The sequence below is a fragment of the Dipodomys spectabilis genome, unplaced genomic scaffold (genome assembly GCF_019054845.1).
Source record: "Dipodomys spectabilis isolate Male_0828 unplaced genomic scaffold, ASM1905484v1 ptg000050l, whole genome shotgun sequence".
NCBI classification, from domain to species: Eukaryota; Metazoa; Chordata; class Mammalia; order Rodentia; family Heteromyidae; genus Dipodomys; species Dipodomys spectabilis.
The window spans coordinates 13,906,833-13,978,921 of record NW_024870727.1 but is presented as its reverse complement, the minus strand read 5'-3'; positions in this window follow the sequence as shown (position 1 = coordinate 13,978,921).

Here is a 72,089-nt window from a genome sequence, read left to right as displayed (position 1 = left end):
CACGACTGGACCCAACAACAACAAAAAAAACATGACATGATTGGATATTTCACTTTCACAATGAAATAGAGATGATCACTTAATTTTCTTGACTTACAATCTATCTAGATTTACTTCTTAGACTGTGGGTTACCAACTCATAGCTGACCCTATGTCTGATCTTGTACCAACACTATTTCTCTACAAAGAAATATATATATATATATATATATATATATATATATATATACACACACATATATATATATAGTTCAAGTATTTTCTCATATATATATATATATATATTCCTATAAGATTGAATTACAGGATTAAAATGACTTTCTTCTTCAACTCCTTGTTTCTTTTAGTTAAAATAATTCCCTGAGCAGAGACAAGATTTAAAAAAATGAGAAAAATTGATCCTTGGTAAAAGAATCTGCAGATGACTCAGAGAAAATTCAGGGCCATAATTGGATAAGAATCCCACATATTTAAATCCAAGAGTCAGGGACATTAAGAAAAGAGTTGAAAGGTTATTATTGGCTAAGTTTTCAGTGGTATTTTATGGAACATTGTTAACTTTATCTATTCAAAGTCAGCAAAAAATAATCTCAGAGGATCTCTTACTTTGATTTTGGTTATTAGTTTTTCTGGGTCTAATTGAGAATTAACTTCACTTAATTTTTATGCCTTCCATAATTGTTGGTATTTGGAAACTGCCTTTATCACAGTAAACCGAGGAACATTTAAAATGTACTATTCTTTTAAAATTGTGTCTGATGGCTGCCTTCCTTTAGTGTGTAGCGGCATCTGGTGACACATGTCAACTACATATGACAAGTGGCATGAAAAGCAGATTTGAAATCTGGAGGAAATAAATGCAGGAATCAATGACTTCTGGTGGCTGCAGTGAACTGTGCCTTCCTCCACGCTTGACTATTTCATGTTTTATGCATAAGAAAACCACTTGGGGAGAATATTGGGGAGTCTATACTCAAAGTCATTTGCAATAGCAAAACGAAAGAGAATAAAGGAATGTGAAAGGGAGGATTGTGGATCATTTCCCAGGGACTGTGGGAGTTGTGTACATCAGTGTCTCATAAAAGGGAACTCCCTTGTACACACCTTATTATCTCTTGGGATTTTTTAGGTTTATGTGGCTCATCCCTGGAACAGTTTCTGGCAAATGCATGGTAATGAATTCTCAGAGAAAGAGAAAGCTATGCATTGGGTGATGTTCTGATAAAACTGGAAATAGGGAAAGTAGAAATTCTCCCCTCTTTTCTGTACCTGAAGCCTTGATCCATCTTCCAGCTGTGGAAGTCACCCCTGGCTTTTAGTCTAGGATAAAATGAATTCTTCCTGAAGCACCGACTGAGAGTGAAGACATTCTTTCCCTGAAATGTAAGGTTTCATTCTTTTCAAGCATTGTGTTCCAGGGTAGTAGATCTGAAGATAGAAGCTCTTTTTTCTTTTCTTTTCTTTTTTTTTTGCTGGTCCAAGGGCTTGAACTCAGGGCCTGAGTGCTGTCACTAAGCCTTTTTGCTCAATCCAAATGCTCTACCACTTGAGACATAGCTCCACTCTTGGCTTTCTGGTGGTTACTTGGAGATAAGAGTTTCATAGACTTTCTTACGTAGGCTGGCTTTGAATCGCAATCTGCGGATCTAAGCCTCCTCAGTAGCTAGAATTACAGGTGTGAGCCACCGGCCCCAAACTAGCTGATAGAAACATTTTTGTACATCCACTGACCAAAGAAGAGTGGTATGGCATGTTAATCACATTGAACTCATTCTCCTGTAGAGCTGCCTCCAAATTGCCTGCCATTTGTGAAAGTTTCATTGCCTGTTGGAGCCTCCGATTTCTTCCAGATATACACAGAGAATGACAGTGCCTTTCAAAGTTGATAGGAGAGCAGATACTTTCTTACACAGTGAGCATTCAAAAGCATGAGTTTCTTTTCTTTCGTCAAATGGTGAGATAATTGTTGGACACAGAGCGAAACCCCATAGGGCCTCCATTCATGTTAGATAGTGTGGACCAAGGGATTGTGAATGCCATCCTTTTAATGTACAGCACTTGGCAATCATCAGACACTTGTCAAGTGCTTAAGAGCGAAGTGATGGAGCAGTCTTGACTCTCCTCCAGTATGTCTCCAGACGAGGCAGGTGCAGATGTGAACTGTCTGTGGCCATGTCACTGATCTCTAGACTTGTAGGACAGCCATGCACATTTTCAGAACATGTAAAAAATAGCCTGACTCAGTCTTGCTTTGTGTAAATATTGTCCTATTGGCTAAGTTTGAATAAGTATTCCCTTCAGTCCATTAAAAATAAAAAGCTAACTACTCAGAACCACTTGCAGGGTTCAGGCAAGAGATTTTTAAGAATATTTTAAAGACAGACCTGTTAAAAAATGTGTTTCAGATTGTATACAACTATTTGGTGTTTGCCATATGCTATCAAGATTATCCTCTTTGTATTAACAACAACAAATGGGAACTGGTGGTGCATACTTGTAATCCCAAGTACTTGGGACTCAGAGATGAGTGGATGGGTTTCAGGATAGCCTGGACAAAACCTGACCGAAATTCCCATCTCCCCCAATCGCCAAGGGTAATATCAGGTGTCTGTCAGCTCTTCAAAAGCATCAATAAGAGGATTGCAGCCCAAGATAGACTGAACCCCAAATAACTAAAGCAAAAAGACTGAAGGAGTGGGCCGAGCAGGAGTTCTCAGCTCCTAATGGCATACTTGACGTTCAACTTCCTGTACCACCGCCAGAACAAACTCCATCAACCGCATCCTTTTTTTCTGTCCTATCATTCAAGATGATAATTTGTTACCCTCAAGGCCTTCCTTAGACCTATTGACTTTCTGCAAACTGATAAACATTGATGATTTTTAATGCATTTTTATTCTAGCAGTTGTACAAAGCAGTTTATGAACACAGTGTGTGTTGATCACTGTCATCCTTTCAATGTTCCCACTCCCCCCTCCCCACCCACCCCTTCCCTCACTTTTCCTTATTTTGTAGGATATACATTGATTTTTTTTTTGCCACTTACCTGAGGAGTTTATGTGTATGCAACAGATCTTGGTCTGTGTCATCCCTTCAACATTTCACTCCCCTTTGACACACTTATCTTTCTCAATTCTATGGCATATACAATGCATCCTTGTCTCCATTCTGCACCCTTCCCCCATTCATTCATCTACTGCTCTCACCTTGGACCCCTTACAAGTACTCATTTCTTGGTACCTTTTTTGTTGGGCTTTGACTTAGGCTGTCTAAAGAATTATACTGTTTGAGCTTTCCATAGAATCTATTATGCTTCCAGTAATTTACTTATAACTGCTTGTGTACCACACAGTGTGTTTGCTTAATAGATTTATAGACATGGACTAGCTGCCACAAATGAGGGAAACCATGCAACCTTTGTTTCTCTGGGTCTGGCTTACTTCACTTAATATGGTTTTTTCAAATTTTTTCATTCCTTTACGAATACTACAATATTATTCTTTCTCATGGATGAGTAGGATTCCATTGTATATAAATATACACATATGTACATATATGTGTATTTATATATTTATATACATATTTGTATATAAACACACATATATTTATATAAACATGTATACATACATATAGTATATGTACATGTATATAAATATATATCTCAGATTCATATATGTAAATCTACATATATATCACACTGTTTTGATTCATTTGTCTAATGAGGAGCATCTGAGATGCCCCTCATTTTAGTGATCTGAATATTGTCCTGTTAAAAATATCATCAGAAAATAAAATAAAAATATCATCAGAAACAAGAGACCAAATTCGGATGATTTTTTTACCACTCAGATTGTTGCTTAATTCTCTAGGTTATCATTTTATCTTTGAATTGTATTTCACGAAGTAGCTATTGTCATCTGCAATCTCTCTATTAGTTCTTAGTCAGAAACAGTTTAGATACACACCCTAAGTCATAACGAGAAACATCCTATGAGAATGTGTGGAAGAGATCCACCGAATGATGAAAAACGGGTCTGCTGAGTATTGTTGCCAGTCTCTGTTTGTTGTTGGGTGGGCAACTGAAGCCAATTGTGAGTCTTACCGAACGGCATAAAGCTTTAGCACATTAGTAAGAAACACGTAGGTGAAAAGCAAATGCTCTGCTAAAACAATAGTCACATGCTACTGACATTGAACTCATTTGCTTCTTATTTGAATATTTATGAATGTGGGCAATGCTATTCCCTTGCTTGTGCAGAGATGACTGAATCTCTAGTACTCTATTCACATAAAAGGAGCAGGATGATTAGTGATTTCCTTTCTCTACTTCTGATGTTACCAGAAAGATGAAAACAATAATGATATATTGCAATGAACATATAGATGCTGGTAAAAGAAAGGAGGAGTGTGGATGAGCACATATCCGACTCTTGGAAATTGGATGGTTAGGGTTAAGGCAAGAGTGATGAAAAACTGCGTTAAGACAGGATTTAAAGTGCTCCCTGTCGCAGGCGGCCCGGGATGATGGATGGCCACACCGCCACTGACAATGAGGGTTTGAGATGAGGTGAGTTACGCTCAGTGCTGCAGGTTCAGACGCTGATCAGCCACAAATGAACTTGTGTTGTTGTTTCTTAATTTTATACATTAAAAATTCAGCTCTAGGAATATAAATTATTTGTCTCTGTATTGAAGTTCCACTTCCCTTCTCTTTGCGGAGGCATGATAAATGCTTCGTTACCTAGTGCTATGGATGGTCTAGAATCTTTAAGCTTAGAGGGCAAAGTGCATGCCGTAGTTTCCAGAATATCTTTGAAAACATCTGCCATCTTGAAGTCAGTGTGAGACCCTGCTACAAAACAGTCCTTCCTGCAGCTAAATAAGGTTCTTATGAGTCTGATAGTTTATGTTGGTGATGCAACTTTGTTTTCCTACTCAATATTAATGCTACTGGTGTTAGTGTGTTCTTTGACAATTTCTATTTTCCTTTCACAGGCCTCATCTAACCTCAACGTTGTTTGACTTTATGCCATTCGGTTTCCCCAATGTGAATGGTCAAGGAAAACATTATTCTGAGAAGATTCAAATAGAAGCGGATACAAGATTCTGTTGCCTTCCTCCCTGTGTGCAGACAAAACTACTACAAAGCTACAAAACTATATGCATTCCCCCCAAAGCTGAGAAGTATCAATGAGGAAACAATTTTATTCCATTCTTCCTGCGTGCCAGCTTCCCTAGTAAAGTCCCTGCAATGTTAAACTGCTTATTGAATTAATGCATGAATGAATAACATCTAAAGCTCCATAACAGAAACAATTAGGAAAAACTTCTCCTTTCTTGGACTCTTGTTAACTATCTTCTTCATCTTACTTGTGGAAACATCATCTGTTCTGACTTCTATGGCCTGGAACCATGGAAACAATAGAGTAGCTTGACACATCTCCCATTTGAAATAAGTCCCCAAGTTTCTGTTCATTTAAAGAACTTTGCCTAAGGCAATCAGAATTTGATCATCAGCTTTCCTAAGTATGCTTCACGCTATTCACAAATTCTAAATTGTAAATCTGCTTACTTGCTAAAAGTTATTATTTTTTTACCCCCAAATATATACTGCAGAAATTGCAGGATACAGGTAGAAATTTGAATTATTTCATGTGGCTATTCTCAGCTGAGGTTGGACAAGGTTGTAACTTGCCTTCTAAATACTATTTTTGTGTTATATTTAGTGCCACAGGTTTTGCACCTTGTTGATAATATTGCAAAAGTGACCCCTGAATATAATGCTAAAGTACTATTTAGCATAAATGCAGAAAGACTGTGTAAAACCAAGGAAAATAAAAGCAGGTCAGATAAGCTGTAAGACATAAATTATTTGTATTGTTAGTCTTGAATTCAATGTTAATAAAATACCAGTATATTTTAAACAGGACATCTGTATATAGGAACATGCATAAAAAGGTTATATACTCTTTGATGTATGCAAATGTTGTGACCCAAGGCTCACAGAAAAAAACCAGTACTTTGGGTTGGGAAGGTGGCTCAGTGGTAGAGGGCTTGCCTTGCATGCATGAGGCCCTGGGTTCAATTCCTCAGCACCACATAAGCAAAAAGAAAAAAGCCGGAAGTGGCGCGTGGCTCAAGTGGTAGAGCGCTAGCCTTGAGCTGAAGAGCTGAGGGACAGCGCCCAGGCCCAGAGTTCAGGCCCCACGACCGGACCCCCCCCCCAAAAAAGAAATAACCCAATACATCCCCAAAGGTGCGGGGGTTCAGTGTGTGCTAATTCAGTACTCAGAGTGACTTTAGAGAGCCTGTCTACCAGGCGTCATGAGAAGTGATTGTAGTGGCTACTGTCATCTTAATTTTACATAAGAAGAAACAGAGTCAAATTGGATAGGCAGTGCCTGGCAACATAACATAGCACCAGTAATAGCATAACTAAGATATTGCTTGTTTACCAATTCCTATGTGTATTCTCTACATCTCTCTCTCCTTCTCCCTCCCTCCCTTCCTCTCCCTCCCTCCCTTCCTCTCCCTCCCTCCCTCCCTCTCCCTCCCTCTCTCTCTCTTCTTTCTTTCTCTTTCTCTCTCATCTTTGTAGTGATGTTCAAGGGCATATTATAATTTTTTTATTTTTGGTGCTAGTCCTGGGACTTGAACTTAGGGCCTGGGTGCTGTCCCCGAGCTTTTTGCTCAAGAATTGTGCTCTACCATTTGAGCCATAGTTCCATGTTTGGCTTTTTGCTGGTTAATTAGAGTCTCACAGCTCAAGCTGGCTTCAAACTGTGATCCTCAGATCACAGTTAGCTACTCCTCCTGAGTAGCTAAGATGATAGATCCACTGACCTTCAGCTTGCGACACAATGTTTTAGAAAACATTGTTGAAAGGTCAAGAAGAAGAGACACCACATCCTATAAACAACAGTGCACAGCCTGACTACTCTGTGTGCTTGTTTGCCAGATTTTTAATTGATGATACATCCTGCTAAGCAGTATACTTTGCCTTACCCAGTTAAAAACATAATGCCCAGATACTTTAATGGTCCAATATTATTTCTGTAAAGCCAAGTTAATATTTGTTATGAGCTGTATGCCTTTTGGAGGTTGAATGTTCAAACTTCGCTCATTGGCAGTCAGAGGGTCCTCCGATGACAGGTAGGTCTTGGACACATGGTGGTCAGGAGGGGAGGCTCTGGGAATTCTACAGGTAGCATTTCCTGTGTCTTTCCCACACGATTTCATGGAAAGTACAAATATGCTACAAATACTCTCAAGTATTTTTCATTAATCTGTAATTTTTCATGGTGAAACTTGTCTCCGAAGACTCATTTGCCTTTATATCCAGGATGATGGATAAACACAGCAGCCTGTGGGTGGAGGAAGTTTTCGAGATGAGTGTTTCAGGGTCAGAGGTTTGAAGAAGCCATATTTTTCTGCGAGCTTGCTTGGTTGGGTCAAGACTTTTCTTGGTGCTGTAAAAACCTAGAAGGCAATTAAGCTCTGAACTGTTTGACTCCATTTGGGTACCTGTAACCACTGACTCTGCCTTGTTAGAGACTCCACATAGCAGACGAAATGCTGAGGTTTCTTGATCACAAGAGCTAGAATCTTCTCCCACTACTGTCTTCATTTTTGTTTTAACAAGATGAGGTAAACAGCACAGAAAGAGTGCAACTCAACAACCACTAAGAATCTGCTGTATGTTAATCCTTATACAATTAAAATAGACTCCATTATTAGAAATACCTTTATTTACTGGTTCTAACACAAAGGGAATATTTCATGTAGAATATTGACAGGAACTGGAATACCTTAGAAAGAAATAGGTGGATTTAATAACTAAGACCCTTATATACATGACACAATGTATGTTATCTTGGACAAGTTTTTCAATATGTCTGGCCCTCAGGTTTCTAATGTGTATGGTAGGATTGTGATGTTTACCTCATAGAATTATGGTGAGTTAACAATTAAGAGACATATAGCTAGCACAGGCCTATCACATTGTGATATCTCAGAGCAGGTCTGTTTATATATTGTAGACGATTGTGTTATTGTAAGAGGAATGAATGCAAACAGTCTTGAGCCACACCAGCTCCGGCCAGCACCTTCCTTTATCTTGGAGAATTTCTACTACTTTCTGGAGCTCATGGGCATGAGGACAAAGATCCTTTTCATGCACATCACATTAAGCTATCACAGGGGACAACATCATTTATTTTATTTATTCCATTTAAACCCGGTGCCAGTCTTGATTGACTTACCTCAGGGCATGGCTGCAAAGAATAAAATGCTTTTATTCAAATGCACCAGGCAGAGTGGCTGAAGCAATTGGAAATTGTTACATTATCAGCACTGAGGTGTCCTTTCCAATGCTTTTTGCCGTGTACTTTGCCTATTTGCCAAGTAGAATTCTGCTGACTCCTGATGGATTGTTCTCTCTTGAGCTAGGGCTACTCAGAGAGAAACGGTTCTAAGATTTGTAGGTAAACATCTCAATTTTGTGCTGTGCCCCCAGAATGTATTAGACCTCAGGAGTGTTTCAGGTGTGCTTGAAACAGGTGTGCAAAACAAATAAGAATAACCCGTGAGTTTTCTTCCATTCATTCCACTAATGGAAAGTTGAGAGGTTATTTTCCTGAAAGGCAAAATAATGACATGCAAAATTACCTTTGTAAAAAAAATCCTGGCCATGATCCATTATTATTATTAAAGGAATAAAAAAATTTAAAAACATCTGAGATACAACATGGCTATGTGCATTTCATGTCTTGTGCTTGGGAAGAGTGATTTTCACAGCACGTTTAAATATCTATAGATTATTTTTTTCTTATGAAAGACATCATTCATCATATCAAATCGCCTTTCTGTTAAATCATTTTCATCCAGTACTTCTCCACGAATGACCACGTTCTCTTTATCTCTATGATTTATTTCCATTGGTTTTACCTTATTCAAATAGCCAAAAAGAATACAAAATAAAGTGAAGAACATGTGTACTGTGTGTTAAAATTGGTCAACAAGAATTCTGTTGAACCTCTGGCTTCCGGCCACATGGTCTTTCTTTCTCCTGCCAGTGAAGGCAAGATAATTTCTCTCCAGCTTCTCTTATGAGTAGTTGTGGCCTCATGACCCAGTTCTAGCCAATGGGCTTGTAAGTGAGACACTTACAATATTCATCATTAAAATAAACAGGCAGGAATCTAATAGTTGTTTGCTGGTACTGCTTTTTACCTCTTGAAATAAAAATGTGATAAAAAAGAAGAAAATGTGATGGCTGATCTATTTCAGTACTCTTTATTATCAAGAAGTATAAAGAAGGGTGATTATGAAAAATAAAACAGCCAGGTAGAAGCGTGAATTTTTGATGATGTCATTACATTGCTCAATCATAGACAATCTACCTCCAGACTTCTTTTCAAATGAACAGTAATCATTTATGTGACCTGATAAGATGAATCTCCTATTATTTATAACCCAAAGCATTTTAAACTAGCACTGAGTTAGTACTTAATTCACTAAATATCATACCTGGAGTCTCAGACTTTTTTTTTTGGTTGGTCATGGGGCTTGAACTCAGGGCTTATGCACTGTCCCTGCGCTCTTCAGCTCAAGGTGAGCACTCTGCTGCTTGAGCCACAGCGCCACTTCTGATTTTCTAGTGGTTTATTGGAGATAAGAGTTTCACGGACTTTCCTGCTCGGGCTGGCTTTGAACCATGATCCTCAGATCTCAGCCTCCTGAGTAGCTAGGATTACAGCGTGAGCCACCGGCAACGGGCTATCAGATATTTTTATGTAAAACGTGATTACAACATCACTGTGAGACCCATGGTGTAAGAAAAAAAAGTCTTATGTGATTCTGAGAAATGTTTTACGCCACTGAGCAGAATCTTATACAACTCAATCTTGGCTTTGTTGAGAAACTAGATGAAGTGAGTCAAAATTTAAGTGCTAGAATCCCACTTTTGGGCATTTACCCAAATGTTCACAAACAAGACCACACTAAAGCTACCAGAAAGACTGTTTATTGCAGCATTATTTATCATAGCTGAGATATGGAACCAACCCATATGCCCCTCAGTAGATGAATGGATCAAGAAAATGTGGTATATATACACAATGGAATTCTATGCCTCCATCAGAAAGAATGACATTGCCCCATTTGTTAGGAAATGGAAAGACATGGAAAAAATTATATTAAGTGAAGTAAGCCAGGCCCAAAGAAGGTCCCATGGTTTCCCTTATTTACAACAACTAGTGTATGTCTAAGTCAAGCAGAAAAGGTCAGATAAGTTGATGTTAGGGAAATGAACCCTAAGATATGTATTCAAATGTTTTTTTCTTTCATGCAAGTGTTTCTAACACATTTATAAGATTATTTCTTTGTTGCTTTGTATGTCCCTCCCCCATGGTATAACCCCTGCTTTCACTGTATTTGATGTTGGTATAATTTGTGGAGGGGAAGGGGAAAAACAAATCGTTTAAATAGGGATACAGGTGGACCCATTGCAACAATGAGATGTACAAGTCATTATGTCGAAAAACGAACTTTACAACTTTGGTGGGGAGAGGGGGAGGAGGATTGGATGAGGGGACACGGGGAGGATGGGAAGGGATGGGAAGGGGAAACAAAGGAGGAAGTTACAATGCTTAAGAAATATACTCATTACCTTGCCCATGTAATTGTAACCCCTCTGTACAGTATTTTCACAAAAAAAATTTAAGTGCTAGGTACAGGCTACCTTAGATGTTTCTAAGTAAGTTACAGACATGAGGAAATAAGAATACAATCCCCAAATCTTCTCCTTAGAGATTTGAATTCTCTTCTCTGATATTCTAAAGTTGGTGCATGTGGGAATTGTAGTGCTGCTCTTCATGGTCTGACATGGATCAAATTTACAATGGCATAGAGCTGAGCTACGGTGCTAGACATATATTTTTGGCTCTCAGACTGACATTCTGAGAGATGGCAGGCAGGTCACTCAAGCTCCCTGCCTCAGTTTCCACCATCTGTAAGGACAAGGTAGTAATTCTTGCAGGAAGCTTTCTTCCAGAAGTTTCTGAAAGGATTATTAAGAGAACATTTGAGCCCATTGGAAAAAACTTTGTAAAAGTAGGATTTTTTTTTGCTTTTACCAGGAATGGAGAGAAAGAGTCAAATTTAAGGCCTGTCTGGGTCCTACCAGGGCTTGTGGTAGACTTTTAGACAAAAGCCGCTTTCTCTGTGCAGCATGGAAGAGCTGAGGCTGCGTTTCCTGATCTTCATCCCGCACTGAGGCGCTCAGGTCGGGGCTGCTGCTCGGCTCTTAGGCGCTTCCACTGTCCTGTGGGAAGGAGAACATGGGAATGAGGTGGAGTGCTGAGAACCAGATAGCCTTGCTAATAAGAACACATAGTTTCTTCCAAATTGCCAGGTTGTTTAGTTGAACAAGTAGGTGCTGGACCGAGACCCTTGTGTAGAATGGCTGGGAGGTTTGTGGTGAAGGCCTTCACTCACTATTTTCTGAAACAGGATTTTCCTTATGAATAGAGACATCTTTTGTCTCTAGCACCAGTCTGCTCTCACACTGTCCTCACAGTCATCGCGTTAAAGTCTCCCAATTTTGAGAATTATATTATTTCCCCTTTCAAACACTGCAGCATACGTATGCACTGCTTAGAATATAAGGACAGAAATCTTTCCAAGGTATTCAAGGGCCTCTACAACTCCATTTACTTTTCTATTCCCTATGCCAAAATTGTTTTGCTTTGCTTAAATGTTTTCCCTTTCTTTCATCCTGAGTCTTTTTTTTATAGTGATCCAATGTTTCCCCCCCCCCCCCCCAGTTTAAATAAAGTCTAAAGATACATCAAAACCAGGCCAGATGCCATGCCATCTCATACATTCTACTCCCGACCATATACAAAGTTATCTCAGGTTTTATTTCTCTCAACAATATACAATGTTTTCTTAGATTTTACTTTTCTCTTATGGACCTTGTGTCATTTTATCTATTTCACACATTTGCTTATCCCTTTATTTCATTCTTTATAAATGCACCCTTCCCCCTTTTCCCTAGAAGGACTGGCTTCTCATGATCTATCTATCTATCCTAGCGCTGGACTCATGATACATTGTTTTTCAAAGACACGCAACTAAAAAGAATCTGCATAAGATCCAGGTGCTGGTGGCTCATGCCTGTAATCCTAACTACCCATGGGGACAGCCCTGATCCAAGCCAGCCCAGACTCATATTTCTAATTCACTGAGCTGTGGCTCAAGTAGTAGAGCACTAGCTTTGAACAAAAAGCTCAGGGACAGTGCTGAGCTCTGAATTCAAGCCCCAGGACTGGCATCCAAATAAAAAAAATCATGCATAAGGTGTTTGGTTAAATGAGATTCTAAGGTCACTACTGTGTGGTCGATGATAATGAAATACGGAGCCAAAATATACACCCCAAACCAAATAATAGCAATAGCTAACATGCATTGACTTTAAAACAGTGTCCAGTACATTGAACATTTTTTTTAAATCTTTCCATCTTCTCATCAGCTCATTGAAGTAGGTTACTTCCATCCCTTTGACTGAAATGGAAACTGAGGCCAGATCTAACCCATTGATTACTGAGGTAATCAGTAATCAATTGATTACCTCAGTAATCAATGGAGCTAGAATTCACAGCTGGGTAGAACTAGCTGTCTCACTTGACAGTTCCTGCTTCTTCCTATTTTGTCTTAATCTCTAAAAGTGGCCCCACGAGGCTCCCATGGTTTTGCACTACTAGAGATTTCCAGGCTGGAAATGAGCAAAGGCACACTGGACTTGTCCAGTGTGTATTCGTGCTGGGTCAGAGGGAAGATCGTCTCATTGCAACACTGCCCAGGGACCCTGTTTCTGTTGTACTTTTATGTTCCATCACTTCCTTTTAGCTGATCTAGGTCTCCCAGGAGTTCATCACAAACATACAACAGGTCAGGACCACAGGGTCAGAGCTTCCAGAGTTTCAGGTGGGAGGAGGTAAGATGTGAGCGCTGTGTTTGAGCAGTGTGTTGGATAGATCTAAATAGCCCAGGGAAGAAAACAATCACCCTGTGCGTCAAGGCAGTGAGCCATTAAATGTGAGCCCATCATTCCATTTGGGGGATACAAATGATGTTCAAAGACGTACCTGTAATGTCTGGAAATACACACTTTCTACTCAAGCAAACGGAAATGCTCATAAAAAGTGTCTGGGAAATAGAAATATTTGTAAAAATCCACTTTAGTCAGGATAACCTCATCATATGATCATTGAAAGCCCTGTGCTTTATAGAGTCACAGCAAAATACCTGCCTCAAATCGACCCCTAGCTCCCTTTAGTAAGCAGATAGATTGCTTAGCATCATCTTATATGGTCATATGTACATAGATTTTGACCTTTTCTGCTTTTCCCAGACATATACTGGTAATTGCAAATAAGGGAAACCATGGGACCTATGTTTCTTTGGGCCTGGCATACTTCACTTAATATAATTTTTTCCAAGTTTTTCCATTTCCTAACAAATTGGGCAGTGTCATTCTTTCTGATGGAGGCATAGAATTCCATTGTGTATATATACCACATTTTCTTGATCCATTCATCTACTGAGAGGCATCTGGGTTGGTTCCATAAAATGATGCTAAGAGAAATGAACCCCAAGATGGGGACACAAAGGGTTTTATTTTTCTTGCTGTTTTCTTAAAATGTACTACGTGATTTTTTTTTTGTAAGCTCTTCCCCCATAGTATAACCCCTGTGGTCACTGTATTATATTCAGGTGCCCTGAATCTTGTATATACATTTCTCTAATTTGGGGAGGGGAAGGGATATAACAAAATGCTGAAACGAAGATGCAGGTTGACCCATTGTAACAATGAGATGTACAAGACACGGTGTTGAAAATGAACTTTACAACTTTGGTGGGAGGGGGTGAGGAGTTGGGGAGCCAGGGAGGGAAGATATAGTGAAGGGATGGTAGGGGAAAAGCAAAGGAGGGGGTAACAATGCTGGAGATGAAATGTACTCATTAAATACTCATGTAACTGTAACCCTGCTTTTCAGAATCTTTACAATAATTTTTTTTTAAAAGCAGATGATCAGAGCTGAGAGAGACAGTGCTGGTATGTGTCCAGATAACAAGTGTGTTTGCTCCATGAGGGTTGTGGACAGTAGTGCTGGTATTCATAGGACAGCGGCATGGCCAGGCCCTGCTGTTCAGAGATGCAGCAACCTGGCTTTGCCCTGGACATTTGTCTTCGCTCCACTTTTGGTCGGACAATGGAGGAGGCGGTGGCCTCAGCTCTGGATGCAGACTGCAGGGCGTGGGGCGATCCCAGCATCAAAGACTGGTGATGGTACCTGGCGGATTTCCTCCATTCAAGTAGTTAATTTTTGTCTTGGAGGTAATGAGGCTTGGCAGCTTTAGCTGGTGCGTGGTTAACAAACCCACACTGGTGCCCTTGAAATCCTTCCTTTCCAAATTCATAAAGAAATGACACGTGTGTTTGTGTGTGTGTGTGTGTGTGTGTGTGTGTGTGTGTGCAAATGCAGTCCCCATGCTTCATTTTCGAAGACATTATGTTCAACAGCCTGAAACTACCGAGTGTTGTGTTGAGCTACAGTTAAGCTAATTGGAGCTGTATTAAAAGTGCTGATGTGAGTGCTAAATCACTGGTTTTCTTTTGTTTTGGTTTATTTTACTTCAGCTTGCTTTATTTTTTTGTGGAGGGAGTAATCCAAGAAAACATGTATGACTTCTCAGAGTTTGACAATGATAATAACAATAAATTTATAATGATGATGATGATGATAATAATAATAATAAAGAATGCTTCTAATTTTTTCCCTCCTTATGTTGCCAAGTTAGAAATGAAATCAAGCAGGATGGTCTTAGGAAAGTCAGGGCTATCAATGTGGTGTCGACCCTTCCCTGAGATTCAGGTCTGCTGAAGATCATTTTATTGGAGTTAAGTATCCTGACTTTAGAGTGATGATCGGGACAAAAGACTTCAATGTAGGGCTGGGGAGGTGGCTCAGTGGTAGAGAGCTTGCCTTGCATGCCTGAGGCCCTGGGTTCGATTCCTCAGCACCACATAAGCAAAAAGAAAAAATCCAGAAGTGGCACCGTGGCTCAAGTGGTAGAGCGCTAGCCTTGAACTGAAGAGCTGAGGGACAGTGCCCAGGTCCAGAGTGCAGGCCCCACAACCAGACCTCCCTCCCCCCCCCCCCTACCAAAAAAAAAAAGACTTCAATGTAACTGGAAAACTTTTGGAGAAGGAGTTCTTCCTCCTTCCCTGCCTCCCTCCCCCCTCACCTCTCTCTCTCCTGTCATTCCTAAAGTTTGAACTCAGGACTCAGGGCTTGAACACTGTCCTGGAGTTTTTTGTTCAAGGCTAGTGCTCTACCACTTGAACCACAGCTCCACTTCTGGCTTTTTGGTGGTTCATTGAGATAACAGTCTCTCAGGCTTTCCTGCCAGAACTGGCTTTGATCTGCCACCCTCAGATCTCAGCCTCCTGTGTAGCTAGGATAGTAGACCTGAGCCATCCGTTGAGGAAAGCAATTTTTAACACTGAACTGGCAACTAACCTGTCCTTAAGCATAATTATTGGAAGAAATGCATGATAGGAAGCATTTTCAGCTGAGTTTAGCTGACAATCCAACACACCAGACAGAATGCTGGCATTCTGAAGACTGCAATAGGATTAAATTCAATGAGAAAAGTGCACTTACTAGGTAAACTCCCTTTTCCCAATTCTTGTGCCCTCACATGGAGGATATTCAAAAAGGGAGCCCACTGTGCAGACGTTTTCCTTTTTGAAAGCTGTTCAATCTTGAATGCCAAGTCTAAAATAGAAGATCAGAATAGAAATACCAATAGAGAGGCAGGGTGGAGAGGAATGAATTAAAATAGAGCCATGTCACAGAGACAAAAGAAGTTTGGAGATGGGAAGAAAAGATTCCTTGATTTGGACACTTGTATTTATTGGTCAAAAGTTGAGCCCATTATACTTTACTTTCAGAATTTATGTAAATTAATCAGTGCTGATAATGAATTTTATGAGAGGGAAGTACTAACTTAAAGGATAGTGGATAAAAAATAGATATCCTGGGATTATAACTACGTTTTAAAAAGATAATCAGAATCCTGCTAGTGTGTAGGCTGTAGGTCTTTTGGAAGAAAATAGGAGAATTCAATCTCCTAGCTAACACATAGATCATGTAACAAGGAAATACATTTACTTCTGATAAAAATATGCTTGAAAAAGATGGCTTTCTCTTTAATCAAATAGCCCTTCACGACCAACAATACAGAGCAGTTTAGCAAATTATCTCTTTCAGGGCTTTAAAGTGTTTAGAGGCGATCATGAGAGGCAGTGGAGCAGGACATGTCCTAACTTGTTTCTAGGAGACATAAAAGGCTTCCTATCAAACAATAAGGGTTTATGCTCGAGTGATTATGAAATGTAGCCAATAGTTCCTGTTTTCTATGCCGTGCGCTGTCTAAAGCCTTAACTTTCAAGGCTGCAAATTCAAACCCATCCTACCATGTATTCAAGAATCTGGGGAAAGATTCCACTGGCTTCATTCTCCTCATGTGAAATAAGGACCATATTCTCAAGCAGTATTCTTCCTTTGTTTTCCAGCCACAGTACACTACAGGGTGCATGAAAAGTCCACCTTGAACAAATGCTTCAAAGCCATATTTGTTATTCAGTTAAGTTCATGTGATTATATCTGAAGACAACTTGAAAGCAGGTGTTAGGATCTCCTGTCTCTCTTCAGAGACACTGCTGGGGCTCAAAAAATGCTATGAATCCTTTGTAGTAGTTGGATAAGCAGAAGTGAGAGATTGCCAAGGAATAGATGACTAAGAACTCCACACGGTCTGCCTCTCAGGGACCTGGGGACAGGTAAATAGGGTGCTGAGTTATGTTCAGTTTTCATAGGCTACAAAACAACTGTGGAGGGATATATAATTTTGTCTCATCTTAGTTACTATCTTCTTTCAGGGCCTATTTTCTGAAAGCATGGACAGCCTGAACTGTATCTGGACAGCAGTTATTTGTGTGCTAGTGGGATTAGCAATTAATGTCAAGTCACTAACTTTAGGTACTAAGATCCCTGGGGACACAAGAGATTAACAGGGCCAATATATGTTTCTCTCTTCATTGAGGGGAGAGAAAACAAAGTAAATGCTCTTTTCAAATGTGAAATGTGACTTTTCAGGTCATACTGTCTGAGTAAAATTATTAAAATGCTTGGTTTTCAATGACAATGTTGATGACTGAAATCTTTCAGAGAATTTAATTGGGATACTAAATCTGTCAGAAAGGAATGCATTTGCAGGGGAAATGGGAGAGAATATTTGATATCCTAGTGTTGTGGAAACCGGGGGAACACAGTTATTGATGCTTGCATAGCTTTGGATTGAGAGAGCAGGATTGTATTTTTCCAGAATCCAAATGGCGACTCATGGAGTTTTATGGGTGGTCATATATTCAAGGCTCATTTCCATTAGCTGCGATTTCATTCTTTCTTCCTCTTTTCTGTCCTCCCCTCTCTCCTTTTCTCTCCTATTTCTTCCTGTTTCTGCTTTAAATTCCATGTCATCCTTTAAATCTTATGAGCCACCGTTCATTGTGAAAGGTTAGAGCTGTGTGGTAAACCATCAGCCTTGGGTCCTGCTGCAGTTCCCCCCCCCCCCCCCACACACACACATACACACCCTCCTGTTTAGAGTGTGTCTAATTTAATTACAAACTCTTCTTTCAGACCCTTAGTGCTCTCATTTATTTATTTGTTTGATCATTTCTTTTCTCCCTCCACACACCGGTATTCAAGGAAGCAGAAGAAGTATTAAAGATGTAACAACGTGTTTGTTCAACAAACATTTAATCAACATCTATTGGGCGTGAATCTTTGGCGGGCATTGACTTAAGCTGGGTTTTGGGGGCGCTCCCTGACCCCGTTTCCACTGTGGTGATCTCCTGTATAGTACAAGCAACCTGAGAGCTTGGCCATGCCTTTTGGTATGGTTTTCTTCTAGCCTTTCAGGACCTGGACTCTGGAATCAAACTTTTTATTTTTTTGGTCGGTCATGGGGCTTGAACTCTGGGCCTGGGTGCTGTCCCTCAGCTCTTCAGCTCAAGGCGAGCGCTCTACCACTTGAGCCACAGTGCCACTTCCGATTTTCTGGTGGTTTATTGGAGTTACGAGTCTCATGGACTTTCCTGCCCAGGCTGGCTTTGAACCACGATCCTCAGATCTCAGCCTCCTGAGTAGCTGGGATTACAGGCGAGCCACAGGCGCCCGGCTTCTTCTTCTTTACCTTATCTGCGGTCATCTTCAGGGACAGGGTTAGCTCCCCTACAGGTAAATTCATGCTCTACACAGACCACTGAGTAATATGTTATTTCTTCATTTTTCCTCTCTGTATAAGCACTACTTGAGTTTTTACTTCTACATAATGAAGTGGGTAAAAAATTTTAGTTGTTAAACTTATGTTAATTATACTGAGTTTTAAAATATTTTTTATTGGTTCTTAAAGATGATTTATTTTGATCATGGGCATCACTCTTGCCTACACTATTCTAGTTTAAGCTTTTTATTTCAGGTGATGGAAGCATTTAATTTAAATTTAGTCACACTATATCTGTGATTTTTTCCAAGATGATCGCACAAATATTTCAATTAAAAATATGAGTTAGGTTTCTGAACATTTTAAAGGGCTGACTTAGTACTTTATTATGACCAATAAAGAAAATAAAACTTGATTAACCACAGTGTACATTGGTCATAAAACTCTCAATTGGTTAGTTATGAAGTTACAATTAATATTTCATGTAAAATCTTAACGGGATGCACTATTAAACTGATTCTAAATCTAATTTATTACTTTGAATAATATTTGAAGACTCATATTTGAAACAACCTACTGGGAAAGTTTAGTGACCATGTTAAAATTTAAATATATGTCATTCAATTAATTGATTCCAGAGAAATGGAATTTCTTTTGAAAGCAATGAAATTAAGTTTATAGCCAAATTAATTTCATATCATTTGCTTGAAATACAGCCTAGCATGTTACTAATGGCAGATATATCTAAGCTATCTGATGCTGCAAGTGTATTGTTATGTTGGTAGATATCAAATTCTGGCTCTCCGACAAGAAGTTGATAATTCATTTATACTGGACAAAAATTAGATATGTGCCTCTTAGATAAAGTGAAGAATATAATTTCCATGTTAATACCTAGAATATTGTGTAGTTCACTGGAGATACAAACTAATAAATATTATTTACACTGCTGGCCTACTCACTAGATTTAGATTTAAAATAAAAAGGGTACATTAAAAGAGAAATAATAGAAACCTTTTGGCAAATATTTTTTCAGTTATTTCCCCTTCTTGCAACAAAATGCAGCAGACTCAAATTACTGTCGAATTTGAGATTACTTATGAGACTAAGTTTTGATTTAAAGTACAAACAATACTTGGAGAATACTTCAAAACAAACACTTCCTGATGTTTTAATTTGCATGGGTTTATTAACATCTTTAAATTGCTCCAATAAGAGATTTTGGAAAATAATTACATTGTAAACCTCTGAGTTCCTAAACTCAGATATACAATAAATACTTCACATTGTCTTCTTTTTAAATTGAGTATTACTTTCATATTCATGCGAGGAACCTCAGCTGTCATAATATATTATCATTATTGCATATTATTAATTAATATAATAACATAATATAATCATTATTACAGTTTATAATTGCCATTTTTCTATGATTTTTATGACTGTTCTAGGCAGACTAATCTAATTATAGTTTCTTTGGTCTTCATTAACTCTTGGTGTCCAGATTGTACTAATCTTTTGTCAGTTTTAGTGTGTTCTAATTCTAAAAGACTTCTTTCCTTCCTGATTTTCGAAGTAGGTGGCATAAAGTTATTTCTTGTGACATTTCCATTTATGTACATATGATGTATCCTGTCATCTTAGTCCCTCTCTCTCTGCCTCATATCTGTTTATTTCCAGTTGATGTCTATAGTTCCAATCTATCTGCATTATGCTGAGAAATTGTTTGTCCTTATTTTTATCCATCTTATGAATGGTAGTGGTAGGTTTTAATTTACATCAGTTGTCTATTTCACATATCACTGCTTTTCCCTTACTACTTTCTTCTATTTTCTAAAGATTTATTTGCTGTTTTCTGAGCTTCTTAAAATGTAAGCTCAGATTTTTGTATTTTCAGTCTTCTTTTTTTATGCATGTATGTGAATCTACCATTTTTCCCATCAGTATTTCAGAATTTTTATTATTTGCCCCACTCATTTTCCTCTAGGTTAAAAATAATTTTAGATACTACTTCAATTTTCCAGCTGAAATTTGTTGCAATTCATATTTTGCTTCTAGTTTTTTCTTTACTTAAGTAATAAACAGTTAATATAATGTATTACAGTGGTTTTTCTTAAAGAAATTTAGTTTATTATTGCAGAAATCTTTAGGATTTTACCAAATGATATTTTTATACAGTGTCCAGTAATGTAAAGCAGCATGTAGCTCATGATATGTGTTGCTGGTGTTCTTGACTTGCTATCAGTTTTACTGATACTAGGAAGTTTCATTTGTTATGTTTTAATTTTTTTCTGGAAAACACTTCCATTCATGTATATAAGGCATTAGCTACATTCATCCAAATGTTTCTGTTATGCGCATCACTTGCCTTTTTCACACAAATGTATTATACTTTATTACTCTGTTGGAACTGACATAATAAAATGTAACAGAGTGGGTGGGTTAATAAACTGAAGCTTATTTTCTGACACATCTGGAGGCTGGGAGGCTGGGATGGTATACCGGCAGGGTGGTCTCTGGTGAGGATCTCTTCTGGCTTACAGGTGGTCGCCTCTCCTGGGCCCTCATGTATCTGTCCCTTTGTGTGCACACAATCCTTTTCCTTCTAGGAGGTCACTAATCCTCTTTGATTAGGGTCCCACCCCGAAGACTCCATTTAGTCTCACATACATACAGCCATATCCAATTTGCAAAGACACATTATAGCACATAGGCCAAATCACTGTATTTGCTAGTGTGAAACCGTATTACTATTGTTACTACCCTACCAGTATGGTATGGTTTTGTTGCCATACTATATACAACCCATGTAACCATCTTACTTTCATTTTTTTCATTTTATTGTTTGGAGAAGAAGATGAATATGAGATCATAAAAATAAGTCAAGGCAATTTGTTTTAATCAATATGAAAAGGTAAATAAGCAATCTTTGATCAGAGGCATGCCTGTCTAGTTCCCTTGTAAACTATCTGGAAGAAGGAAGGTACTAAGTGAAATATTTTAAAATCACTTCAAGTCCATGTTTGGAGAGCATAAAATAAGAAACTTTTCAGTCAGAGAATCATTGTGTATACTAAAGATACACAGTTTAGTGAGCATTCTGAATATATTGGTTGACCACTTAGTGCTTTTTCTGATTTTGATTAGAGATATTCTTTTACTTAGCATGGAATAGGAGCCTTTAATATATACACCTGAGTGCTGTCCCACACAAATGCCTACCTTGCCCAGAGAATGGAGAGAGAACATGCCTAAATCATTCTTGGCTTCCAGAAGAACAGGAATAGATATTGTTCCCAAGCATTTTTTTTTTTTTACCATCTAAATCAAGAATCTGTATATGGCATATTCATTATAGACTAGATGTTTTCATCTCTCATTCCCAAATTCAGGCAGGGTATGAGGGGAAAATTGTGCACATATTCCAGGACTGATTTAAAATACCAATCAAGAATTTTAATACATTTCAGTATGACAAGGCGAATGTGTGCAGAAGATGAGAGAACAAAGAGAGATTACATAGTAGAGACAAATTAGCTTGGTAGCTGATTTCTTAACATTAGTAATAGAGGCCAGAAAGCAGTGGAAAATGAATCTCAGTGTGATGAGCATAAGGAGTTATCCATTTGAAATTCTGCATATGCTGAAACTATTAAGGATGAAAGTTAAATGAAGATACAATTAAGTCAATGAAAACTGGGTGTATTTATACACAACAGATTTCAGGAAGATGTTTCTGAAGAATCCATCTCAGGAGGGAGGAAAGTCAGAACGCAGCTTGTGCTCATCATTGATTATAGCTGCATTCCATGCCGTCACCATAAATACTGAATGAGAAAAGTTTGCAACATTTCTCCTAGAAGAAATACAGCTTGGTTTCTGAGAGCGTCTGGTTAATAATAGTTGCACCAGCCTATCAATATATAACCTTGCTTTATGAGTGTTTCTGTTTAAGGACACTTTACTTAATACATACAGGTGATTCATTAACACTGAACTCAGGGCCAGTAGCACATCACTCATGTCTCAACATATGAGTTTCCTTTGGAAGGCAGACTTCAGCCTTCCTGTACTTAGGAACGAAACACTGGGCAGCAATTCAGCATTATGCCCAGGGTGATTTAAACAATGAAATCACCCAACAAAAAGCACCCAAATGGGAAAAACATGCCACTAAATGGACCATGAAAAAGACACTTATTTACAGTACAAGGAAGGAAACAAGAAACCTAGCATCACCTGGTTCAACTCTGGCTGGGAGCACACATGCTGTGACATTCATGTTTATATATATCCATGAATGTTTATATACCCATGAATGACCATGCAAGTAAGTATTGATTGGGGGAAGGTAACACACTTTTATAAGTAGCCAAATTCACAAATATGGAATCTATGAGTAGGGATAGTTGACAGAAGAGTTGATAAAAGAGTATTTATTATCCAAGAAGTTACAGTAAGCACATGAATACATTTCTAACCAAAAATGTATATGTATCTTTAAAAATCTTGAATTAGAAGGAATACAAAGGAGGGAAGGCAAAACTGACTGCAAGTCTGTAGTCCTCACAGGGAAATCACATCAGCTAGAGACATATCATGTCCTTGTTAAAGTGATTAAGCATATCTATTAGTTAGAGTCAGGTTCAAAATGCATCTGAATGTTTCTGTGATTTGAGTGCATTATTTCATGACTTACAAGAAAGATGGAATGAGTTAATTGATAAGTTTGAAATAGGAAAATTGAGTAGAAATAGACAATCTCCCCTCGACCCCCCAAAATATGTTCTAATAAAACCAACAAAAACCAGCCAGAAAGTATAAAAAAGATGCAAAGGAATCTGAATACATCAGTAACTAAACTAAATATACACCTATGTTTAAAAAAGAAACCCAGTAAATATTTATGTATAGAGATGTAGTAAGAGTGAAAACAAGTTAAACATAAACCATATCAATATTAGTTAGAGGTTTATTATTTGTTATTATGAATACTAATATATGATAGAATTACTTTGAGGGAAGCAAAACATTTCTAATAATAAGTTACCTGTTTATTGACTAGAGATTTAAATCTTTAAGACCTATAACAATTTTGAAGTTATATGGAAATAAAATACAACATTAAGTCTCATAAGGCAACTATGTGTTGTGGTTCATGCCCCTGTATTGTCCCACAGGAAATGGATGCAGGAAGATGGAGAGTTTAAAATCATTCTAGACCTTGTCCCAAAAACAAAGCAAAAGATGCTGGAGGGGATGTGGCCAAAAGGGAACCCTACTGCATTGTTGGTGGGAGTGTAAACTTGTTCAACCACTTTGGAAAGCAGTATGGAGGTTCCTCAAAAGACTCCACATAGAGCTCCCCTATGACCCAGCAATCCCACTTTGGGGCATTTACGCAAACAATCACAAACAAGACCACACTAAAGCTACCAGCACGACTATGTTTATCGCGGCATTATTTACCACAGCTAAGATATGGAACCAACCCAGATGCCCTTCAATAGATGAATGAATCAAGAAAATGTGGTATATATACACAATGGAATTCTATGCCTCCATCAGAAAGAATGACACTGCCCAATTTGTTAGGAAATGGAAAGACTTGGAAAAAATTATATTAAATGAAGTAAGCCAGGCCCAAAGAAACATAGGTCTCATGGTTTCACTTATTTGCAATAACTAGTATATGTCTGGGACAAGCAGAAAAGGTCAAAAGCTATGTACATATGACCACATAAGATGATGTTAAGTGAAATGAACCCTAAGACAGGGACACAAGTGTTTTTTTTCTTTCTTGCTATTGTTTTTAACGTACTTATAATGTACTATGTGAGTTTTTTTGTTTCTTTGGTATATTCCTTCTTCACAGTATAACCCCTGTTTTCACTGTATTTGATGTAGGTTCCCTGCATCTTGTATATATACTTTTCTAATCTGGGGAGGGGAAGGGACGAAACAAAATGATTAAAAAAAAAGATACAGCTTAACCTACTGTAACAATGAGATGTACAAGACACTATGTTGAAAATGAACTTTACAACTTCTGGGGGGAGAGGGAGGGAGGAATTGGGGAGGTGGGAAAGGAAGGGATGGTAGGGGAAAAATAAAGGCTGAAGTAACAATGTTTGATAGGAAATGTACTCATTACCTATGTAAGTGTAACCCCTCTGTACACTATTTTTACAATAAAAACATATTTTTAAAAAAAGCAAAGCAAAGCAAATGAAAAAAATAGCCAGGAGGTGTAGGTCAATTGTTAGAAAACTTGCTTTTCATGCACCAGGTCCTGGACTCAGTTCCTAGCATGGGATAAAACTAAAACAAATAAAAAAATCAAAAGTCCAAGAATGAACTAATAAATTTGCCATTGTTATAGGAGATATTAAACATTTTAATTAGTAAATAAACCAATGATTGAAATGTCAGTATGAGCATAGATAATTTCAGCAAACCAATTAGATATGTAGCTATTGTATCCATGAATACAACCATACAACTACCATTTGGAAAAATAAAGATTCTGTTCCAACACACATTGAGGACACAAAATATTGCTAATAATCTAAGTCATAAAGCAAGTCTGAACGTCTAGCATAGTGCTTTTATACAGGCCAATTCATCCTAACACAAAGTAATTAGGTTAGCATTTGCAGTGAAACAAAATACAAAATAGAACTTATTTGAATATCAATAAAATCACCTCTAAGTAATTCAAGATTCAAAGAAGAAAATACAATGAGAAGCAGATATATTCCCAAGTAAATAATCAAGAACATAGTATAACAAACCCAAAGTGTACAACTAACTATAGCATTATACATTAAATAATACCTTGAAAAAGATGGGACCTCTGTGTGATCTTGATTACATATTTCTTTGTGTTTGTTATTTGCATATATTTAATTTTTTAAATATTCAGAGCCTTGGTGTTACAACCTGTGGCTAGATTTGACTGTCAGGCTGTAGTCTGCCCACATGGTATACTGAGTTTTATTTCTGGCTATCATTTTTATAATATAAAAGGAAAATAACTAAAGATCAACATCTAATTAAAATATCAATGAATGAAAAAATAAAAGAGGCAAAAAGACACATTTGAGGGTTTTGTCTTATTTATGTTTCTTACTAGTTGTCTTATATTAGTTGTCATTTCGTGAGCATTATTATTCTAAGGTGTTTACTAAAGAAATTCTCTAAAGCATCAAGCACATGTTTACAAAAATACCCACATTGGGAAGCAGTGGAAAGTTCAGGACTCATCGTATTTAATAGTAGTTAAAGGGTCTATTGGCCCAGACTCTCACTTGACCTGTGAGTCACCTCCCTCCAACATGGGATTTGGCCAACTGGGACACATCATTCCAGCTGTGAGCAAAAACACCAACTGGGACATTATCCCAGAAGGAGAAGAGCCCTCCCAGACCTACCAGGACAAAGTTCTTTCTGATGATGAGGGACTTTCCAGTGGCAGTCTGGAAGAACTGCTTAGGTAGGAGGGGATAGTGTCAGATCTTGAATGAAGTTTGCTTTCTACCTGGGCAGGAACTTACATCCTTGCCTTTCTGTACCTGCTATTTACATTTATAGTGAGTCTAAAGAAAGGGAAAGTTAAATGTTATAATGTTTATTTCAGAAATTTGGATAATATCTCCTCAGTCCTTCAGGACCTACATACTCAGATTAATGCCATATCTGACTCTGTTTCTAGCTCCAATGAGCTCCTTACCTCGTGATTCTCTGTAACTGTTTGAAAACAATTATGTGTGGGGGAGATATTAATTTTCTGTACTTTATATTGTTTCTGTGGCATACTTCCTCCTTCTTAACCCTTCAGTGGAATTCCTTTAAACTCCTTTGTCTGGCATGGGAGTGCCTTCTGAGTGTCTCTTTTTCTTTGATGGATGTGAAAGATACAGATACTTTACCAGGAAACCCACCAGCAATGCTCATACCATGGGGTTCATTCTAGCTACCGGCTTGAAGATTTTTATATATGCAGGTTACCCTCACCTAAACAACCCAAAACATGCCCTGGTTCTGTTCCTAGGAATGGGGCTGTAAATCTTGGGTCACTGCCTACCAGTGCTGTAAGGTAACTTGATCACCAGAAACAGAGCAGCCACATTTTGAGAGGTCAAATCGGGAGTCTTTATTGGAAAGGCAGCAACTGCAGGTGGACTCCTGTCACAAAGACTTACAGCCCCTTGAATACCCTTAACACTTAGAACACTGAGCCATGACAGTAGTAGAGCTCAGAAAGAGCAGGAAAGCAATACCAACAATCCAAAAGTGGGATGAGTGGAGGAGAGCCAGGAGCCAGAAGACACAGGAGACACTAGACGTGGCATAAAGGTGCCTGAGCTGCTCTAGTGTCAGGGGCAGGGTCACAGGAAACTCCAGAGTCTCCCAAATTGAAAGCACAAGACTGACAGGTCCAGTAACCTATCGTCCAAGTCCCCACCCCTGCCTCTAAGAATTCAGGCACGCCCATCACCTGGGAGGTGGGACTTCCCCTTCCTCCACCATGAAGACAAGATGGCACCAGTTAAATCCATTTCCCTATCCCCCACATGGTCTAGATGGTGCCAGTAGGACCTGATGGCCTTATTTCACCAAAGCACAGAAGGAATCGCTACATGGCTTCAGCCTCACCCTGATATCTCAGATCTCTTTGACATGCACAGCTCCTGTGCAGGACCCTTGTCCTGATGATCTCCTGTGTGCCCCTCTTCATCTCCAGGCTACAGCCAAGATACCAGGTGGACACAGTTGATCTCTAGGATATTTTGCTTTGTTCCCTCCCTGGGTTTTCCCTTTCATACTTGGCAGTCATCTGTAACACAGCTAGGAGAAATGATTAATGCTTCCCACCAGACTCTTAACCATTCCAATTCAGCTGGAGCTTCTAACTGCTGGGTTTGTACAAAACCCAGCCCCCTCTGCTATCTCAGTGTTAGGTCTGCTCCAGAAAAATGGCTCCTTCTCCATTGTTCTTCCTGGCCCTTTCCCTAGAAGTCTACCCTGCCCCCCCCACCAATTGGTAACCCAGGTAACTGGCACGGGGGGGGGGGCCCCCGCGGGGGGGGGGGGGGTGGTGGTGGTGGCGGTGGCAGTAGGAGGTCCTCCACTCCTCCACCCCACCATCTTCCTGTAGACCAATCTCCATCAATAGTTCTGCCCTTGTTTTTCCTCGCAGCCCTTCCCTTGCCCCTTGCCCCTTTCCCCCTTCTCTTCCTTTTCCTTTCCTCTGTACCCCTTGTACCCCTTGCATGCCTCCATTTTGTACAGGCTGGCAGTATACTTTCTCCCCTTTTTGTTGAACCTTACATTGCTCTTAGCCAGTCCACCATGCTCTCCCCTTATCCAGTTGGCCTTAGCCCTATGATGACAATGCCACCCCCTGGCTGCAATTGTTCTTTGAGGCAGATGGGGGGCCTGGCCCTGCTATTAGGACCTGTAACCATCCTTTTACTCCTCCTTCATAGACCCTGTTTTCTTCACTTTTTTCAGAAATTTACCTTTAACACATTAACTGCCCTTACAAGAACCATCCCCAGGAGCAAGTCAAGGCCGTCCATTACTTCAAGCAACCCCAGGTTTCACTTACACTGTCTGATCCATGCCGATGTGGACCCTAAGACCCCATCCCCAGAGACCCCTCAACACCCCTATGTCAGAAAGAAGTAGCTGGAAAAGACCTCGATGTCTCCCTCAGCCTTTTATGTCCCTTCAGGGTCTCAAATGATGGGAAATCTGCTTTGTGCTCATAATTCAACAATGATCCCATGTCATGACCCACTGTCTGGGGAGGGGGAGAGGGACTTCCTGAAATTAGCCAGCTTATTCTCCAGCCCAGAAAGGGAATCGTAATCTAAATATGAAAGTCCACCCTTGCACAGCTCAGGTGATTGGTACCTGAGTTCCTCAGCCATACCCAACTGAACCCTTAAACTTGGTCTGCACAATAGGTTCCTAGAACCAGGCCATTTTAAGTACACTACCACAAACTCTCAAGACATGCCCGGAAATACTTGGGACTCTGAAGATACCTATGATCTGACCCCGCCCCCCCCTCCGCCACCCATGACACTACTTAAAGTCCTTCCTGTGGCCCGCCCCCATCCTCCAATTATGCCTCATGTCTTCTGACTTTCCTCAGGCTACTACCATGGGCGACTTCTTCAACGTCCATTAAAGTTGATTTGGTCTGTTGAGGCTGGTGCTTTCGGTCTTCTCACCTTTTGAATCCATCCTTTTCCCTCATGGTAGTACCTACCTACCAAACTAAGAAATGGAAGAAATTCTATATCAAGGTATTGGAATATAATTAGGTGTGTGGATACAGGAAAACACCTGAAACTTAGGTCATTGATTTAATTCTGTAGGCCACAGTGTTCCTGTAGCAGGGCTGTTGCAGACTAGCACCGTGAGTAGCTCATGCCTGTAGTCCTGGCTAATCAGGAGGCTGAAATCTGAGGATCATGGTTCCAAGCCAACCCAGGCGGAAAAGTCTGTGAGACTCCTGTCTCCAAATAACCAAGGAAGAAGTGGAGGTGTAGCTTGAGTGGGTGGAATGCCAGCTTTGAGGAAAAAAGCCCCCCCAAAACAAAAACACTCAGAGACAGTGCTCAGTACTAGTATGGTACGCTTGCGCGCGTGTGCACGCACACACACACACACACACACACTCACACAGAGTGAGTGTTGTGATCATATTACTTGGATTCACATCTCAGCTCTGCCACTTACAAATCAGGGTACTTTCAGCAAATTATTGAACTTTCTGTGTCTCACTTTCCTTATTGAAAAAGAGAGATAATAATATATCCTATTTCATAAGGAACTATTACATTCAGCTCCTAGAAAACCATTTTGCACATACATAGTAAGGATTCAATACTTATTTACTGTCATAAGTACACAGACACTCAGTTGTGCATTATAAAGTCTTAAGACATGCTTTACAAACACATATTAGATTACATCAGTGACCTATTTAAAAGCCTTGCACATCTTCCTATTAAGGTTTGTAATGAAATCAAAGTGCTTCCAACTACCTGACTCCTTCCTACGCCTCCAGCCTCCTCTGTGTCCCCTTCTCCCTCTTGGTGCCTCTGAAGGTCAATGCTCCTCTCCCTCAGCCACTGGCATTTCCAGAGGTGCATGCTTCACAGAGCTAACCGTCCTCCCCGGCTTCATTCCACGGAGCCTCACTTTGCCCTTTTTCCTCCTGCTCCACATTTGAAAAAGAAGAAGAAACACCCTCAGCCCTGCATTAAAAATATAAATAAACGCAGCTTGAAGCCTGCAGCTCTCCTAAGCAGAATAAAACACTTTAGTATTTAAAAGTTAATCCACATCTTAATTATGGAGCTTTAAGCTTTTCCTTTAAAAGCAGAAGCAAAGCACATTCATGCTGACAAACCAAGCTGGAGTCTGATGTTACTTGGAATGTCCATTAAGAGCCCTGTAAAAGGAAATCAGAAGCAATGGGTTTTATGAGGAGGGCAGGAATCCCTGGGCGAGATACCCGGATCCCATGGCCTGTGGTTTTGCCTGGATCTTGGGGTTTTGGATCCCTGGCTCTGGGGGCAGGAGTAGGACTCTGGAAGGTGAGATGGATGAGCAGCAGCTAGACTCTGCCAAACCTGTTCTGCCAGCAGCGCCTTTTGTCTCTGGCATGCTAGCAAGCTAAGCTGGCTTGCAAAGAGAAGCTCAAGGAAATGTGGGCTCTGATTAAACCATTTATTCTAAATAAAGCTGCTGGTACTCCTTCAAAATTCCAAAGTTGAAGTTCAAGATGGAGAAGAAGCCCAGTTGCACTCCCTCTCCTCCTCCCCCCCCCTTGCCACCCTCAAATAATGGCTTGTTGAAAAGACCTATTTTTGGGGGAGTGGATGGGGGTGAAGTTTTGACAGTTCTTCTCAACCCAGCAGGCAGTTTGTTTTTTCCCAGTTCCCAGCCCTTCCTGGCAGTCTGAACTACGCCACTGCGAGCTCTCTTCTGCTAGTCTTGGCTTGGAAATTCTTTAGGGTCACGAAGGCTTGAGTCTTTGCAGCCTTAACGACAGCAAGATTCTGAAATGAAAAATAATCTGTTTGCTACTTTTTTTTCCCTCCCAGAATATCCCAAGGCTGTTCATTATTTTTCACTTTGTTGATCAATTTTTCATACGTTGCGGATTTAGCCGACTTGTTAATCCATTTTCCTTCAGGAAGCTTGGTCAAGGCCCTTCATTTACATACTGTAATGGAGGCTCTGTCATTTCACTTACACTAATCTGTGTTGTAACCCTATAAAAACATTTGACTGGGCAGAAATGCCTTCTCGAAGGCAGAAAAGCATAAACATGGGGGGATTTCTCCTGGTTTACAGAAAGCCAGTTGTTTGATATCTCAATTTCCAGATATTCTGTGATCCTCTTGTTTGACCTATTATAATCAAGTGGATTTCCCATATCACGAGAAGACAAATGGAAGTTCGTTGTCCCTTCCAAAGATTTAAAGAGACAGGGCTGGAGAGATAAAGGGGGAGCAAGAAGCACAGGTTCAGAAATGCTTCATAAGATAGAGAGAAGCAATCTTAGCAATCTCTTAGCAAACCAACTCATTTTGCTAAACAGCCTCATCCAATTAATCATGGACTCAGGACTTCGCTTTTCTAGATGAAAAGTTTCTATTTTTGGCTTTCTGTGACTCAACTACTGGTCATAAATGCCCCCAATGGGCTACAAGCAGCTTTAATTGCATCATACGGTGCTTATCAATTAAAACAAGTTAATCAAAGCAATCAAATAATGACTTCTGTCATCTTTTTTGACACTCCTAGAATTGTATGTTTTCTGGTGGAGAGTCTAGGCTCAGTGGGTATTGAAATAGATATAAATCTCATATGTCTATGGCAATAGAATAAAGCTCTACGTCTCAGTGTATGGCTAGGGTGGATACTCCAGTTTTCTCACTCAAAATCTACTGTGGTTTGCGCTGTTGACCTTGATATTGTATTAAGAGCCTTCACTTTTGTAGCTCTTTCTTGTATAAGTGAAAAGATACAACGGAGGGAAAAGAAATGTTGCTCTTAAATAACCACTCAAACACAAAACCAAAAGACAAAACAAAAATTCCCCAAAGCTGCTAAATTATTAAGCGGTTCACTTTGGGTAGAGAAAGGCATGTTTTATCTTGGGAACTCAGTGCGTTTCTGGAGAATGGACAACATTTTGGAGGTGCATAGGGCAGTGTTATTTTGCTGATGGAGAAAATGAGACTCTGTGGGGTCAAGCGATTTGTTTGGGGGTCACACCGGGCTCATTCTGTGTGGGTTCTTTGCTTAGAAGTTGCAGCTGGCAAACAACACAACTCCACAGTTGGGAAGCTATTAAGCAGCCATGGATCAGAATCTGGTCCCTGGGATTTCCTGGACTCACGAAATGTCAGGATGTTAGTTGCATGTTAGGCTGAGTGTTTTGCTTGCTATCATCTTAATGGAGGCTTTGGTTAGTGACAGAGGAGAACCAGAACAATTTTTTCTTTCTTTTTGATCCCCTCCATCTTTATCCTCTCCCATAACAGCTGGGAACTTTGCCCTCCACCCTAAATCCCTGTGTTTTCAAAGCTGCTTACATACATAAGGAGGTTTTTTTTTTTTTTTGGTCCAGTTAAAATTTGATATTTAAGATTATTGTCTAAAAGCACTATCAAAGTGCTTTCCTTTAAGTGTTGTCACAAGGACAGACTATTTTTTACCTTTACACATTTCCCTGTTAAAGCAGATACTACTGATAGCTGAAAAAGTCTTATAAGACAACCCAATTATCCCTCCATCCATCCAGGGGTACATTAAAATTCTGATACCAATTCAAAGCTTATCAAGAAGATGTCACAGGCAGGTACTGTGCCATCAATTATGGCAACAGGAGACATCAGCATGTGACTTCAGAGTATGAAGAGCACCATTGTAATAGGATTTCTGTTCATCTTCCTAGCAGACTTGGAAATGGGTTTTTATCCCTTCCATTTAGAGATGAAGAAGGTTAGGTCAGAAACTTGGCTTCCCTCATGCAGACAGCAAATAGCAAGAAGCAGAGTGTACATTTGAACCCCAAGTTTTGGATTTCATATACTATTGGGGTGGTTAATCTTGATTGCCAACTTGATTGAGTTGAGAAATACCTAGGAGGTTGATAAGGAACACCTTTGGTTGTTGACAGTGAGGGTTTCTCCTGTGTTGATTAACATTTTTGGGGGGTAAGGTGGGGTCCCCTACCCTTAAAGAGGTAGAGCTGTCAAATAAGCTCAAGTCCTGGATGGAAAACAAGAGAAAACAGGAAGGATGAGCAGCACAGGGGAAGCCTGCTAGCGCCCCTTCAGGGCGGGAGGAGTCTCTGTCCCCTGCAGAGTAACAATGGAGCTATCTCAACCTGAGCAGAAGCCTCTGAATCCACCAGCCAAATCAACTATTCTTCCATTGAAGTTGTTTTTGGTATTTTTCTCTCACAATAAAAAAGGGTAACTAACCCCATTTTCATCATCATTATCACCACAGCAACAATACCAATATGTCCCAGGTACTCGGGCGAATATTTTTCAACTGAAAGGAGAAAAAAATATCCTGTTTAGTGAGTGTCAACATGCTTTCAACTGCTCTGCATAACAGTGGAGAACACTGAATTCTGCTAACATGGCACAGGACACAGAGGTAGGTAATGATAAAGATTTTTTCATTTTTATTTATTTTTGATTGTCATGGTGAAGTGGAGAACGCTGAATTCTGCTAACATGGCGCAGAACACAGAGGTAGGTAATGATAAAGATTTTTTCATTTTTATTTATTTTTGATTGTCATGGTGAAGATTGCCTTGGTGAGTTTGAAGATAAGTATATACCGGGTTATCAAATATGATGTCATACACATAAACATTGCTTCTAGATATTTCAACTCTGGGACTCACATTCTCATTGGGACTTTTTTTTTCATGCATGGTTAGTACTCTACTGTTTGAGCCACTCCTATATTTCTGGCTTTTTGCTGGTTAATTGGAGACAAGAGACTCTTGGATCTGTCTGCTAGGGCATCTCTGAACCTTGGTTCTCAGATCTCAGGCTCCTGAGTGGCCAGGACTATGAGATGAGCCACCAGTGCCAAGCTATTTCTCTTCTCTTTTGTATTTTTGGTGAGAACCTAAGATCTATCCTTCACAAACTTTTAAGCAAACAACACATTCTGTATTAGCATCTTTCATAACTGATATGATGCACCTTTGATATATATCTTCTTGTACTCCTCTGACCCCCCTCCCCCACACCCCCACCCCCTGCGCTTGCACACGCGCGCACACACACACACACACACACACACACACACACACACCATTTTCTTGTTCAAGGTCACTACCCTTCTCTGCTTCTATGAGTTTGAGTGTTTTAGGTTCCTATAAGTAGAATCTGTTAGAAGTGTATTCTGTAGGTTAAGTAGACTCTTACATTGAATAGAATATTTATAATAGAAATATATATATATTTCTATAAGTAGATTTTATAAGTAGAATCTATTACATTTGTTCTTTAGTGTCTAGCTTATTTCACCTGAGCAATGAATATTCTCAAAGTTCATCCACATTGTAGATGTCAGGATGCCTTTTTGATAGCTACATAGTATTCTATCATGAAACTGTTCATTTCCTGATTGATTCGTAGGTCTTTAAACAATATTTCTACTACTGTAAATAATGTCTTGGTCCTGTAAGTGCAAGTATCTTTTTGAGATCTTAGTTATTAATCTTTTGGTTATGTAACTGAGACTAGTATTGTTAAATCCTATCATAGACCTATTGTTATTGCATTCAGCTTCTCTCCTCTCAAAGACTTACCTCCTGGGACTGACCTGATACCATAATTCTTCCAGTCACCGTCCCCATGTAGATTGGAATGCTAAGCATGTGACCTTGAACTTAGTGATGGGATCAGAAATGTTCTCATGGACTTTTCTGCCTGGATTCACATCACACCATGATCCTTCTGATCTATTTCTCCCAAGTTGCCGGGATTCTATGTGTAAGTCATTTGCAACTGGCTTATTTTTAGTTTCTGAGTAATTTCCTTACTGTTTTCCATGGTGACTTTAGCAGTTTTAATTTTGCCACAAGTAGATAGGGTTTTCTTTTCTTTATATGTCCACGGATACTTGTTACCTTTATTAGTAATAATATTATTATCTTTTCTTTATAGGTCCACAGACACTTGTTACCTTTATTAGTAATAATATTATTATTATTTAAACAAGAGCCATACTAACTGGTATGAGGTGCTAATCATGTTTTGATTTTAATTTCCCTGGTGAATATGATGATTGGTCAGTTTTTCATACAAGCTATGTTTATGTCATCCTTAAATAAAGGCCTACTTGGGTTGTGTGACTATTTTAAATTGACTTACTTGGTTTTTATTTTACTATTGGAAACTTTCCTTATGTATCTTGTCTACAGAGGACTTATATATATAATGCATCATATGTATATTCATTTCATATATATATGTGTACATATGATATACATCAAATACATCACATATATAATGTGTGTATTTTCTCCCACTCTAGGTTGCCTTTTTATTTTGTTGATTGTTTCCCTTGCTGCACAAATTTTTTTTTTGGTTTAGAGTAACTTCATTGTCTATTTCTGCCTCTGTTGGTTGGGCTTTTTGTGTCTTATCTAAAATAAAAATATTGCCAAGGCCTTGGCCAAGATGTTTCCCCGTGTTTCTTTCTAAGGATTTCATAGTTTCATGTCTTGGGTTTAAGCCTTTTATCCATTTAGAGCTGATTTTTGTGTCTCCTGTTAAAATAGAATTTCAGTTTCATTATTTTGAAGGTGTGGATCCAACTTCCCTAATAGCCTTTATTGAAGAGAGTGTCGTTTTGCGGCCACCATATATTCTTGTCCCATTTCTCAGAGGTCAATCTACTATGAATATGCCATTTATTTCTGGGTTCCCTATTTTCTCATCTTGGTTGAGATGCCCTGTTCTAGTGGCGGTGAGGTTAACTTTGGGAGTTTGATTTAAAATGAGGATGTGTGATTGGACTTTGTTTACGTAGGGGAAGATGAGGGGCATCCTGTGGTTGTCTATTCATGTTTTTGTTATTTATGGAAGAAGTGCCATTAGAATAGTGATAGAGATTGTTTGTAATCCACATATAGTTTGGGGCAGTGTGGATTTTGTGGCAATATTAATTTTTCAGTCTATAAGCACAGATTACTTGTTCTTTTGCTTTTATCTTCTTCCAATTTTTTGCCTATATGTTTTATAGTTTCCAGTACACAAATCTTTTAGCTCTTAGGTTAAAAACATACCGAAACATTTTATTTATTTATTTTTTGATGCTATTATAAAGGAGATTGTTTTCTTGATGTCTTTTGTGGGGGAGGGGCGGTGTTGAGGAGCAGTTCATGGCTAATGTAAAGAAATCCCTGACACAACAAGTTTACCTATGCATAAGGAATTACGGTATATATTTTCTAGTCGTGATTCCTAACAAGCCATCGAAGGCCCCAGAACAGTGTAAGCTGTAGAGAAAATGTCTCTCTGAGCTACTTAGAGAAAAAAAGAATGCTGCTAGCTCTGTTTTTCCTCATCGATGCTGAAAATCACATTTAACTACAGAACGCTGCTCTATAGGCAGCAATCAGCACTAAAATATCAAGGGATAGGAACTTCCCTGTTGAAGATTTTTATTTTGACTTTAAGGAAGGCAGCTGTAATAAAATTCCAAGTGCCAGAAGTAGAATAAAGAAAAGGCAAGCTCATGATGTGATTTCTGATATAATTTAGACCATGCTTTGGAGTGAGAAGGAGAGAATGAATTTTGCACTTACGACTTATGAGGAATGAGGGAAATCTCATGGTTATTCCTACGAGTAGTTAGAAACAAGGTCGTTTTCATAAGTACTTCATAAAAATTGTGAAACAAAGTAGAGGTAAAGTAAGAGCTGGTAAAATCTATGGGAAATAGATGCAACTGTTTTAAACAAAATTCTAGAAAATAAAAGCATCCATATAAAAAAGTCCAATGGGACTTACCACAAGAATACAAGGTTTGTTAACATCAACAAATAGATGAATGTAGTTGTTTTATACCAATAAATGTTAAAAATAAACCCACCTCAGTAGGTGTAGACAAAGATCTTTGATACAATCCATCATCTTTCATGATTAACAAAAATACTGAAGAAGGTAGAAAGTAGAAGGAAAATTCATTTACCTTAAAAGAGCCTCTACTATTTTCTCAAAATCAGAAACAAAACAAGGGTATTATCTTTTGTAATGTTTATTTAGCCTTGAATTGAAGGCTCTAAGTAGGGAAATAAAAAAAAAGAAAGAACATAAAGGCATCGAAAATAAAACAACTATCTTAAATGATATGACTTTCAGGTGACATGATCATGTGTACAGCAGTTTATTGAGAAGATATTGAAACTGAGAAAGGCCAGCAAAACTTCAGGGCTTAAAATAGAAAGTGCACACAGGTCATGGATATTTGTACATACCGCAGAATACTAAACAATCTGAAAATGAAATGGTTTCATTTGTCTTAACGTCGTAGTAATATATTTAACGCAAGTATGTGATACTAAGGCATCAAACAGTTACAGAAACAGAAAGATAAGCCAGGCTCCAGTGGCTCACGCCTGTAATCCCAGCTACTTAGGAGCTGAGATCTGAGGATTGTGGTTCAAAGCCAGCCCGGGTAGGAAAGTCCGTGGGACTCTTATCTCCAATAAACCCCTAGAAAATCGGAAGTGGCGCTATGGCTCAAGTGGTAGAATGCTTGCCTTGAGCGGAAGAGCGCAGGAACAGTGCCAAAACCCAGAGTTCAAGCCCCACGACCAACAACAAAAAAAAAAGGAAGATAGATTTTGCATTAGTTAATGCAAACATAATATTGTTAATATGAATATATTGCTTATAGTGGGATGAATTTGTGGTTTTCCTCAAAAAATAGGTTAATTTCTTAGTCCAGAGAAACATTGTTCTTTTACAAATGTAATGAAGAGAATGATCTCGAAATAGATTGTCCTAAACTGGCTATGAATCTGGTGACGTGTGTGTGTGTGTGTGTGTGTGTGTGTGTGTGTTCTGGGCAAGTATTCTGCCACTAAGCTACAACTTTAGTGGTTTCTTTATGTCATCTATCTATCATCCATCTATTTGCCTGTCTGTCTAATTTTTTGCCTTATTTTGCTCTTATTGCAGCTTGAACTCAAGGCCTGCATGCTGTTCCTGAGCTGTATTGTTCAAGCTTTTTGATGATTAATTTGAGATAAGAGTCTCATGGCTTCTCCTGCCCGGGCTGCCTTCAAACTATGATCCTCAGATCTCAGCCTCCTGAGTTGCTAGGCGTAAGCCACCGGCAGGCTTACTCTCCATTGTGACAAGTTGTTCTTCAAGGAGGGAAGCAGAAGGAGACTTGAAAATATCAGCAAATAAAACCACACTTTGATAGAAAAAGAAGGTAGGCAGCCCTATGTGCATAGTGGCTAAAAGCTGAGGAGAGGCAGAAAACACACTCTCTGCAGAAGCTCTAGAGGGTGTCTAGTGGTCATGACACCTTGGTTTTTTAAAATTCTGGACTTGGGAACTCTGAGAGAACAGATTGTTTTATTTTATTTTTTAAATAGCTTCAGCTACCATGTTTGTGATGATTTGTTATGGTAGACACAGGAAATGAATATGAAGCCTCATATGAAAATGCAAGGAACCTGGAATAACTAGAATGATTGAGGGAAAGAACAGAGCTGGAGCACGCTTACTCCTTAGCATGGAAAACAATGATAATCAAGACAGAGGGGTTTGGGGATAAGGGCAGGCGTATAGATCAAGAGGATGCTTAGATTACTTGATGGTTTCTACCCAATCTACTGGGCCACTCCTGCCTTTTCTGAGCCATCTACTTTTCTTCCTGTACCTCCTGACAGAGTGATTCGTGTTATGCACATTAGTTACCTGTGCACAATTAAAGAAATGACAAAGGGTTTATAATACTACAGAACTAATCATTAAGCCTATTCAAAAGGGTGTTTGTTTCAATAACTAGCCAGGTCATACCAGAGAAGGAGCTAGAGGTTGGACAATCTCTGATCTGCCATGTAATCACCTTTCAGCCACCAAGTATAATATAAATCATCTTCGTTCTTAAATTCCTCCCCATTTAAGAACAACATCTTTAGGTGTGTGCTGATTGATATTTCCTCCCATTTGCTCACTGCAGCCCCCTATACACTATTATTTCTTCAATATTGCTTGTTTCATATTGATGAAACATTCATCAATGATTAGATGAGAAATTTCCTTAAAGTATTGAAAATCATTTGGAAAATAGATGGTTGTATTTCTAGTTAATTATCCACAAATAAAACAAAGCAAGACAGAATTAAGTGCATTAGGACAAGCTAACATTGTATTGACGATTGCATGTCTCTTTGGTGTTGGGTAGGGGAATTCTGTATACAGAGTGGTGCTGGCTATGGTTGTTGGTGGAGACAAACCTTTCCTCTGTATGTCATGTTCCCTTGTATTTTTCTATGTGGGTTTACTGGAGAAAAGAGTAAGTTAGAATTTGGATTGTCTAGGTATCCCTATTAAAACAGATTATCGTATAAGAGAATGCTCATGAGTGTGGAGATTAGGAATTGGTTCAGAAAAGAACATGATTTCTCTAACTCAACCTACTTTACTTCCCCATCTATGTTCACAGAGGGAGAGGGAGAATTTGAGAAAGCACTGTGCCATTTAAATGCTGCCAAATATTCTGGGCTACATTTGGATACACAAACAAGACTGGATTTTCACTAAGATGATAAGTCTTAGGCTAAGACAAAGACAAGTCCTTAAGGTGTTGACAGCTACAAGAATAAGAATGAGCAGCAATGAGCTTTCTTCTCATTCTGAAGCATCTGGGTCCTTCCTTGATGTGGCAAAGAACAGCATAGAAAGGAAGTTAAGTTTCACCATATTGGTTCTTAGGCTAAATTGGTAAAGAAATACCAACCTATTTTCCAGGAGATTTAACTAAGCTCAGTGAAAAGCAATGATTTCTTGGGTAGATGGCCCAGTGTTTTGAGTTCCCATGCCAGAAAGCCTGCATAGGACGCCATACAGATGGTCTTGTTATTACAAGCACTACCATTGTGTCAGCTTCAGATGTGAGAAGTAATTTCGAATGAGTTTAAGGGAACCATAAGAGGACTCAAAGATAACCTAGCTGCACTAGTTTTGGGCAGATGTCTGTTCTAAAAAAACTATGTTTTAAATTAGCATACATTTATCATGTGAGTGAGTTTCATTTTGAAATTTTCATATATTCCCCCAGTATACATTGCACAAATTCACCCCCTCCATCAGATTCCCACTTCCTCTGCCTTTTCCTTTCTTTTACAAATAGCATTTGGCAAGTGTCATCATACAGTCTTCATATATGCCTTTCTCTCTGTATATGTGAGTATATTAAATACGTGTTATATTAAACATATAATACATATGCACATATATACATACACATATATGTGACATTCTTCACAAACCTCTTCATACATCAATGTCCCATCCTTTTCTATTCTGCTCTGACTAGGCCCTCCTAGGCAGTCCATCTTTTACATTTATGTCCCATTATTAGAACCATTACTATCATAATAATAATTTTAGATGTATGGTCCACAAATGAGTGAGAATATGTGATACTTGGTATTTTTTTGGCTTTAGCTTATCTCACTTAATATGAGGACCACCAGTTTCATCCATCTTCCTGAAAGTGACATAGCTATTTTTCTTAAAATTATTATTCAAGAATGAATAGCAAGACCCATTTTCATGAGTTCTACTCTGATTGCAAGATAATTGGTGATGGTCACAGAATTCAAGGAGGAGAAGGAAAGCACAATAAAACTGGTTTGATACAAATTGTTTAAATGGGGATACAGGTGGACTCATTGCAACTCTGAGACGTACAAGTCGTTATGTTGAAAAAGAACTTTACAACTTTGGTGGGGGGGAGGAGGAGTGGGTGTGGGGGTAGGAGGAGGATGGGATGGGAAGGGGAAACAAAGGAGGAGGCTACAATGCTTGATAAGAAATGTACTCATTATCTTGCTCATGCAATTATAACCTTTCTGTACAGTATTTTTAAAAAAAAAAACTGGTTTGATAAAGGAAACAGGAGAAAATTTCTCCCCCCCCCCTTTTTTTTTGTTGGTCTTAGGGCTTAAACTCTAGGCCTGGAGCTGGACCTCAGCTCTTCAGCTCAAGACTAGTGCACTACCACTTCAGCCACAGCGCCACTTCCGGTTTTCTGGTGGTTATTTGGAGATAAGAATCTCACAAACTTTCCTGCCCAGGCTGGCTTTGAACTGTGATCCTCAGATCTCAGCTTCCTCAGTAGCTAGGATTACAAGTGTGAACCACCAGCTCCCAGCACAAATTTCTTTTTTAAATTTTAAAAATTTTATTGTAATGGTGACAAAAGGATTAAAGAGACAAAAGTCAGATAATGAGCACATTTCCTTTAGAACAGTGTCACCCCTCCCTCATTCTCTCCCAGTTTTTCCCCTCCTGACTTCCCTCACCTCAAAGTTGTATAGCTCATTTCCAGCACAGTGTCTAGTGGGTTTCACTGCTGAATTGGTTCACCCTTTGTCCACTGTTTCTGTGTTCTCCCTTCCCCGAAAATCAGATAAACTTACAAGGCGAAGGGTACAGAAGTCAAAAGCAGTGGCAGAAGAAATAAACCAAAGAAGAAAGGAAAGAAAAAAAAAAGAACCTCAAGCACGACAACCAAAAAACCTCTTGTTTCCATTTCTTGGTGTTCATTTCAATAAGCATCATTTTATTTGATCATATGCACATAGCTATTGAGCCCTGTGATCCTCTCCTAAGAATAAGCAAGCAGAGTAAATTTCAGGGTGTTTCTGCCTTAAGAGAGTGACGTGAAAGTATATTTTATGAGCTGTTGCCAAAGAGGATTTAACAACAACAACAACAACAAAAATAAGCCAAGGACCAAAGAGATCAAACTTATAAAGGGAAGAAAAAGACATCGGAATGAGTAAGAATGTTATCTGCACAGAATGAATTACTAAATTAATCAGTGCATTAAAGAACAAAAGCAAGCGCAAAAGAGAGATATAGGTTGTAAGCTTGTGAATTGTCCACAGACCCCCAGCGCCCCCAGAACAGGACAGAGGCGTTTTCTCTAAGGGAAGATGAAGGATGGCTTGTGACCTGGGAGCATGTGGTGAATATGATTTCTGAATGGAGAATTTGTGACATCATCTCTGTGGTTGCAGGGCCAGCAGCAGAGATCTGGGAGAGGATCCTTTCTCAGGGTAAAAATCTGAAGAGATAACATCATGTACATCTCATTGTTGCAATGGGTCCACCTGTATCCCTATTTAAACAATTGTTTTTTCCCTTCCCCTCCACAAATTATACCAACATCAAATACAGTGAAAACAGGGGTCATACCTTGGGACATACAAAGCAACAAAGAAATTATCTTATAAATACGTTAAAAACAATAGCAAGAAAGAAAAAAATATTTGAGTCCTTATCTTGGGGTTCATTTCACCTAATATCAACTTATCTGACCGTTTCTCCGTTTCTGCTTTTCTCAGACATATACTAGTTATTGCAAAAAAAAAAAAAAAACCGGGGTGGGGAGGGGGGTGGAGATGGGAAGGGACGGGAAGGAGAAACAAAGGAGGAGGCAACAATGATTGATAATAAAGGTACTCATTACCTTGCTCATGTAATTGTAACCCCCTTATATGGTATTTTCACACTTAAAAAATATACGAAGAGAGTTTGACACCAGAGAGAGTGTTCTATGAACAATGAAAAGCAAAGGAGTAGAGAGGAAGAAGTCTTAACCTTGGGCTTCCTGTATGGTGCTCTTTTGTAATAGTTTACTTACTTATTACCCTTGTTGGGTTGGAAGCTTCCTGAAGAAACATGTCTCTTGCTTCTGGGGCCTAGAAAATAGGGTTTACAAGGTTAAAAAAAAAGAATAAATGACCAGAGCTGAGCAGGTATGAGGAACAAATATCTTGGAGGGAAGATGGAGGAAGAGGAGATATGGGACAGGGATGAGAAGGCAGTCCTGGGAATAATAGGAGAAGCACTGTTGGAATGATGACAGGAAGCAAAAGTCTCCTAAATGACAACAGACTTGTGAGAGTCAAATCAAAATTTAGGAGGTCAAGGAAGATGAGAAGAGACTTGGTTTGTCAAGAAAAAGCCACAGGTATATCTGGTGTGCTTAAAACCAATCAGAAATAGAGGCAGAGATTGGAGAATGGCATGTTATTTGCTGATTTCTGAATAGAAAAGGGTTTTGAGACCTGGTTGTAGCTTGAGTCACCAGCTTCTCTTTGACAAACCTGTGACTAATGGCCACATGCATTCTTCAGGAAAATTCTAACTCATCATAGATCCTGAGCCTTTATGGGTGCTCTGTGAAGCTGAATCTAAGTACATATAATCAAGAATGTGTAACATCTACTCTAACTCATCTGTTTACTATATTCAGAATGACTAAGTTTGTGACCTAATTTATTCAGATGTTATTTTTATTATTTTTCCTTTTCAGAAGAAATTTCAAAACATATCCACATGTATATGTTTTGTAGTCATAATATGTTTTAACATAACATTATAAAGAGTCACTCAGTGGTAAATCACCTGCTAGCAAGCTGGGGGCCCTGCATTCAAACCTGAGTGCCATTAAAAAGAAAAACTACAAATGATACTAAATTAAAATTGAACAAAATTTATTCACAATTAATGAAAATATCACACACCATTATTTCCTAGACTAGTATGTACCAATAGCCAGCTTAATCAGCCTTATAGAAATATATCTGTTTTAAAAAATCCCTTTATGACTTGCAAAATGATTAAACATTATGATTTTTGAACATACAAATATAAAGATACGGTGCTCCTAGCATGTCTCCAAGTTAGAGGGGAGCTGGAGCTCATATCTATTTTCCTTCCTTTTAAATTGGGACCTTTTCGCAGTATGACAGACATTACACAATCCTCCAAAAATTACACAGTTCTGTGGCTGCTGAGTGAAGTCTTAAGTCTAGAGCTCTTCGTGTTCTTAATTCTGTATTCTCTTTGTTGTGGGCAGAAAGGAATCTCTATTAATAAAATATCCAGGGACTTGCAGACTGATGAACTCTCAGATATTGTAGAGAAGAGATTTCCATATAGGAAGATGTTGAAATATGTATAGTTTTAGTGTTTTTTATTTTTGTATATTATGCGGTGGTGTATGGATTAAGCAGATTATACACTGGAATTTAGCCTGAGAGAAAATTTGGTTAAATATATATATGTATATATACATGTATATATATATATATATATATATATCCTCTGTCTCTGTCTCTGTCTCTCTGTCTGTCTGTCTCTTTAACAAAGCACAGCTAAAATCCCTTCTGAGTACTGGCCACGTAAGCCTGAAATCTGTAGAAAGAATGTAGGATGGGGGGGAGAAGGAGCAAGCAGGCCAGAACCAATGAGCTTGAGCTGAAGTTTGACATGACCATGAGTTCCCAGGTCCATTACAGACTGGGCCACTTGTCAAATATTTTGTCTTGCCAATTGAAAGATTTTTTATAATGCTTTGTTTGATAAATACAGAGTAAATTGTTTGCAATTTGTAGACTTTAACATATGGCAACGGCATATTATGTCTACTTATGAAGTATAGCAAATACATGAAGGAAATTAGATTTTAGCATAGAGCTTCCATAGGAATAAGGCTCTGAGCTGGGTGGAAGTCCCTCATTCTAATAATCCTTGCCACACAGGAGGCTGAGAAGGGGAGGAGTTTGGTTTGAGGTCAGCCAGTGCAGAAGTTTGTGAGACCTCTTGCTCAATCCATGGCCAGGTGCAGTGGCACACATCTGTCAATTAAGCTACGTTGGAGACCTGTAGGATAAGGTTTCAGGTCATCCTAGCAGGAAAGCCCAAAGACTTGGTCCTCACAGAGGTAAGCTGGCATGAGCCTGTGATCCCAGCCACTGTGGGAAGCCTGACGTAGGTGGATTGTGGTTCAGGCAAGCATCTACACCTGAAGTGAAAACCCATCCCAAAAAATAACCAGTAAAAAACATAGCTGGAGGCATAGCTCTGTGGTAGAGTGCCAATCTAGCAAGCTCAAGACCCCAAGTTTAAACCTCAGAGTGTGTGTGTGTGTGTGTGTGTGTGTGTGTACGTGTGTATGTGTGTGTGTGTATACGTGTGTGTGTGTGTGTGTGTGTGTGTGCATGTGTTCATGGCTATGAATCTGTGTATTTGTGATATTGACAACCCCAAAGAAATTATGCCATACCCCTTGAGAGTTGTAGTAGGGGGCAGAAAGTGTAGATAAACTTTTTGAAATTTAATTTTATGGTCAAGGTGATGTACAGAGAGGTTACAGTTACAGACGCAAGGCAATGAGTATATTTCATTGTTACCTCCTCCAAACAAATGAACATAAACTAGAGACCAGGAAAATCATGATTTGGCACAAAAGCTAGACATTTCTGATTGTTTAGTTTCTTTTCCTTGAGCTAACCACAAAGGAAACAGGTTAGTTCTGAAATGGTTGGAGGATGAACTAAAACGTCACAATGCTTTAAAAGGTATGAAGTATTACACATGACTAATATTTTAAAATTAGATATAAAGAGGCTGCTGGGGGGAAAAGAGTTGAGACTGAAAACAAATATATTCTGTATATAACTCCATTTATGCATTATGTCCAATCAGCCTGAAGATATATACATTTCTATTTCATTTATTAACCTTGGTAAATATGGTGAACATAGTTCAAGTGGTAAGATTTCAAGACCAAATCAATGTGAAAAGTCAGTCAGGTGTGAATAGTGATAGCATTTCTGTTAAGCTGTTAGAAGCTTCATGAAGAAACATCATTGTGTAGCCTGGTTAAGTTTGTAAAGTAAATGTTTTACAGAACCATTTCTACTTTGAAAATACTATTTGGCAATCAAAATTGAAACCTGTTCTCTATCTGACTTAAATAACTGTAACTCCTCTGTATATCACCTTTACAATAACAATAAAAATACATTAATAATTCCTTCAAATATCTACAAATAAAAAACTGTCTCCTTTTATTTTCCCACTTAGGAAAAGAGAAATATTTCTATTAAAGGCCATTATCTTATTACGTTATAAGCAATATTAATGGCTGAAGGGAAATCTAGACAAGTTTTAAGCATACACATGAGTAGATTACCAGGATGGATTCATGAGGAGGGCTATCCATGTGGAAAAGGACTGCACTCAACTCTATTTCAAATCCTACTATATTGAGTTTCCATAGGTAATGGCATTAGTTTTTTATATTTGGATTATATAGCCCAAAATTTATTCAAGAATATAATATAGGTGCTTCAAAATTGGGACTTTCCACACGTTTATTTACTCTCTAGAGGAATTTGATTGCATTTGTCATGAATGTTGAAGGAACTTTGAGATTCATTACAAAAATTAATTTAAATTTGATAAACTTTTATTGTACACCTAGTATTTGCCAGCCAGCATGCAAAACCCTGGAAAGAAAAGATGATGACAATTTGGACACATTTAAGGCATCCTTCATCAAATAAGGAGGACAGCTATAAAGCCAAAACTATTGCAGTGTGGTGCACTAAATCACTAACAATGACATTCACAAGACAGGGAGAACATTCAAGAAGAATACATTGAGATGTAGAGGAACTGAGATTGCAATAGTGAGTCAGGATGTTGCAAAAATGGTGGCCATTACCTATTATGTACTTGAAAAAAATGCACATTTTTGCCTATGAGTGCTTTGTACCTTACAACGAGCAGTGAGTTTGCTTTACTTTTGTTTGTTTCATAGTCTTGTGCTTGGCCTGCTTTTCACAGGCAGGTATTCTACCACTCAAGTCACACACTAGCCTCACAGCTTTCGTTTTTAAGAATCTCACAATTTATGTCACTAATGTTTTGTCTAGGCTGGTTGGTGATTTTTCTGGATCTGTAAGTCCTCAAGAGCTGGGATTATAAACGTCAGCCATTATGCCCAGACAAGAGTCACTTTGTCTTTAGTCTACTTTGTGTAGATTTGTAACTACCTAATGGAAACATTGAATGCCAGATGATGAGCTCATACATGTTACAGATTTCTTGTAACAGATTTCATGCAACTAATTTATTGAATTTATTTCTTCATCTAAGTGTTCTGAAATAGAACCCACTATAACAAATAGGTATAAAAGCCATAATATAACATATACTTATTGTGCACTTATTTTATGGGAAGCTCCCTGGAAAAGGCAATTTATACGATCTGAAGAGCAATCGGAGTATATGAAGTCCTTTGTAAATCAGGTTTTCTATGTTACCTTATTTCATCACTGTAAAAATTCTGTGAAATGTATAAAAACTGCTATCCTCTTTTCTATCTGGGGAAACAGAATTGTGACCTATCTTATCATTAGTTATTTTATTGAAAGCCTTATATTTGAAAAGTGATGTAGTTGGAATTAAAATTGAGATTCATCTGCTAACAAAGTGGCATTTTCACCCATTTTGCTAGATAATGTAAACAAACAAAATACTTTAACATGCTCTAATTTTATAAGACTCAGAGTTAGATGGTAGGATCTCTCTCTGTGTCTCTCTGTGTCTCTCTGTCTCCGTCTCTCTCTCTCCAAATACACAGATACACAGATTATACCCATATACCCACATATAGAAATTACTTAAAACTACTTTCTCATCTCTCAAGTTTCTTGTGGTTTTATAATATATTGCAATTTATGTTTAACTTATTGAACTGCACATGATTATTAATGATTATCAATGATTCTCTTATAATCCCAGTGTATGAGAATGCAGTAATTACTATTCCAGTGGCAAATACAGTAGCAATTTCTTCCCAAGTTTTCTAAAAACATTACAAGATAAGAGTTCACAGTGTCTTTCTCTATATGTCTGGAAGTCTTGGGCTATAGCCTTGGGCTTTCTTTTTTTTAATATTTTTTTTAATATTTTTTTATTGTGAAAATACCGTATAGAGGGGTCACAATTACATGAGTAAGGTAATGAGTACATTTCTTATCAAGCATTGTTGCCTCCTCCTTTGTTTTTCCCCTACCGTCCCTGCCCTCCCATCTCCACAACTACACTCCCCTCCCCCCCTCTGTCCTCTGTCCCCCCCCCAGCTTTTGTCTACATATACATCCACACATATTTGTGATAATATACTTATTAGATAATATACTTATTAGAAAAACAAATATGAACATTGCCATCAGTCTAACCCATAATGATGGCATACTGGCTTGTAGAAAGTATTTATTCTTGATTCAGAATCATTCAAGAAAGGGGGATAATGTCTAATGTCAATATTTCTCTCTCTCTCTCTCTCTCTCTCTCTCTCTATATATATATATATATATATATCTAATTATAATCTCATTTCCTGAAACATCTTATGGAGGGTCAGAGATACTCTTGTGTCTGAATTAGTCAACTATATATTCACTATAACACGAGGAAATTAACATGAAGAGAAGAAGATTGTTTGGTTCACGGTTGTAGATGCTGCGTCACTAGATGAGGTTCTTTGGGCCTCTGTCGGGCCACATCCTGGTGGGAGCTTGTATGGACCAAGACACTTATTTCACAAGCAAGGAAGATGTCAGGATCCCACTCCCCCACATGAGGACTCCCCCTCCCCTCCCATTGTCTAATGGCTTCACCATTAGAATGGCATTAGAATGGCACCAACAGTGTCATTCTGAGGACCAAGCCCTAAAGCATGCAGACATTTGGGGTGACATTCAACATCCAAACTCACGACAATTAGATTTATTTTGCCTTTTATCCCTTATGCTCTCCTCATATCAAATACATCGGAAGCATCCGATGGTTAAGCCTTTTGCATTCAGGTAGCTGGGCCCTCTTGCTGTTTTGACGATAACCCCATTGGGTTCTCCATATTTCCATGGGCATTTCACTTGCAAGTGGTGTCAAGGGATTTGTCATGAATGTGCCTTTCCCCAAATTGCACAGAGCACATCTCACAGAAAAAACAACTACGTGTGTGGAAACACATTGACTTTTTGTAAGATGATCATTACAAAGCAAACATGAGTTTCTTTCCAACACAACACAATGGAATCATTCTATAACAATCAGTCTTAACTAGCATTGCATCTGAAAATAATCATTAACTAATTTCTAGAAGAAATGACACACTGGGTTTTGTTCCACCTGGCATTTTGCATAGCTCACATGCATTGGTATGATGCATATTACCACACAGTTCAACCTCAACTGTGCATAAATCAGATTTCTTTTCCAGTGTGATCTGGCAAGGTCGAATTTGGTATGGAACGTTTGTTTCTGCTATTCACCAGACACAACATCTGCTGCTCTCTAAATTGTTTAATACAGCCCTCTGCGTTGACTATAAAGGTAATGGTATTCGTGCAAGTCAAATACCATTTTTGAAAACAGCCATCTCTCGATACAAAGTGGGCTCTGGAGGGATAAAGCTTTCAAGGTCCGACGCCCTAGTGCTTTCGGTGATGATACACTTGTGGTAGGTAGACTTCTGTGGTTTGTCTGTCTGGCATTCACTCTCTACTCTTCTATTCCATTTATTCCCCATTTAGAATTACTCTGCTTTGGTTGGATTTCAAGTCCCACCTTGGAACCATTTTTCAGGGGCTGTTATCCCCGAGGAATTTCCTTAAGTGGTTTGAAAGTAGAAACTTCTCATTCTTGTGGGACATTCCAAAGCCGGGTTCTGCCATGGCATGGTTAGAACCATCATAGTAGTCAGGGATGGCACACATTTCCTGTGGGATGATGATAATCATTCATGCTGGGTCAACGAAGACAGCTCTCCTGGGGGAAAGAAATGATCTGAGGGTCTGTTGCCTGAAAATGTGGATGAATACATTTAAGTCTATACAAAACCATGTCAGATGTATGAAGCCATTTTCACATCCGTTCCAAGATGGCAGCTGCTGTTCATCAGTCTCTGGCCTTTCTGCCATGTGGTTTTCCTTATCGCAGCAAATCGGGTGAGAAAAGTAGGGCTGTTAGTGGATTTAAAAAATACATTTCCACATTATCTAATGTGGCATCTGATCACTTACAGTATTTATAGGATTATAATGCATAGTAAAAAACTTTCTGGAATACTAGCAAATGACCTTAACTGTGGCTCCTGATACATTTGGGTAAAATTAGTTACGATATTCTTGGAAATAGGAAGATAGTTTGGAAACCTGGAGCCCAGTCTTCTGTTTACACAGAGAGAAATTTATGATGAGACTGGGAGCTTGGATTAGAGCAGAGGGACAGGTGTGGAATCATTTCACATCCATTTAGTTTGATATTAATTGACATTTTGAATCTTTGTTCCAGATGGCTTCTGAAACAATAGAGTTTAGTGAGAATTTAATTTTATCAAGTATTAAAAAAGAGCAGACAGCCAGAATTTGAGACTCATTATATCATTCATTAGTTGGGTAAACCAGTCCAAATGGTTTGCCCTTTAGAGACTAATCTTACCTACAAAATGAGAGGCTACAAACAGATCATCTTTAATATTTCTTGCAACAGAGTTATTCTTAATTCTATGAGTGAAAACTGAAGCCTACTTATAAATCATTGTTTATAAATTCTGAGTAAGGAAAAATGGGGTGATTTTTTTGTTTTTATGAGGATGTTTTGAACCACCAATATTGTCAAGCAGATTTAAAGACTAATAATGAAGATCTTTTTAGCTCTTGTTGAATATTAGACCTATTTGATACATTGTTAATGTATCTAACATTAATCCATTAACACAGTTAATCTCACAACAAACCTGTTGTGAGGCTGGCAACTAGTACTTTGTTCCTCTACATAGTAAAAAAGTATTAAAAGAAAAAAACAGTACTGAGACTCTTTCATCCTTCCATGACAGGAGAAAAGATCCTTTTGCTTTGTTCTGCTGTTCTGTTTTGGCCCTCATTCAGCTAGGGATGGAAACAAAACCAGCAAACAAAAAAAAGTGATAATATTGGGTGATATTGGAAAGGTCATTTCTTCCAGACAAGATGGTTGAGGTAGTTCATGTCATCTGTACCATCTTCTCTACACCTACAAGAATGAAATGATAATGAAGACAAAGCATAAAGAAGTGCAAGGTCAAAACAAGCATCTCACCAGCCAAGAATAGAATCGAGTTAAAAAGTTCTAAGTCAACAATGCCTTTCCTAAGATGAACTCTAAAGAAGGTGAGCTGGTAACCAGCTATGTAGGGTAAATGACATTAAAAAGGTATTTTTTGTGAGGCTACAGACTATAATTAGGCTTGATGAAACCCAGGAAATGGGCAAGACCCTATAGAAGTGGGAAATAAAAAAAATTCACTAGTATAGGCTATAGTTTAAAGAATTAGCATATTCATTGTAACAAAGAATTTTCATTGTGCTATTTCCATACATGAGCATAATATAATTTAGTCAAATTCGTTCCCTTTAGTACACTTTCTCAATTCTCCTCTTTTAAAATGAATTTTAATAGTTTTTGGGACTTAAGGGTATAAGAAGGCATAGAATCCAGGGAAATGGCAGCCAGCTTTCTGTCAATCCAAGTAGGAATGTGATATTTCAGATACTACTGTGAAACAGAACATCTGGAATTCCATGGTAAGGTAAAAATCATACAATACACTTATAAAGCCATGTAAGCAGAGGTAAAGAAAGAGGTGCAGCGAAACTAAAAAAATATGCATCTAAGAATAATGGAAGCACAAAAATTAAACATAAAGCTATGTTTCCAAAATGTAGTTTTATTTTTAAATATAGCTATCTATAGAACTATCTATAGGCAGACAGAGAGATTTTTATGTCAACAGAGTTGATATGTCAATAGCACTTCCTGAAGTGCAGAGAGCAGAACAAAACAAATAAATCTTTTGAAGTAAAATAAAGCAAATAGAATAGTTTTTAACTCTGGGAAACCAATCTTTTATACTATAGATAATCACTGTATAATTATCAGTAGGTGGAATTAATAATAGTACATTGTTAAAATTTAAAAGTCTAACATATGATATTAAATCCTATGTCACTAGAGGACAGATTGTAGCAATAGAGATTCAAAAATGTCAGTAGAACTTAGGAAAAGAGCTGATCATGTCAGCTTTAAAAATGCAGTTATTCACTGTTGAAACAACTTTAGAACTGAATCCTGTCAATAAGTGGAAACAAGGATAAATGAATAAGCAAATCATGTAAATGCTACCAACAGTCAGCTCTTGTGAATGTCTTATATCTGAACAGAGTCTACTGTTGTCAGAATGAACTAATAATTATTAATAAAGACCTAAGCCATTATAGACTTACATGCACTTACGAGCCTTAAAATATATAAAACAAACCATGTATATCATGAGAAATGGTGACATTCATTCTACCATATATGAATAAATGTCATAAATATTAGACAGCAATTATGCTACTTAAAAGTACTGGGAAAGCAAACGAACAGCATAAAGAAGAGCAAACGGGTCCAACACAAACAGTTCTGTTCCTTAATGAACAAATGACAGAGCAAAGCCAAGGAAAATGAGTTTGCTCACAACAGGTTTTGGATGCAGTGTTTTGGAAAGATTAGAGTTCCTTAAAAATAATAGCATCGCTCAAAATGTAAGGCAAAGAAAAATAAGTGTAACTTTGAATCATTCAAAGGGACAAACGAAGTGCTGTAAAAAAATCAGAGGGGACAAAAACCCAAATTAATAACTCACCTTTCTTACAACAGATAGCAGTATAGTGAGAAAAGAAATAATTTTCCTCTTATAGTGATAGTTTCTAGGTATAGAAAGACAGTCATCACCATAAAAAGGGGTGCTTACATGAGCAGGAATTCTACAAATAAGAGGAAAAATGATTATTGCCCATGATAACTTCTCTGGGAATCAGAAGACTAGGAAGCAAACCAGTAACCAGTGGTATAGAACCACAAATAAATAGTATCAAAAATACCATTAATTAATGAATTAATTAAATACCATTAATTAAGTTCTGCTAGAGAAATAGGAAACCTGACAATGCTAGTTGCAGTGTGAAGAATGAGAAACTATCGAATATAGCTTCTGGCCCTATGAATAGGTGTACAACATCTGCAGAGCAGCTTTTAGGAGAGTTGGATCTTTACATATCCCAAATCCTCCCAATTCCCTTTTCTAGAGAAAGAATAACACTGTTATAAGGAGATGGAACCAGAGTGGTAGTGGTAGTTATAGCTTCAATCAGGAAGAGCAGTGTCTGAAGCTAGAGAGGTGAATCAGTGCTTTCCAAACTTAATGCCCCGTGGATTGATAGCGTTGGATGTTGACATGCAGATTCTGATTCTGGTCTGGGATGAGTTTTGATTTTGTGTGTGTGTGTATGTGTGTGTGTGTATGTGTGTGTGTGCATACACACACGCACACACACACATATATATAACACACATAATACATATATATATATGTGTGTGTGTGTGTGTGTGTGTGTGTGTGTGTGTGTATTTGCCAGTCCTGGGGCTTGAACTCAGGGTCCTGGGCACTGTCCCTGAGCCTCTCTGTGCTCAAGGCTAGTGCTCTACCACTTTGAGTCATAGTGCCACTTCTGGCTTTTTCTGTGTATGTGGTACTGAGGAATCGAACCCAGGGTTTCATGCCTGCTAGGCAAGCACTCTAGCATTAAGCCATATTCCCAGCCCTGATTCTATGTTTTTAGCAGACTCCTTGACACAGCTACTGCTTACTCCTTGGTTTGTCTCTTTTCACCATTAAGTCAAAGGCTGCAGTGCAGATGGCAGCATTCTATAACTCGAAACCAATGAGAATGCTCATGGCAGCGACATTCATAACACAAGAAATGATGGGAGCAAATCCCATTTCTACCAACAGAACATCCAAAAGAGACTCATTCTGTATAAATACAGCAGAATGTTGTCCAGTGCTTAGACAAATAGGCTGTTGTGGGAAAGAGTGAGCTGTAGAACAGGATGTACAACTCTGGAGTTGGTGATGAAGTATGTAAAGCAAAGCTGTTTTTATTTAGTAATGTATGTGTGAACAACAATACAGTTTCTCAGGAACAACAAACCTGTCTCCCTGACTGGTTGGGGCTGAAGGATAGTGGGCAGAAATAAGGAGAAAGGAAAGGGGCATAAGAAATCAGGGTACTGAGTCTACCTGCAACATTTTCAGTATTTAAAATAGAAAAAGAATCAATTCTTGAGAATTATTGGTAGGTTTCTGGTTGTTTATTACCTTGCTCATTAAGCTCTTCTGTGTATTTGTAAGGAAATAATGACCAACTGAATTTCTACCTCTGCACTTATTTGCCTTTCCATGAAAGAGTCAGACCTAATATGGAGTGATGACATAAACATGAGGTTGATAAGCATTTTGCATTTGATCCTGAGAGCAAATCCTGCCTGGTAAATTTGATTATTCCCTACAATATAAGATGAAGAGGCTCATGCATAAAGTCATGTGACTTGTTGGGACCACAAAACCTGTAAATTCTATAAGTCCACAGCAGGGATGTCTGGATATAAGTCCTGGATTCACCTTCCTGTATGCGTGTGTGTGTGTGTGTGTGTGTGTGTGTGTGTGTGAAACAGAGAGAGAGAGAAAGAGACAGACAGACAGAGACAGAGAGACAGACAGACAGAGAGAGAGAATGCGCTGAAGATACATGGAGTTTTCCTTCTTTCCATGGGATTAGAAGTGCTAAGGATGGAACCAGTATTAATGTTTGGCAAACTCTACACCTGTTAGGGCTGGATCTGTTCAATGGAGAAAACAGAGATTGTAAAGAAGCATTTTCAGTGATGAGAGGAAATGCCAGGAAGGAGAGGAAGAAAAACATCATCTTAATGCTTTTCTATCACAAGTCACATCAGTAAATGTGTAGAGCTGAGACACGGATGAAATAGTTAAGTGATGCAATTACGTCTATCAAAAATTAGTCAGACTTAAAATAGCAAAAGGTTGAGACCCTGAAGTCACTTTCTATAGCGTGAAGAGTGCCTTCTGCATAGAATGAGCACCGTGTTCTATTAAATTTAGGGAAAGGTTTTTTAAGTGATACCTTTTCACATTTAATGGGGAAATTGAGAGCAGCTGGAGAAGGCAAAAACCCGGAGCTTGCTGAAAGCCAGTGGTATTGCATACATTTGCCTGCACTCCAGAGTGGAGATGAGGATTCCACACGGACTTCTCTAAGTGCTTGTCGAGGAGAGGATCCAACACCTGTCTCACGGTTGTTCAGGAGATTCTAGACCACTGTCTCTTCCCACCAATCCTCCCTCCCTGACCCCCCAGCCTTATTTGTAAAGCTCATTTCCAACATAGTGTCTTGTGAGTACCATTGCTGTCTTCGGGACTTACATCTTTTAAATTCTATTTCTTTGTCTTTAACAGTTGAGTATACACATGGGAATGTGTTTACTTAATATTCTGTATATCCTTTCTATGTCCTTCTTCTCATCTAGTTGATTTCTTAAGAGTACTGGAAGGTAGTATATAGCATATTACTTGATATTTGAACTGTAATCTTAGGTGAGACCCCCATGCCTTTTATAGCTTGATAGACTATAATCAGCGATCTTAATTATAATTAGTGAGTTTAATTGTGGAGTTGGTCTAAATTTACACATGTCTCAGATATGGAGAATCCAAGTACTACCAGAAAAATCATACAGAATTATGGTAGAGCTGAGAATAAAAAAGGAAGAAAATAAGAAACCACATATCTGTAAAAGACATAGCCACAAAGAAGAACATTCATTGATAATTTTTATTTTTTTAAATTTTGTTTATTTGTTCAGTTATTTATGTGAAAAATGGCAGTCAGGTATTTATTTTATTTTTTAAATTCTATTTTGTTCTCTTTAAGTGGCTGCACAAAGGGATTTCAAGTTAACACGTCAGTTTCTGAATCCAGTGCATTTTGTCCATGTCATCCCTTCTATCAGTTGACCCCATCTCTCCAAACCCACCCATTCCCTCCATTCCCTGGTTCTATTTTCACTCATGTACCTTGCATATTGCGAATGAATTCTCCCACCCTTTGACACTCTGTTTACACCCTCCTCTTGACTTCACCTCTGTGGAAATAGTTAATGGCATTAGGCCTAGATAAATTGGAACAAGTGCAAAAATTATATCCAGAGTCCTTCTAGCTGACACAGCTGGATTTTGTTTGCTCTTGTTCTTGTTTCATTTCTTTTATTTGTTTTCAATTTTTATTGTAAGTTATCCGTTGTCTCAAGACATTTCTCTATGTGAGTATCTTTCCTACTCTTCACCCTATGGGAATGCACAAGTAGGCTTACTCTAGTAATTTATAAGGCATATATTTGAATTTTTCTGTGTCCTATAACTAATAGATATCCTTTATTATTTTTTTTTAAATAAAGTCTTCCAAAGTACTTACTTGTTAATTATGAACACAAACAAATCATGCATCAGTAAGGCCAGGTCAATGCGATCCAATTTAACTTCTGTCTCTATGTTTCTTTGTCTCCCTAGGAAAGGAGTCAGAGCTAATATGGAGTGACAACGTAAACATGAGGTGGACAAGCACTTTGTATTCAGTCCTTAGAACAATTGTGCTAGGTAAATGCGATTACTGTCTACAGTATAAGATAAGGGAACTCACGCTTAGAAAAGTCATGTGACTTATCCCAACCACACAGCCTATAAATAGATATAAGTCCACAGTGGGGCTGTGTGGCTGTAAGTCCTGTGTTTTTAACTTAACTATTATCGTATGTCTCTCTGTCCTGGAAGGCCTGCGGACTGGAATGTTCCCTGGTAACTTTTCATGGATCGATGGGGCTCAGACACTGGAAAAAAAAGATTTTTTTGAAAATAAGATGGGAAGTATGGATTCAAAAAAAAGGAAATCACTCTTCTGACTAGCATGCTTCTCAATTCTTTGAACATAGTAATGTTTACTTTGCCATCTAAGAGATAATACTATATATGATGCTTCCTGGAGTCATTTTGACCACAGATTCTTCTTTGTGCCTCCCCTGGGAGGTACTCTGGGAAACCCTGCGCTAGAAAAACTTTGTGGTTTCTGCTACCCTTCCACACTGCAGCCCATGATGGTTCCAGGGTTAGTCGGTCCAAGGAGATTGCTCCTGTCACACCTCTGTCAGACGAACTGCATTTCAGTAGGCTTGCACAAACTACCTGGTGATCTTAGTCAGAAGCAAGACCTGAAGATTTGGAGCATGAGTAGGATTTCTGAAGTTCCTGGATCATAGAAATTTAATCTTGTAGATATTGTGGATAATTTACCTTATGTAAGAATGTGAAGCCAGTCAGTCTATACACTATGAAAGCAGCTTCAAATGTGATCTTTGTACACAAAGATATGCACCTGAAATTTCAAAGTGCATGCACTTGAAATGAGAATCTGTGTGCCTAGAAACAGCAAATACCAGAACTGGACATTAGAGAGATGTAATTGATAATCCTGCCTGTTCTTTCATTTTATTTTCTCCTAAAGAAAAAAATTCTATCCTTTTATTTAGTTTTTATAATTGCCATGTATGATCTGTGTGTATTTGAGGTAGCTGCTATTGTGGTTTGATTCATATTCTTTTAAATACTTTGCTCTTAGAATAGAGATAATTCTATGCTGATAGTGTGTGAAAAATTCTGAACTTGAATTTTCTTTTATCAACTCATTCATGTAGATGATAATCAGGGGATTCACACATTTGAAAAAGTTTACCTACACGAGAAAAAAAAAAGATTTAGTTAATGGTTTTATGTTAACTTTTTTTTCCTTCCCAAACTGGAGCTTATTCACTATTCAAGTTGATTAGATTCTGATTCTTCAGAAATGTTCTTTCTTAAAAGTCATGATTCTGTCATTTTTTCTCTCCCTAGCAATGATGTCAGTCTAATTATTCTACATATTTTCTATAAATATTCTTCATTACATTCTTTAAGTTTCAACCATTCTCTGGTGAAATTCACCTAATTTATAGTCTTCAATATCTTAAAAAATAAGATGATTATCAGCAGAGAACCTTTGTGGCACACCTGTAATCCTAGCTATTCAGGAGGCTGAGATCTGTGGATCACTATTTGAAGCCAGCTTGTACAGGAAAGTCCATGAGACTCTTATCTCCAATTAACTGCCTAACCAAAACAACAAAACAAAACTGGAGGTAGCGTTTTGGCTCAAGAGGTAGAGCACTAGCCATGAAAACAACAACAACAACAAAAGCTCAAGAACAGTTCCTAGGCTCTGAGTTCAAGCCCCAGGAATAGCACACTGGCACACATAAACACAGACACAGACACAGACACACACGCACATACACACACAAATCCATCATTTAGTTATTCAGTATAGTAGTTGTATGCTTTAAGCCCAATGAGTACAGAGTCTTTATTTATCTTTGAAAAGTCTTTTAATTTTTAATGTTTTCCATTATCTTTCAATAATTGTACAAAGAGGTTTCAATTGAACTTGCCAATTTATGTGTACAAGGTATCTTGATCAATGTTACTCCTTCCATCGTTCTGTCCCACTGTGCTGTGCAAATTCTACTATGAATATAATAATGCCACAAAAATATTTAGGAACATTATTAGACATAAAATAAGAAGCCAGTGTCTTTTTTGTGTCATTGTTAGATGGAACAACTTACTGGTATCAAAAAGAAAACAACGAATTAGAAAACATTTATCTTTTTATTGTTAATATTGTTAAATGACTCCAATAAAAGTAATGGCCTTTCAAAAATATTTCAGCAGCCTCTCTGCTTCACCAGATATTAGATATGAAAAACACCTTCAGTGAACAAAGTTATAATGTTCCCAGGATATATTCATAATATACAAATAAACATGTTAATGATTTCCTTTGTTGAAACTATGTTATTCATGGAAATTTGATATCTTGTTTTACTTCATACATCTTAGTTTGTCTATTAGCAATTTCATACCTAAGTTATATGTACTGGAGCTTTAAAAAAGTTAGATTTTAATTAAACAGAATGGCATAAAAAAGGGTTTTCATTGTCTCAGCCCTTTAATGTTTCATGAAGAGAATCATTTCTCTAATTTATGAAATTCATTTCTTAAAGAATATTCTCCCAATGAGAAAAATAAAATGTAAACTTGCATCTTTTGAAGGTCTGCCAGGTAACATTCAGCTTACAATATATGCCTTCCAGAACTAATTAAAGAAACACATTATTATCCGTACAAGCAGAATAAAAGCTTTGTTTGCGCACACACTCAGGGTGTGGAAATTCTGTGCAGACCAGCTGTCAATTTCTGAGCTCCTTTTTTCTTTTGGAAGACTATTCATAAGCTGAAGATAAACACATTCCCTGCTTGCAATATAGGTGTCTCTGAGAATGTTTAGTGCATCAGGGCATTGGGGAGATTATTTTAATGGATTTTTTTTTTCTTTTTAGCAAATCATGTTTTGACAGTCAGTTTAAATACAGTTAAGTTAGCACTTCTCGCTCCTACACTAAAAATCCAATGGGAAACAGGGAGGCTCTCTTGTGAATGGCTAGAGGAAGCAGATAAAAGGCTCCATTCAAAATAAAAAAAATAGTTAATAAAGGAAACATGAGTTAATCAAATTGCCATGGTTGAAAAAATATGCACAAGTACCTGAGCCTCCATCATAAAGATACAAAAGGCTGCTTCTGTAGTTAATTCTTGGGCTAAGCAGTGAACTCTTGAACCACGATATGACAATGAGCCACAATAACAGGAAATAGAATTATTTCTTGCTTGCCAGTGAAACGAAACATGGATTTTTGGCAGATTCTCTTTAGCTTTAGGAATACTCTTCTATTTACTGATCAAAGTCAAAGTCACAAGACCTTTTAAGGTTGGTTCCATTCATTATGATATCACTAGTTTTACTCCAAGGCTCAAATAAGTCTCTTGTTTGCATTGTGAACAGGTTCTAATTATATGGGGGTGGGGGAAAGGCTGATGACATTTTAAATAATGAAGACTATTATTCTATGCTGTTTCTTTGGCAAGCTGACTCTGGAAACAACAAAAAAAGCAGAAAAAAATAGTTCAATGCTGTGAAAAACTGTGGAAGAGAAAAACAATTAAGCTGTCTCCTTTGCAAATGAAAGCTTTAAAAGTGTTTCATAATGCCTAAAATATTAAGTAATGATTCTTCACTTTGGCTAAAGTAGCATCATTAACATTTTAATTAATTAGATGAAGAAGTTAAAGAGGTGTTGAAATCTTTATACCTGGGAGAATAGATAGGCTCGGCTAAAAATAAGGAATTGAACTCATCCACTGTTTAATTCCAGCTTTAGAATTTGTGTGTGTTTTGTGTGTGTATTAGTGTACATGTGTGCATATTTGTGAGTGTGTGTGAGAGAATGTGTTTGTGCTTAAACTAATATGTTAACATGTTAATTTTTCTTTAATAGATAAAGAATAGAGGTTATAACACAAAATATTTCCCAGAGAAAATGTTTTTACTGTGCTTTATTAGATATCTACAGGCAGAATTATTTGTATTTCATTGATTAAAGTAGTAATGTAGACATAATAATATACCATACATGTATGCATTGACTTCTCACTATGTACTGTGTTCTATGTGCAAAACTTTGAGTATGTTATTTCACCTAATTTATTCAATAATCTAGGTGATAGGCATGATTATTTTCATTTTGGAGAGGAAGTAGAGATTGGTGAGTGGCAGAGGTGCGACCCTACCTGGAGATTTCCTGGTTACCTCTCCGATAATTCTTGCATGTATACAACTCGACTTCTGTTTTGCTTCATTTGAGAGATGATGCTACTTGAAAACAAGTAAGCATTATTACTCTGTGGCCTTTATGAACTTAATCAGTATGATTCCCATAATATTAAGACAAAAAGAAAACATTAGTTTTATTCTTTTTTATTGTGAAAATACTGTACAGAGGGGTTACAATTACATGGGCAAGCATTAGTTTTATTCTTACTCTGTTATGGACATCCTTTTCAAATTTGTCTCATACTCTTCCAATTTAGGTAGAATCACTAGGCCTGAACAGCATGACCTGTTTGTCCCTAGTCTTTTTCCTAACACATCTGCAGTGACAAATCTAGTCCTCTGGATGCAGGTCCTTCTTATACCCTGAGATTTTTCCAGAACTTCTCTGTGTTGGACGTCACTCGCAGCTATGCAGAGTTCAGTTGGCTGGACTTTGCCCTAACAGGACCCAGATTTTGCTCAGTGTATGTTGGTTGTTCACAAGATTTCTCTGGATGCTCAAGATGAAAATTGTTTGCAGTTACTAAGTAGTCTTTGATACTTCATTCCCTGCCTATATTGGCCTCGATTCCCAGTTCCTCCCTTGAGATATCTACTTACTTTTGGAACTGAAAAGCTGGTCCATGACCACTGTGTGTGTTCTTCCTCTGTAAGCTTCCTGGGGTGTGGTGCTTTTGCCATTTTGTTATTCTGGAGGCTTCCCTACATTAGAACTGCTGCCAGCTATATGTTGAAATGAAAAGAATGTCTTTTTCCTAAACAGAGGTACATTCTGGTATGTGGAACATCTTACTTCTGGGAGTCCGGAGAGAAATACCAGAGAGGTGTGTTTTCATCCGACCATTCTCTCTCCAAGGGAGACCCCCTTTTTTCTAGACTACTATGTGTATATATTATCATAGAATATATTCATTCCGTTTATATTTATAAAAAGTGGTGTTTATATATATCCTTGATAATGGAGTTCAGTAAAAATTATACAAGATGATAAAACATTTGAATAATATGGTCAATGTAAATAGTGAAGTTTAGAGGAATGTTTTATATTAGATGTTTTTGAAATCAAATGATATTGTGGGTGAAGTTTAATAATATAAAATAAGCATATCTTTTCATAAAAAGTAAGAAGGAAGATTAGAATGTCTTGTGTAGTATGCTTTAAAAATCAAAAGCAACATCTTGCTATGGAAGGCATACTTACATAGGAAACTTTCAGGCATTTTATAAAAATGAAATTGACTATGAAAATTTAAGAATATATAAGGTGAAGTAGGTTCACACCATGCTGACCTTAGAGCAAGAGATTTGGAGTCTCATTTATTCATCACTAAATTTTTGACAGTTTAGTATAACTTGCCGGAGAAAATGTACTGAGATTTGAGGTTGCTAGGATTAATCTCTATCTCTGATTTTCTTTATTTCTCTCTCTCCCTCTCTCTCTCTCTCCCCTCCCACACACACTACACACACTCCCACATTCACAGGCATTATATCTTTTATAGTTCTTCAAAGTTTCATCCAGTAAAGAGCTGTGCTATGTGGTTTTAATACTTTCATTAAAAAAGGGTGGTGTAGATGAAATTTTGACAGACTGGGGTTTGAATTCCAGTTCTACCATTTAATCAATAGAAAGTTAGATAAATGTAGATCCTATAGATCTGTCTGTGAATCTTATCCATGAAAGTCCACAGTTCTAGAGATGTCACAGTTTCTTTTTCTTTTTTTCAAGTGCTCATCCTCTGCTTCTTCATCTAGACTCTGTGTATGTTCTGTGTATTCTCTGAGTCGGCCACACACTGTTGCATCCCTGTTGTTCTCAGTAGTCCTGGGCTTCTGGAGGAAGTTCAGTTATGTCAAAGATCTGATTTGATAAGAAGAATCCTTCCACACAGGAGAATTCAAGCAAGTTCACTTTACTCTGTCCCCAGGGAGAAGCTGTCCATCAGTCTCATTTTGCAGCCAGGTTGCTCTCTTGTGACCACTTTACGGCTTTCCTGGTGTCCAGCAGCTTTTAACTGATTTCTGGATTTAATACAGAGGGCATTGATCCCTGAATGGTTGAGCTGGTGACTCCATTATTAAGGGTTGGGGTGGAAAGTCTGGTTATTCCTATTCTATCTTGCTAATATGAGTCACATCAGCTCATTCTTGTTCTTGCTCTATGGTATCGACTTGTATAATCATAACAGACTATCCATTTTACTTTTGCTTGAGGACAGAAGGACTGAGATGACAGCACATTTCATCAGGACCTAATAGACTGAAAATTTCTATTATATATCTAGCAACTTGCAATTTAATTTCCATCTCTCTTTTTCTGACTGGATATCTTTTGAAAAATTTATTGTAAAAGTGATGAACGGGGGGGTTATAGTTGCATAAATAAGGTAATGAGAACATTTATTTTAAACACTGTTACCCTCTCCCTCTCCTGATTACTGCTCCCCCCCCCCCCCCCCGGCAAGCAATGTAAAGTTCATTTCTAACATAGTGTCTAGGGAGTATCATTGTTGCATTAGTTCATCCTTTGTCCTGCTGTTTCTGTGATTTCCTTTCTCTTCCATGGATCAGATAAGCTTATATACAAGATGAACGGTACAGAAAGAAAAAAATAGAAACAACTGCATACAGGACATAATAAGAACCTATTATTTCCAATTCTTGGAGTTCATTTTGATATTCTTCATTATATGTGGTCCTGTACACTTAGCCATTGGGCTATTGTGATCCCCTAAGAATATCATAGACATATTTTAGTTATTACAAATGAAGGAAACCATGCAATCTATTTTTATTTGGGCCTGGCTTGCTTCATTTAGTTTAATTTTTTCCATGTCTTTCCATTTCCTTATGAATGGACAATGTACATATACCATATCTTCTTGATCCATTCATATACTGAGGGGCATCTGGGTTGGTTCCATATCTTAACCATGGTAAATAATACTGCAATGAACATGGTTGCACTGGTAACTTTAGTATGGTCTTGTTTGTGGTCATTTGGGTAAGTACCCAGGAGTGAGATTGCTGGATCATAGGGGAGGTCTATCTTCAGTGTTTTGAGGAACCTCCATACTGCTTTCCAGAGCAGTTGAACAAGTTTACATTCCCACCAATAGTGTAGGAGTGTTCCCTTTTGGCCACATCCTTTGCCATGCAGAAGTTCTGCCGTTAATGCATTCCTATTTGTCCAAGCTTTCTTTGATTTGTTGTGTTTCTAAGTCTTTATTAAGAAAGTTTTGATCTGTGCCAAGGAGACCTAGTGTTTGCCTTATTCCTTCCTGTAATATTTTCAGAGTATCTGCTTTACCTCCAGGTCTTTGATCTATATGGAATTCATTATGGTGCAGGGTGATATATAAGGATCTAACTTCAGTTTTATACACATGTATAACCAAATTCTTCCAGCACCATTTGTTGAAGAGGCTGTGTTTCTTTTATACTGTGTTTTGGGAATTTTTTGGCTCTTTTATCAAAGATTAGGTGGCCATAGGTCTGCGGGTTCATTTCTGGGTCTTCACTTCGTTTCCATTGGTCCTCGGGCTTATTCTTGTGCCAGTACCAAGCTGTTTTTATTACTATGGCTTTGCAATAAAGTTTGAAGTTTTGTATTGATATTCCTCCAGCACTGTTTTTCCTGACTGGATATCTTTCTACAGGTTTAAGATAAAAAATTTATGCTGTTTTCAACAAATTAAAGAAAGGTTGGACAAATGGGATTGCATGAAGTTGCAGAGCTTCTGCATGGCAAAGGACATAGCTAACAAGATGAATAGAAAGCCCACGGATTGGGAGAAGATCTTTACTAGCCATACAACGGACAAGGGTCTCATATCTAAAATATACTTGGAATTCAAAAAATTAAATCCCCCAACAACAAATCCTCAAAGAAACAACTGCCCAATAAATAAGTGGGCTAAAGAGTTAAAGAGAAACTTCTCTGAAGAAGAAAGAAGGATGGCCAATAGACACATGAAGAAATGTTCAACCTCCCTAGCCATAAAAGAAATGCAAATCAAAACAACATTGAGATACCACCTCACTCCAGTTAGAATGGCAAAAATCAAGAACTCTAATAACAACAGATGCTGGAGGGGATGTGGACAGAAGGGAACCTTACTTTATTGTTGGTGGGAATGTAAACTTGTTCAACCACTTTGGAAAGCAGTATGGAGGTTCCTGAAAAGACTTCACATAGAGCTCCCCTATGACCCAGCAATCCCACTTTTGGGCATTTACCCAAATGTTCACAAACAAGACTACCCTAAAGCTATCAGCACAACTATGTTTAGTGCAGCATTATTTACTATAGCTAAGATCTGGAACCAACCCAGATGCCCCTCAGTAGATGAATGGATCAAGAAAATGTGGTATATATACACAATGGAATTCTATGCCTCCATCAGAAAGAATGATATTGCCCCATTTGTTAGGAAATGGAAAGGCTTGGAAAAAATTATATATATATTTTTTTATTTTAATTTAATTTTATTTGTGAACATACTGTACAGAGGAGTTACAGTTACATGGGCAGGATAATGTGTACATTTCTTACCAAGCATTGCAGCCTCCTCCTTTGTTTACCCTTCACATCCCTTCCCAGCCTCCCCCCTCCCCCCCAATCCCAATCCTTCTCCTTCCCCCCCCCCCCCCCCCTGCACCAACGTTGTAAAGTTCGTTTTGGACATGACAACTTGTACTTCTCATTGTTGCAACAGGTCCACCTGTATCCTTAAACAACTGGTTTTTCCCCATCTCCTCCACAAGTTATACTGACATCAAATATAGTGAAAGCAAGGGTTATACTGTGGGGGAGGGACATACAAAGCAACAAAGAGATAATCTTATAAATGTGTTAGAAACACATGCATGAAAGAAAAAAACATTAAAATACACATCTAAGGGTTCATTTTCCAGACATCACATTATCTGACCTTTTCCGCTTGACTCATACATATACTAGATATTACAAATAAGGGAAACCATGGGACCTACGTTTCTTTGGGCCTGGCTTACTTCACTGAAAAAATTATATTAAGTGAAGTAAGCCAAGCCCAAAGAAATATAGGTCCCGTGTTTTCCTTTATTTGCAGTATCTAGTATATGTATGAGTCAAGCAGAAAAGGTCAGATAATGTGATGTTAGGAAAATGAACCCTTAGATATGTATTTAAATGTTTTTTTTCTTTCATGCATTTGTTTCTAACACATTTATAAGATTATCTCTTTGTTGCTTTGTATGTCCCTCCCCCACAGTGTAACCCCTGCTTTCACTATATTTGATGTCGGTATAATTTGTGGAAGAGAAGGGAAAAAAACAAGTCGTTTAAGGATATAGGTGGACCCGTTGCAACAATGAGAAGTACAAGTTGTCATGTTGAAAACGAACTTTACAACTTTGGTGGGTGGGGGAGGACTGGGTGGGGGGGGGGGGGGGAGGCTGGGAAAGGAAGTAAAGGGTAAACAAAGGAGGAGGCTGCAATGCTTGATAAGAAATGTACTCATTATCTTGCCCATGTAATTGTAACCCCTCTGTACAGTATGTTCACAATAAAAAAAATACTTAAGTATTAAAAAAATTTTATGCTGTTTTGTGGACTTCCAGCTCATATCCCATTTTTAATACATTTTAAGATTTTTTACAATTTGAAAATTAGCCTTTTGTTATATTTCTCTTACCTTTTAAAACTATTTTTGACTTTATTTGTGGTGGATTTCTACCCCTTCACAGTTAAAAAATTAATTATTCTTTCTTTATTATAGTAGCATAGAATGCTACTATTATAAACAATATTATAAACACTCTTTGTTACTATAATAAACACTACAAGATATAAGACCTCACATTTTGAGCCGGAACTTCTGTGGTGTCATTCTCCTGGTATAAATCCACTTCCATCGAGAATTTGTCTAGTTTTAAAGAATGACACAGATATCATTTATTTACTCAACTGGCAATTACTTAGTAAAAGCACTACTTATCAATAAATATACCCTTCCTGGTTGATTTGACATCCACCTTTGTCTTAATTAAAGATAGTGGAGATATTATTGGATAGCAAGTTTTGTTTTGTTCCATAGCTATACTTTGTTCCATGGTTTCATACTTCAGTGTACCATAGTTATAGCTTAATGGCATGTTTTAATGTTTGGTAGGGTTAGCTCTCCTAAATGTTTGTGTCCTACTTGTTCTGTCTAGTCATGGTGGTTTAGTTTTTTAGTAAATTGAGAGTCATCTAGTCTAGGTAAAGTAAATATTGTCATGGTATTTTAATTGTGATTCCACTAATAGATTTGCAAATTGGCAAAACAAACATTGACATCTTTATGATGATGGCTTTCTCCATCACAAAACACGATATGCTTCTCCATTTCTTCAAGACTTGGATTCATTAGTGCCTTTAATGTTTCCTTAGATCTGACTCATTTCTTATTATCTTTATTTCTAGAAGTATTTTCTTTCATTACATCCCATGTAAATAATAACCCATACCTGTATGTATGTATATATATATATATAAATTATATATAGTATTTATATTGGTGAAAATTTCTGATTTCATCTTGAATTAAACCTATATTTACTTTATTCCTTTTAATAATAGTTTTTCTAAACTTGTTTTTTTTTTACTTTATGCAAGTTTTTTCCACCCAAATGTTACTGAATTTTAAGCTACATTATTTATTTGATCTTGGACATATTCATATTTTATATAACTAATTGTCTTTACTTCCTTCTTAATTATTATACTAATTACTTATTTCTCATATCTAATTGTTTTGTTTGGCATCTTTGGTTTAAATGAAATCACGTCAAGTAAAAAAGAGAAATCCTTAATGATCATTCTTGGGACCAACAGAAATTATAATTTTTTGTAATTATAGGATATGAAAATAGTAGTGAAACATTGTATGTCAGATGCTCAAATGGTGCAAACTATTAATCAAGGAAATAAAAAATCATGATGGAGATTACTCATATTTTTAGAGAATAATAAAATTAAGATAGGTTAAGTAAGCAATGAATGTAATAAGTGATAAAAATATAAAATAAAATGCTTGCTGAACAAATGAGGAATAACATAAGAAAAACCTTATATAAATATAGATTTTAAAAGTCAATGGTTATTTTATAATAAGAATTTATATATAAATTTATATTTAAATAATTATATAAATTGTAAATTATGAAATTTATATTATAAAATTTATATTTATAAAATTATAAATTATAAAATGATTCATATAAAATATAAGATATTTATAAAAATATTTTATAATTTATATAATTATTTAAATATAGCTAAAGTATCAGCCTAAGTCGACTCTTAGGTGAGACTTATTGTGTGGGAGGTATTTGTCCTATATTGTATAAAGTATCAATTCATTAAATCCTCACAAAAACCATCCCAGGAAATCTTTTACAGTCTAGGGAACCAAAGATCAGAGACATCCAGTAATTTCTTCAATATTTGGAAGAGCATTTAATTTTCAGCTAAAGCAATTTAACTGAAGAATGTATTGTACTACTGAGGATCACTATTAAACATACGTATCTTCTTTCTAAATACAATTAAAATATTATGATAACTTATGTATCATCTTAATATAAAAATGTCAAGGATCTTTGTCTCTCTGTCTCTGTCTGTCTCTGTCGCTCTCTTTCTGTCTCTGTCTGTCTCTGTCTCTGTCTCTCTCCCTCTCTGTCTCTGTGTATTTATTTTTTTGTACCAGCCCCGGGGCTTAACTCAGGGCCAAGTCACTGTTTCTGAGCTTCTTTTGCTCAGGGCCAGAGATCTACCACTTAAGGCAAAGCTCCACTTCTGGCTTTGGGGGAGTTTTTTTTGATGTAAGAGTATCACAGACTTTCCTGCCCAGACTGGCTTGGCACTGCAATCTCAGATCTCAGATCTCAGCCTCCTGAGTAGCTGGGATTACAAGCGTGAGCTACCCATGTTCGGCTGCGAAGAAGTTTTCAACAGTAAAATCGGTTGCTATAAAATTTTGTTTTCCAGTTGATTATGTGGTGGATGGATTTTACTAGTAACGGAAAAGCTATAACTCTTATCTGTGGCTGTAATGTGGATGCAGAAACCCCAATGTAGGTCTCAGGTCCTCATTCGAACAGAATTCTAACAGTCGTTGTCCCTTGTGTTCTGTTCCACAATAGTTAGTTGTAGCTGAGGATCTATCTATCATTCATGGTTCCTCTATGAGAGATTTCCCCTTCCCAGGAAGAAGGTCTCTGCGGAGCTGCTGGCTCCCTGCTTTGTTAGTCCCCTGATCAGCCCCTTCCTGGCTCCAAGGAGAACTTAATCAGATAAATGTGAAGTCAAAGGCGTGGGGATCCAGACTCTTGCTGTCAGGTTCTTCCCTGGGATTCTGAGGGGTTTTGATACTGCGATGGTGTCTTTAAATACAAATTTCGTGGTGCCCTTTTAAAGACAAAAATAGTTCTTTGTATCTTTCCCTCCTTTCTTCCTCTGTCACACTTTCTGTGTTGAACTGCTTCCATGCATCTTTTAAATCTCCAAAGGAATCACCTTTGCACCATCGCCTGCAGCAAACTGTGCTGGGGGGAGGTGGGAGGGGGGAGGGCGGGAAGGATGGAACATTCTAGCCCCAGGCTGCGGGTGTGAATGCTCAAAGTGTGCTGTGCCAAGCATTGGAAGAATGGAAAAGAATGGGACATGACTTTGGTCTAAAAATAAAAATAATTTTAAAATGTCCTGAACTTTTGGAGAATAGAAATGAACAAAGCCTGGATTGTAAATACCTATCTGAAGTGTGAATGCTTTTCATTATTGAGTTATTTTCATTTTGTGACTTTAAAAAAAGTTTTATTAGGATGATTGTATTGTGTCCTGTCTTCTTTTCATCATTTTCTGGGCTTTCTTCTTATTCCTGACACTTGTATATTGAAATGCTTGAGAACAGAGAAATTGATAGTCTATCAGATTGGGTTATGTAGAACTTGGGAGGAATGTAAACTCTTTCTCACTATCAGACTTTTTTTATTCAGTTATTAAAATATTGCTCTCCGCATTAAGTATGAAGATTTATATGCTTGTTTACGTAGTGCTCCAATCTTACATTTATTTGTGTTTTAGCATATGTTGGCTTTTAATGATTATTGACTTTGCAGAATTTTGTTAACAATCTATATTATAAATTTTTGAGCCTTTTGTAAACAATGATTTTCTTTGTAAGTGGTAATTCTAGATGAAAAAATACTTTCACTTAAAAGATGACTTTTACATTTCACTTTAAAAAGTAATAATAAGCCTGGCGCCCGTGGCTCATGACTGTAATCATAACTACGCAGGAGGCTGAGATCTGAGGATATGGTTCAAAATCAGCCTGGGCAGGAAAGTCCGAGAGACTCTTATCTCCAATAAACCTCTAGAAAACCGGAAGTGGTGCTGTGGCTAAAGTGGTAGAGCGCTTGAGCTGAAGAGCGAAGGGACAGTGCCCAGGTCCACAGTTCAAAGCCCCACTACTGACAAAATAAATAAATAAAAATTTAAAAATATAATAAAAATCAGTGTCTAAACCTAATAGATTATATTGTACATTATAGAAATTTGAAAAAAAATGAATATCATTTTCCATTTTGCTATATTCTTTTATATGATCGGAGGCATATAGGCATTGTACCTTTGTTTTCCTCCCGTAAGAGTTCCTCCTTTGGTTTCACTATGTCCTGCATAATTAATTGTATCCTGCTGTGTTTTAGATCTAGGTTTTACATATGAAAGAAAATGTGTCCTTGTCTCTGTGAGGTTGATGACATCAGTTAACATGATTTGTTCTATATACATCCATTTCCCTGCAAATGACATAATATTATTGTTCCTAATGGCTGTGTAAAATTCCATTGTGTATAAATACCACAGTTTGGGGGTCCGCTCACCATTGGGGGGCACCTAGGCTGTACAAGTAAAAATGAGTAGCTTAAAAGATTTATTTTAGGAAATACATTTAGGCAAGGGTTTTAAAATAATAATAATGGAAGCACTGTAGATGTATCCAGTTATGCCTTGAAAGTATTTGGGACCACTGGTTAGTATTAGTAAAAGTTTGAAATATTTTCTTGCATGTAGACAATGTCTTATGAAGACCTGAAAAATACCTTCCTCAGTCCATCTAGCTAAGAACAAACTTACTGTACTCAAATGCATAAATAAATGAAGACTAAAATGTAAAATATAGTTAAAATTTATGATACACTTTTCTTGTATAAAACAAATGAGTGTCTTAATAGTAGTATATTAATAACACTTATTTCTGATTGGTAGATATCATAGTGATGGTAGTGTCTATTTCTTCAGGCATTCAGTACCATATTTTTCAGTTTTTTTCACAGAGAAATTCAATGGCTTTTTTCAAGGGACACACACACACACACACACACACACACACACACACACACGCACATGCCTCTGCAGTCTAGACTACCATCACTGAATTTGAAATCTAAAATGAGAAATTATTTTATTGAATAAAAACATTATTATGCATTATTATTAATGCATTAATGCAGTATGCATAATATGCATTATTATTACATGCTATTGTTTGAGTGCTGAGCATTCTCCTTCAGTGTTGACAAGGCAGGAAATCAATACTTTATTTGGCACAAATAACTATGCAAATAAAGCAGATAGGAGCTGATAAACCAGAAGACAGTGTGGACAGGGCACAGAGTGCATGCTTTCAAGCCCTGGTGGGTCAATCAGGGCTCTGCTCCAAAGTCAGAAGGGATTTAGTGTAAGTGTAAGTGTGTCTGGTGTGTATTTGGGTGTATACTCAGGACTGCAGTGTGGCTAAATTAGATCAAGAAAAAGTATGATAAAAGCTCTAGATTCTGCAGTGATATGGGTAGAGGATTTTAAGCTTTTAGACATAAGTGAAAGGAGTGCACTGTAGAAAATAGCCTGTCTTGGTGCAAGAGTAGATGCAAATAAAAATGTTAGTGGTGGGGTAGAGGAATGGCAGTAATGTATACACACAGTACTGTAGAAAAGAGTGAGAAATAGAGAGGTTTGGAATAGATGCTTTTAGAAGATAAGAATCCTAGTTTGAAGAGCCACAAGTTCCTCCCAAATTTAAAGCATTTAAAAATTATATTGTTTTCAGTACAATCTAATCACATAGCTGAAGCCACCCTGTGTGTGTGTGTGTGTGTGAAACCACCCTGTGTGTGTGTGTGTGTGTGTGTGTGGTCCCGAGTATTGAAACCAGGGATCTTCACCTGCCCACAGATACTATACCACTGAGCTACAATCCCAGTCTGGAACTATTCTTACTTGGAGATTTTACACAGATACACACACACACATACACACAGATACACTTTTTGTGTGTGTGTGTGTGTGTGTGTGATGGCTCTGGGTGGTCTTTCTCATACAGAGGATAAGATGACATAAATATAAATGTCAAGGTGGCTGTGAACCACTGTTTCTTAGTCTGGAACTTAGCTTTACTGAAATGATGCTATTATAAAGGTTCATCTTTCACTTAAATGACTGATTGGTCAAGAGCAACTATCTACTCCAATGGACAAATATTGATGTATAACATGATAGAAACATTTAACGAAATGGATTATTAAAACAAGCTTAACTATTTTTTACGAAGTTCTTAGTTGGAACTCTATAGGATGGCAGTTAATTACTCTGTTTATATTGGCCTATGAGTGATGTTTTTGGTAAATAGGGGTTGGTCATTATCTTAGACAAAGTGGATTTTGAAGATGAACTACAATATCATGTCTCCCAGGTAAGGTATAAAACATTTTCCATTTCCTTCCCCACTGTGATCTTTGAGTTTATTGCTAT